Source organism: Humulus lupulus, chromosome 8, assembly GCF_963169125.1.
Source record: "Humulus lupulus chromosome 8, drHumLupu1.1, whole genome shotgun sequence".
Classification (NCBI taxonomy): domain Eukaryota; kingdom Viridiplantae; phylum Streptophyta; class Magnoliopsida; order Rosales; family Cannabaceae; genus Humulus; species Humulus lupulus.
Window position 1 is genome coordinate 52,903,091 of NC_084800.1, and position 71,695 is coordinate 52,974,785.

General features: G+C 39.0%; 5 protein-coding genes across 6 annotated transcripts; 2 read left to right on the forward strand and 3 right to left on the reverse strand.

The window, feature by feature from the left end:
- The first annotated feature begins 15,260 nt into the window (after positions 1-15,260).
- On the forward strand, positions 15,261-15,853 carry LOC133797237 (uncharacterized). The gene has a single exon (XM_062235077.1). It carries the CDS (start codon positions 15,275-15,277, stop codon positions 15,851-15,853), a length of 579 nt encoding a protein of 192 aa, XP_062091061.1. The 5' UTR covers positions 15,261-15,274.
- A 1,490-nt stretch (positions 15,854-17,343) lies between these two features.
- On the forward strand, positions 17,344-21,905 carry LOC133797240 (casein kinase 1-like protein 1). The gene is made up of 15 exons (XM_062235080.1): positions 17,344-17,497; positions 17,777-17,895; positions 18,000-18,040; positions 18,578-18,647; positions 18,976-19,124; positions 19,227-19,322; positions 19,441-19,511; positions 19,599-19,660; positions 19,768-19,831; positions 19,914-19,998; positions 20,082-20,208; positions 20,301-20,383; positions 20,457-20,520; positions 20,801-20,943; positions 21,141-21,905. Exons 2-15 carry the CDS (start codon positions 17,820-17,822, stop codon positions 21,441-21,443), a joined length of 1,434 nt encoding a protein of 477 aa, XP_062091064.1. The 5' UTR covers positions 17,344-17,497; positions 17,777-17,819; the 3' UTR covers positions 21,444-21,905.
- A 2,844-nt stretch (positions 21,906-24,749) lies between these two features.
- Positions 24,750-26,064, reverse strand: LOC133797241 (uncharacterized). The gene is made up of 2 exons (XM_062235082.1): positions 25,349-26,064; positions 24,750-25,036 (listed from the first exon to the last, which is right to left on the reverse strand). The coding sequence occupies exon 1, from the start codon at positions 25,759-25,761 to the stop codon at positions 25,378-25,380; it is 384 nt and encodes a 127-aa protein (XP_062091066.1). The 5' UTR covers positions 25,762-26,064; the 3' UTR covers positions 24,750-25,036; positions 25,349-25,377.
- A 578-nt stretch (positions 26,065-26,642) lies between these two features.
- On the reverse strand, positions 26,643-32,703 carry LOC133797239 (diacylglycerol O-acyltransferase 1B). 2 transcript variants are annotated; one of them, XM_062235078.1, is made up of 16 exons: positions 32,003-32,699; positions 31,440-31,520; positions 31,169-31,242; positions 30,962-31,037; positions 30,683-30,750; positions 30,331-30,454; positions 30,138-30,236; positions 29,837-29,938; positions 29,609-29,745; positions 29,327-29,408; positions 29,184-29,204; positions 28,838-28,900; positions 28,505-28,552; positions 27,854-27,916; positions 27,636-27,689; positions 26,643-27,286 (listed from the first exon to the last, which is right to left on the reverse strand). In XM_062235078.1, the coding sequence occupies exons 1-16, from the start codon at positions 32,456-32,458 to the stop codon at positions 27,182-27,184; spliced, it is 1,653 nt and encodes a 550-aa protein (XP_062091062.1). In that variant the 5' UTR covers positions 32,459-32,699; the 3' UTR covers positions 26,643-27,181. The 2 variants fall into 2 exon arrangements, with proteins under 2 accessions (XP_062091062.1, XP_062091063.1); XM_062235079.1 differs by lacking the exon at positions 28,505-28,552 and having other exon boundaries at positions 32,003-32,703.
- A 6,322-nt stretch (positions 32,704-39,025) lies between these two features.
- Positions 39,026-42,019, reverse strand: LOC133797242 (eukaryotic initiation factor 4A-10-like). The gene is made up of 5 exons (XM_062235083.1): positions 41,852-42,019; positions 41,033-41,102; positions 40,809-40,912; positions 40,143-40,573; positions 39,026-39,807 (listed from the first exon to the last, which is right to left on the reverse strand). The coding sequence occupies exons 2-5, from the start codon at positions 41,098-41,100 to the stop codon at positions 39,172-39,174; spliced, it is 1,239 nt and encodes a 412-aa protein (XP_062091067.1). The 5' UTR covers positions 41,101-41,102; positions 41,852-42,019; the 3' UTR covers positions 39,026-39,171.
- Positions 42,020-71,695: the final 29,676 nt, after the last annotated feature.

The following is a 71,695-nucleotide window of genomic DNA, read 5'->3' on the forward strand; positions in this document are numbered from 1 at the left end:
TCGAGAATTGCAATAATGGTCTTGTCAACTTTTTGCTGCTGTTTTGTTGTAACGACTCAAATTTCCTAATAAGGTTTAGGACCTTGATTAGGAGGCCGGGAGGGCCATAATTGATTTACTGTACCATTATGTGATTATATGCATGATTGTGCGGGTCATATTATTATATGATGATAAAGGCATGCATGGGACTATATACTCTGGTGTGAGGGTATTTTGGTAATTTGGCTCATTGAGAGCGTAATTGCATACTTGTGTATATTTTGGTAAGCTAATGTTGAGACCACATTATTATGTGGATATATTTGTGATCTGTGACTCGAGACGATCCTAGTGAGCAAAGTGGCGAAAAGTCATGGCAGGGATTTATACCTGGCTCGGGGTGAGCTTAGGGGTATAAATGGGAATTTAGCGAATATAATGGAGTCTATTGTGACATTGAGAAATAATATTGATAACTAACTAGGTATCGGGAATTAAGCGGGAAATATTAGAGACACTCGAGGAATTAGCGGGAATTGGGTAAGATGACTAAAATGCCCTTAAGTGGATTAAAGGGTTTAGACTTAATGGGGAGGGCATACTAGTCATTTAGTTTACATAAGTTAAATAATATCAGGGCTTTATGTTAGTGGGATTTGTAGAATATTAGAGAAGTCTGAAAAAAGAGAGAAAAGGAAGGGAAAAGAAAGAAGGGAAAACAGAGAGGGTTCTCTAAGTCGGTTTATGTTTTCTTCATCAATTTCTTGAGGAGTTCTGGAGAAAAACTCAGAGGGAAGTTAGTTCAATTAAGCCACAAGGTTACTGAGCAAAGGTTGAGGATTTGGCAAGGGTTTAGCAGGATTAGGCCATCACTTGAGGTAAGGTTCTATAATCTCTTCAGTTGTTGGGTTGGTTTTCATTTCTGGTTTTTGAGCTATGGTGCTAAGTTGAATTGGATGGAACTTTAGGGAATTCAGGCTTAAGACTGAGGAGAAGCAAGCCAAGAAGGTTTAGAGACAGCTTGTGTTCGAAATTCTATCAAAGGTATAAAGCCTAAACTCTAACTTTGTTGTTCAGCTGGTTTTGATTGAGTTTTGGAGCTTAGGAGTGGCTATGGTGAATTCTGAGTTTGTGGATGCATGTGCTTGAGTTCTAGATGTTTGGGGTGCTTGGGATGAGTGGAATATGGTCATGAGGTTGTTGTTGAGATTGGGAAAGAGTTGGAAGAGTTTTGGTTCGAGTTGGTTCGAGAAAATCGCAGAGGAGGAAAATTGGTGTAAATCTGTCTGTGACTAGCGCTAGCCTTTGGGCGCTGTAGCGCTAGGCCAAGTTTGCTGAGGGATTTTGGCTTCTGTTTGTAGCGCTGTAGCGCCCTCCCATGAGCGCTGTAGCGCTACCTTGCTTCCTGAAGTGGATTTTAGGGTTGTTTGCAAGGGTTTTTGACCTAAGGTTTGGGGTTTGGTTCCACCACCTTGTTTGGTGGAACTAGGACTTCCCGGGGGCTCGGGATTGGCCCCGGGGCTAGGTTTTGAACTTGGGGACTTATAATGACTTTGGCCATGATTGTGATTAGGTAAGTGCTAGGGCTCGAGGGGGATCGTGCTCAAGGAGTCAAGTGATCAAAGCTAGTGAATTGAAAGGTAAGAAAGCTGCACCTGATTATGTGGTTAGGTTGGGACTAAGTGTTCCCTATGTTTGTATGCATTGTTATGTGAATGTGATTAACCATGTGGACACGATGGGACTAAGAGCTCCTTACATTTGTATATCATGTCGTGAGATGGTGTTATTATGCCATGGGACATGCGATTACCGGCCTAAGGGTGTCGGAATCAATATTTGCGCACTGGGGTGCGGCTCGGCCACTGGTAGCTGAGGCAGTTTATTTATCACTGAGCTCGGTTAAGCTGGCCGGAGTCAGTGTGTATTACACTGGGGGCGGCCCTAATGAGCCGAAGACAGTGTGTTAAATAGAGGGTGCGACTAAGGGCGCCAACCCTGAATGTTATTTGATGGATTTGACAATCTATTGATTATGAATGTGAATATTGTGTTATGAATGTAGTTGGTTGATTGTTTGGATGACAAACTGTTATTACTGATTGGATAAATGTTATGAAATATCGAATTCTTAGTTGGGCATTGTGAAATATTAGATAAGTGTTGCTGATCTTGCTATGTTATTATGCTTTCTTGCTGGGCCTTAGCTCACGGGTGCTACGTGGTGCAGGTAAAGGCAAGGGTAGGCTGAATCAACCATGAGTTGGAGAGCTCTGGGGGCAAGGTGTACATCGTCAGCTGCTCGGCCACCACAGTCGAGAAATTGTACAGGAACGGAAACCTAAAATGTATATTTTGCCATTAGAGTGGCTTGAACTATTTATAACTACTAGAATTTGTTGTAACTAAGACACCTAAACCTTGTTTTGAGTCTCCGTGTATTAAACCGTCATTTTTAATGAAAATAGCTTGTTTGTGACCAAAATCTTTCTTTTCCTACTCTGATAGTGGTATAAAGTTTACACTTTGTCTGAATGACTTGGTTAGCAAGTCTTGCACTATTTTAAACACACAGTGTAACGGTCTTGGTTATCCAGGGCGTTACATTTGTCCTTTGAAACACAGCCCTTGGATCTTGTACCGACCCAATCAGACGGCTCACACTGATTTATGTCATTTACGTATAAATAGGATATATAATTATCAGAGTTCATCACCTTTTGTTCGAAAACTTTCTTTATCTTCTCTCTTCTTTGTCTTTCAAATCTTATTCCTTCTCCGAGAAAAGATATCCCAAAAAATCCTTGTTGCAAGATCTCTCCGACATTCGGCTGTTCAATTAGTCAGGGGTGAGTCTCCCAGGCCTTGCGGAACATACTTCTTCATCCGACGAACAAACTTAAGTATTGTCGTTTCAAATAAACCCTTTCTTTACTGATTTCTGCCATTTATTTACCATGTTCATCCATGCTTTGCCGTAATATATATTAGGGTGTTTTCTCGATGTTTTTGGCACATAGGTTTTAATTTTTAGGCTTATTGAGAAGGTTTAGAATATCCTTTACAACGGTGACATTCACGAAACTAGGTATTTTCTGGGTGAATATTTGGAAATACCCATTAGGGGAATAGAAGATGAAAGGTTAGAGTTTAAAAACCAGATTGCTTAGGGAACACACTTCTTAGGTGGTTTTTCTCTAAATCGCCCCCCAAGGACAGTAGTAGCCGGATTTTCTGACACACGTATCCCTAAACACTAGGGGTTTGTTGGGAAAACCGAGGCGCGTTGCATAGGGTAGTGCGTGGTATCATGCAACGGGTTGAGACTAACTCAGCTCATATATCAAAAGACCATTTTTCGTCGTGCTTCAATGCCTTTACCTTACAAAATCTTAGGTCACCTATTAAGTGACTCGTCATTCTTGTTCGTTAGGCGATCTAATGGCACCCAAGAAGAGTGTATCCAAGAAGAGCGTACCCAAGAAAAATGCAGCTGGCTCCTCGTCTCAACAAACCAACAAGGGGAAAGAGATCGCCCCCGACTCTCCTCTTCCTCATTTCGGCCCTGTGGTAGAGAAGGAGATCGTGATTGACCCTAACACGTTCTTCGAGGTAGAGAAAATTGTCTCAAAGATCACAACCCAAGGAGGGTCAATAAAATAATGTTGAGCCACAACATAGAGGTCAGGTCTGGCATTCTCATTGCCCGTCCTCCGTTCGAATGGGAACGGAGCTGCGCGCCCCTCCAGGACGACTTTGCGACCTGGAGTGACGAGCACTTAAAGGCAGGAGTCTTTCTTCCCCTTGACCAATATTTTGCTGACTTCCTCAACTACGTGATGTTGGCGCCGTTTCAGCTCCCCCCCAACTCATATCGGCTTCTGGCGGGGTTGAAATACCTCTTTTTAAAACACCAGTGGGAGGTTCCTAGTCCGGAAGACATCCTCTACTTCTTCTGTCTTAAGGCCAACCTGGAGCAAAGAGGGCAAGGTGATGGGTTTTACTACCTCACCAGATTCCTGAACTTAGCCTCCGTTATCGAGCTCCCCAGCCACCTCAACGACTATAAGGATCAATTCTTTATGTCGAATGGGTTCCGAAACTGCGAGCATCGATACTTCAACCGTCCTCGTAAAGTCTCCTTTTTTCAGCTCGCGAAATCATTCTCTTTTTTTTTAATAGGCATACCCCTTGTATTTATACAAATTGAATATACCATTTTTTGTGCAGCCATATTCGCGAGGACGGAGAAGTCTGCGACCCTCGAGGGTCAGTATGACACCTTATGTAGGCTTCCAGCCCATGATAAGGATTACCACCAGCTCGTGACTGACGTCACGATGTTGGCATGCAAATTGATCAGTGAAGGCCAGACCTTGGCCTTAAGAAGGACACGGGCTACCTTTCTGGCAGTCCTCGTGCTCCCGCCTCCCCAAGAAGGAAACCCTGAGGCCGTTGAGGGGGAGAAACAAGAAGAAGACGAGGTCCCTCTTGTGAGGAAGAGGTGGGCTCCTAAGGCTCCTCGGGGTCCTGACCTAGAACGAGCTGCATCGGGGGCAGCAGCCAGCCCCTCCGGCCAAGGTAACCCATATCCTTATAGGGAATTAGATAGGGCTGTCGCCGATTTTAGGCTAGTTTGATTTAACCAAAACCAACTCGTCCACCGCAATCCTAGTTGTAATGCCCTACTACCTTAGAGCCGTTACTGAGTGAGTTTAAAAGTGCATTCAACTTGCTAACCAAGCATTAAGCTCAGAAGTGTAACTAAACTGTATTTAAATCACATAATTTGAAAATGTAATCAATCACTAAAAACTATGAGTGTTTTACATTAGGGATCCCAAAAGAAAATATTGTTTATAAATATTTACAACTCAAAATGTGCTTAAAGTCGACTAAACGACAAAATAGAATCCAATACAAAACAACTCCCAAAAATACCCCTGGTCGTGGCGGCTAGGCAGACCAGACATGTACGCATCGCCTCACGCCCTCTGTGCTCAAGGTTGGCCAATCTTCCCCTTGCTCTTACTTGCACCACAGAGCACCCGTGAGCCGAAGCCCAGCAAGAAAACCCCACACAAATAGACAACATATGCATATAAATCACCCAACATATAAACATGCCATCAATAGGCTAAACACATACGGCAATTCCGTCCCAGGCGCTTTACCAGGCCCTGGGTTCGCGGTCCACACCGTAAGGATATCCCAGGCACCCTTTAGGGTCTCGCCCTGGCAACTCGCACTCCGCGTGCTAAACGCTGCTCCCGACCCCTTGCCGCACTCGGCCTTTGTTGTTCTCGGTCCTTGCCGTTCTCGGCCTTTACCGTTCCCAGATCTTGCCAATCATTCACATATTTACATACATAGCATAATTAATCAAACACTTAAACACGCATTAACATAATCAATGGGCTATGCCCTGCACATAATCATATAGGGCCATGCCCTGCAACACAACTATGGGGCCTCGCCCTGCTCTTTGGGTATAGCGGTTTTCTTACATGTGTCTCGAGCTTCTTGAGCATCGAAATCACGAGCACGGTCCTCTAACCCGAGCCTCGCTGAAAACCTAGTCACAACACATACATAACACTATCATTAATAACCGATTATAATCATCTCCCGGAACCAATCCCGTGCTCTCGGGACCTCTCGGTTCCCCACACAAGGTAGCGGAAGCGTCCCCTGAGTCCCTTGGGCAAAAGCCTAAAAACTGAAAATTTCCCCTGCTCAGAAATGGCCTAGCGCCGCGGCACTAACCCATAAGGGCTGCGGCGCCCAGAAAGGTGCCCTTCCCCTGATGCATCCTAGCGCCGCGACACGGAAGAACAGGGTCGCGACGCCCATACGCGAACCCAGAAATCTGGGTTTTCCCCCAACATTTTCCCGAGCCAAAACACTTCCAAATCACTACCAAGACATACCTAAGTCCCAAATTCAATCCAAAACCCCAAATAGACCATATGGCAACCAGAAAACATCAATAACAAACCCAAACACACATTTAAACCCACGATCCACAAATTGGTTAAAAACTTCACAAAACTTAAACCAGAACTTACAAAACTTAAACCATCCTTCAGAAATCTTAAACCACAACAGCAATCAACCTCAAAGGTGCACAAAATTCTTACCTCAAACTGGAATTCGACTCTGAGCTTCCTCCAATTCCAACTCCAAGCTAAACCCCCTTGATTCCCAAGATGAATTCCCACAGTTATTAAACCAAAACCCAACTTTCAGTATTCAACCCAAACTCTAAAAGAACTTGCAAGAACACCAAAATTCAGAGTTGAATCTTACCTCTAGATTAACCTTGGCCTATGCTTGATTTTAGTTGCCTCAATTCAGCCTTGAATCCCCTCCTTAGCCTCAAAGATATTCAGCTCTCTCTTCCACCTTTCTCTCTAGCTTCTTGGTTCCTCTAGTCTCCCCAACACAAACATTCAGATTATGCCTAAATAAAATAACGTGAATGACTTTTCCTCAGCCAAAGCTATCTTCTCCCAAGGCCAAATGACCCACTTGCCCTCCCTTCTAACCTATATTCTAACTAATCCTTAAGGGCAACCTAGACTTTTCCCTATCCTCTTACAAGAATACCACTTCCACACCTAAAGTAACTATCCTCAAGGGTTACCTATAGTTACCCAAGTTACCAAAGTGCCATCAACCATTTCTCAATAATTCTCATATTCAAGTTATAATGTTCCCAAAATACCCCTAGGTTCCTCTCGAGCTGGGTATTTGACCCCGTTGTGACTTTCCTAGCTAAACAACTCCCTAGGACCGTATCGGAACGTGCATCACAAATATATCACCATTATATCACATGTATCTCATTTATGCCCTCAATGGGCTAAAATTACAAATATGCCCCTAACAACCAAACGAGGCCCACATGCATATTTAATCGCCTAAACATGCACTCTAATCACATATTCATTAAATTCACATATATTAATATAATATAACAGTTATTGCCCTCCAGGCACGCTAATCAAGGCCCCAAGCCTTATTAGCAAATTTGGGTCCCTACACTAGCAATCCAGACCGTAACATAACCTTGCTCTAGTGCGTGGAACATCTAGTGTTGCGTTATGATATGGGTTATAACTATTTGTCTAACTTATAATCTATTTGTCTTTTCCTTGGTTGTCTCTCATGTTTTTGCTTTCTTAGACTTGCACATTTGAGATTTTAGGAATCGATTTTTAGATCGGGATAGATATTTTGAGTTTGGTTATATCCAAAATTAATGTGTTGATTTATATCATACCTGTTAAGTATCAGGCCTTGGATCCGGTTACATCCAGGATTTGAAATATTTTAAACTTAGTTCTTGTTAGGTTTGATGTCATCTCGAGCTTCTAAAGAAGCCATCGAATATTCAATTATGCTAACTTCTAAGTTTTGGACCTGGTTATATCCAGGGTTTTACGTGATTTGAACTTAGTTCGTGCTAGGTTTATTGACACCTCGAGCTCTTAAAAAGCCGTCGGATAATCAATTTTCCAAGCGTCTAAGTTTCTGACCTGGTTGTATCCAGGATAGTTTTATACCTGGTTGTATCCGGGATTATAAGTAGTTTAAAAATTTAAACTCAATCAGCAACCTTGTTCTGATCCACCTCGGGTTATATGCCCCCAAGTAACCAGAATGTAAGGACTTTCTTGGTTGCTTTTACAAACATCAATACACTAGCTAATTTATAAATTACCTTGGTGCCCGTGTGTGCTTCAGGGAGGTGCTAGCCTCTGTTTCGAGGCTAACCGTGGCGCTTGTGGGTAGGGTCGCGGCTCTTAGTGCCAGATTGTGTTTTTAAGTGTGTTTAGGCTTGAGAACTCAAAGGTTAAGGCTCGAGATGGATTTTATCACCCGGATTGATAGAATTCAAGGTTCCGGAGATTAGAGTTATGGCTCAAAGTTATTTAATGGATTAGAACTTGATGGATGAATATTGTTAATGTGTTGTGACTAGGGTTTCGGCGAGGCTCAAGTTAGAGGACTGTGCTCGGGATATCGGTGCTCGGAGAGCTCGGGACGCAGGTAAGAAAACCCTTGCTCCCATAGAACTTGTATGTAGGGCTAAGCCCCAATATGTTTGAGTTGCAGGGCGTAGCCCATTGATTGAATTTGTTAGTGTTCAGTATATGTTTATTATGCTATGGATGCGATAATATGAATGTTCGGCAAGAGCCGGGAATGGCGCAGGCCGAGTGATAACTCTACAAAATAGAGTTATTTTACCACATTTTATAAGCCAATTGTTTCTCAGTTCTTGAGTTTTAAATTAATTTATCAATTTTTTTAGTAATTTTGAATTTATTAGTTTTATTTTGATTTTATGTATTTTTATTTATTTTTTGTATTTATTTTGTTTAATTATGTTGTTACTAATTTATGTGTGTTTAATTTCTTTATGTAGGTGTATTTGTTGGGGCAAATGAAATTTGATAAAATATTGGTATAAAGAAATGAAGAAATCAAGCCCAAAATGAAAGGCCCAATCCTATTCTTGACAATGCCATGTCATCAATCCATGTGCTTCTTTCTCCACCATTGGATTTGTAACTATAGGAAAAGATGACAATTTTGAGCATGAATCCATGTGCTTTTTTTTAGACCAATAGGAGTGTTATCCTTTACCAAAGAATTTATCTATAAATAGGAGTCTCATTTCACCATTTCAAGCACACCTTCTCTTACACCACTTCTTCCATCTCTCTATTCTCTCCATCTTTTTCTTTTCTTAGATTAAGTTTTTTATGTATTTTTAGAGGAATAATTTGGAGGCTCCTCCTCCAAATTTTCCTATTTATGTTGTAATTTTTTTTTTTTGATAGTTATGGGTTTCTAATCCACTTAAAATTATTAAGGTGGAGGATGAACCAAGATATAACTATATAGTGTTTATTTTATGTTGACCTCCCAAAATGAGCAATAAAGTTTATGATTTTTCTTCTTCTAAATATTTCTTTCATCTATAATATCATGTATTTTAGATTGTTAGAACTTATTTTACTTGGTTCTTAATTATGCAAAAATATAGTATTCTTTGATTAAGATGTGTCATTAAATTGTTCACATCCAATGCTTAGAACAAAAATACTATATTTTGCTTTAGAAATAACATTATTTGATTTTTTTTGTAGTTTCATTAAATTGATTCACGACTAATGCTTTGAAGTTATACTATTGAAGTGAAGGAAAATCTATATTTTTGAATTAAAGAGAGCTTAAAGGAAGTATAATGTTTTCGAAAAGGTAATTAGATTGATTTCAATTATCACTAAAAATTGGGAAGTCAACATATTAATAAATATTATTATTTATATTTTGTGGATTCTAAAATCTTAATAATTTTATAAATAACTATTAAAAACAAATCTTTTTAGTTTATTTATTTTAATTTTTTTTTAGTATTTTCTTTCTTTATTTTAAAACAAAACACATTAATCTTTGGAACTAGGTTAGAAATTTACTTCACTTTGGTAAAAATAGTTTTCTCTTTTGATTTAAGTCAACTCCTTTGGGTTCGACCTCGTGCTTACACGAAAACTATTCTATAAATACGATTCGTGCACTTGCGAGTATAAATATTTAAAACATACCCGTTTTGGGTCCATCACCGAGGTCGGCAAGGGCTGGGAATGACGTTGGGCACGTTGAGTGCAAGGCTGAGTGCGGCAAGGGGCCGGGAGCAGCGTCGAGCACGTGGAGTGTGAGTTGCTAGGGCGAGACCCTAAAGGATACCTGGGATATCCTCACGGTGTGGACTGCAAACCCAGGGCTTGGTAAAGCGCCTGGGACGGCTTGGGCGCATGTGTTTAGCCTATTGATGGCCTGTTATATATGATATGTGTTTGTTTTGCGTATGTTATCTGTTTATGGGTTTTCTTGCTGGGCTTCGGCTCACGGGTGCTCTGTGGTGCTGGTAAGGGCAAGGAGAAAGCCAACCAACCATGAGTATAGTAAGCATGAAGCGGCGTGTACATGTTTGGCCTGCTTGGCTACCACAGCCAGTGGATTTTGGGAGATGATTGTAATAAAACCTAGATTTTGTCGTTTAGTCGACTTGGTTGTACTTATATGTTGTAAATATTTCTAAACAATATTTTGGGATCCCAAGTGTTAAACTTTTATGATTTTCAATGAAATAGAGTTATTTCTAAAGTTTCTACTATGTGTTATGATTTAATTACACCTTTGCTTTATAAGCCTCGATTAGCGAGTGATTGCACGTTTTTAAACTCACTTAGTAACAGCTCTAAGGTAGTAGGGAGTTACAAGCGGGCTGACTGGGAGTTGTTCGACTCCGGGCGTACTGAGCCAAAGGTCCTGCCCTGATGAGAGTCTCAATCTCATCCTTCAGGTGTCTGCAGTCATCAGTATTATTACTGATATCATTATGGAATCGGCAGAATTTTGAAGGGTCTCTCTTCGCCCTTTGATTCTTTAATGGTTCTGACTTCTTCCAAGAAAATGCATTCTCTAGTATCCGTGAGGTCGGTATATGCTGTATAGACCAGTTTAAATTTCTCCACGGATTTGTTTTTCTTTGTTCCGTTTTGGTCATCCTCACCATTTCCCTTTCTCTTGTTATTCCCCCTTGGTTATTCTGAGCAATGGTTGGAGCGGTAGCCGCTACATCCGTTGCTGCTCCAACGGGTTGAACAGGGACTTGGTTGATTCCTGCGACAGAAGCCCGTGCCTCTTCTAGGTTAACCCACCTTTGAGCTCGGCTCAAGAACTCATCAACAATACTAACTCCTTTCCTCTGCAACTCTTGCCACATATCGCCTCCAACAAGGATTCCCGTCCTCATTGCCATAAGCTTAGAACTCTTGTCGGCATCTCTAGCTCGCACAGCAACATTGGCGAACCTACTTAGGTATGCTTATAACGATTCACCGGGTTATTGTTTTACATTTTCCAGAGAGTCAACTTTAACTCTAGCTGCTTGAGAAGCCCTAAATGCTCTTTTGAAATCAGCTGAGAAGCTTTTCCATGAGCTGATTGAATGCTTCTTGTACTGCTTGAACCACTGTCTAGGTGGCCCAATTAAAGTCGAGGGGAATATTAGGCATCTTAGCTTGGGTCCGATGTTGTGGGCCATCATCATGGTGTTGAACATTCCTAAGTGGTCAGACGGATCTCTGTCTCCGTCTTACTTCGATAGATGGGGCATCCTGAAACCGGTTAATATGCAGTCGCCACAATATTCGGGGCGAAAAGCTTGAGCTCATCCTTTGAATCACACTCATCTTACTCTTTTTCCAATAGGAGCCTTTTCATCAGCTCTTCCATTTGGGCTAACCTTTCGAGGGTTTGGTCCCTGGTTCCTAGGTTATTCTAGGGCTGTTCAACAGCTCCCGTCCCGTCGTACGCGTTCGGCGGGTTGTTGTCCCTCCAAGTTCGGGCTTGGTTTTGTGGGACATTCCCGTTATCACGTACTTTGGAAGGACCTCCCCCTTGACGAGTGTAACTAACTCCTTCATTTCGAGCTGAATTTCTTCTCAACGAGTTTAAACGATCTCGCAGGTCAGGTTGTGGGTCGAAACCGGGGACTTTGAGCCGAATTCAGGTGATTTCTCAGATCGCCTTCGGTTCTGGTACCTCGATGGCTCTCAGTCCAATAATTTCCATTAGCGAAGCTGATTTCCCGCGGTTGAGGCTGAGGATCCAGACTATTGACACGTGTCCGCAGGACATAAGTAGGGGCAGATGGAGGAGGATTTCTCCTGCTGTCCCCATAGGCAGGAATATCTCGAGCAGATGGAGGAAGGTTTCTCCTGTTGTTCCCATGAACTGGAATGTCTCGTGCAGAACGAGGTGATGTCGGATGTCTTATGGGGGATGCCTGACTGGCGAGGCAATTCTTGTTCCATCACGGTGAACAAAATTAGCTCGCGGTCGCTCTGCCCCACCATTTCTAGCTCTTTGTGCCTGGCAATCCGATTGTGGCGCAGGAGGATTGGTCGGAACATTTTATCTCTGTGAGCCTACTCGACTCCTCCTCGTGAGTTGCCATAGGTATTCCCATGAGCGCGTAACGGTGGTATCGAACTTGGGGTTGCGGTTCTAACCGATCAACTAATTTGTCGATGACCCCTAGGAGGGCCACTAGGTTGAGTAATCCGACGATCTTGCGTTGTGGGCACAGAGCTTGGGGTGGCAGTTCTGACTGACCAACTTGGCTTGGATCAGTTATTCCTGTGGGACTTATGAGACCCACTTTGCCTCTTTCTGACCTCAACGTTGGTTGCAAAAGGGGGTAACTTAGCCAAAACCTCCTCAATATGCCTATTTTCCCTAGCAAGATGGCTTCTTAACTGCATATTTTCCATTTCTACCGCAGTTAAGTAGCCTGGGATTGGGTTCGGTGGCAGTGATGCCGAACTCCCAATATCGTCGTGGCCCACCGATTGCTTTTCGGGTCGTTGCTGAACTTCAGGGCCATGCTCATTTGAAACAGCGGTATGATGGGCCCCCTACCCACCAAGTTGTTCCATCTCATTATCATGCATTGAGCGGGTGACCACCATGATGATATTTGATTTGAGTTTTTATGAAAGCACTAATCTCAACTCTCAATGAAAGCACTAAACTGTTGATGCGGTTTTTCACCAACAGTGAATCAAGAAAATACACAAGGATGAATTAGTTCTTAATGGTAAACCGAAATAAGAAAATTATTCTCAAAAACATTGGCATTTTTACGTGGTTCAGTGGTGAAAATCCACCTAGTCCATGAGTCTATATTATTACTGTTTTCTCTCTCTATTTTGACAGTGTCTCGGTATTACAGAATAGCCATCTCTCTTCCTGTCCAATATTCTCAACATTTATAGAGAAACTCCTTTGACAGATTTGGATAACCGCGTGAGTTAATCACATATTTGCATATATATATATATATATATTACATTTATTATAAGATATTCCCATTTATATTAGGATACGATTTGATCATGAAATAAATAGATTCATAATATCTAGGACATTAAATATCACAGGCTGGCCATAGACAATCGTATAAATCATCCGAGTCTTTGGGGATCCGCGGACACGTCATATCCTCAATCTACCATAAGCTGAATACACCATCGAGCTTGTATCATGGAGGTTATGTTTGATAAATATTACAAGATCGCGCTTTTCAACTTAGGTACCCTAGCTCGGACAATCAACACGAGAACTGCGCTGTTAACATAAAGAATACTTGGATTTATAAGCTATTCCTTCCCTGCAGTCATCTGCCAGCTATACACGATCTGAGTGAAAGACTCGTGCTGAAATTAGAATACATATTATCCATTGAAGAAATTAATTCTATTTACTATGTATCACACATATGATATATTAGTGACTATACATATTGTTGATTCCTGAATCGAGATACATATAAAGCTAGCAAAGAAAATCAAAGCAAAAACATGAAACCTCTAATTATTGTATTTAAATGAATATGTGTTTATATATATATATATAAATGTAAAACAATTTTTCTACAGGAGCTTCACTTTAAGCCCTACCAGTAAGGGTCTCAGTGTTTCTCGACCCGTGAACAGTTTTCGGCGCGACTTTTTTTATGATAATGTATATTGTAACTATTTAGAGCATCCTGCAAACTTTCAGAATATTCCAAATAGTTTATAGTACCGAAAACTAGGTTCAAACATGTTGTTTTCCACGCGCATAAAAAAAATTAGTCACACGTGCAACAATATGTTTGAACCTAGTTTTTAGTACTGTAAACTATTCGAAATTTTCTGAAAATTTGCAGGATGCTCTAAATAGCTACAATATACATGGTCATAAAAAAAATCGCGCCAAAAACTATTTACGGGTTGTAAACACTGAGAGCCCTACTGATAAAGCTTAAAGTGAAGCCCCTATAGAAGAATTCCCCTATAAATGTATTATATAATACATATAATCTTATCACTTCCACATCACCCTGTCAACTTTTGGTTTTTGGTAGGATTCAAAATTGAGTCACTTCATTTCAAGATATATAAATATTTTTCATTTCAAAATTGATACACAGTTTGCTGACAATATCAGTATTTAAAAAGAACATGTATACTTAGAGTTAATAACTTTGTTTTATATAGTTTTGCATCAATTATTAAAAGACCGTATAAATGAATTATAACTTTTATATTTATGTATTAATGGAAAAAAGTAATTTAAGAACATAATTAAAAAAATATTTTAGTAAATATGTATTAATGAATAAAATTTATTTTAGTAATTTTAAGTAACATATATTTTTCAATTAAAAAAAGTAATATATATTTTTCAATTCATTATTTAAATTAATTTAGATTTTTTATTGATTAAATACAATTTTATTTGACTTTACAATTTTTAAATTAATTAAAATAATTTTAAAAAATAATGATTGAGTCTTTAGATGAGACTTAACAAAAATAGGAAGGTGTGGAACAATATGTTAACGTAATGAGCTTTTACATTAATAAAATATTAGAAACTTAAATACTACTATATTAAAAGATAAGAGACTTTTCACGTAATATACTGATACAAGACCCATTACCCACACGCCACCTAGCACCTGCTTTGACCCATTACGTGAACCTTGGCTGCCTTGCAAAGATAATCCGTGTGTCTCTTCCTCTCATCCCGCTTTGGTTTCGGCCAAGGTGTCCTCTTTGCTACAAACTGACCATCTAGAGTGGGATTTGGATCTGGTGAGGGAGTTATTTAATGAAAGGGACGTGAAGTGCATCCTCAGCATTCCTCTTAGTGATTCTCATCCAGTCGACAATTGGTACTGGTCTCTTGAGAGTTCGGGTTTGTTCTCGGTGAAAAGCTGTTATAAACATATTCAGTTGCTTAAATTTGGGGAGGCTACAGATTTGGAAAGGGATTTTTGGAAGATCATTTGGAAAGTAAGGGTCCCTCCTAAGGTTAGGCATTTGGTTTGGAGAGCTGCCTCTGGATGTCTTCCCACCAAGGTTCAGCTCCGATTGAGACACGTGAACATCGATCTCCTTTGCCCCCTATGCGAATCTGACAATGAATCTATTCTCCACTGCTTGGTTGGGTGTCGTAGTGTTCGGCCTTGCTGGGCTACTCTGGGTTTTGGCTCGTTGGGTCATGAGGCGGAAACGTTCACAACCTGGTTGAAGAATTGCATCAATGGGTTGGCAGGTGAGCAGATAGAGAAGGTGTTTATGCTGTGTTGGGCGGTCTGGAATCGCAGAAATGAATGGGTTTGGAGGCGGAAGAAAGTTCGGTGTACGGGGTGCTCCTCATGGCGGACGTTACACTTCGAAATTGGCTTAAAGCCCAGGAGAAATCTGATGTGCCAGCGCCATCTTTTTTAGATGCTGAGGATGGAATGGTGTCGTGGAGGAAACCAGCTGTGGGTCATTTGAAAATTAATGTTGATGCCTCCATATTTAGGGAGTCTTCTTCTTTTTGCTTTGCTGGGTTAGCCCGAGACCATGAGGGAGGTCTGATTGAAGCCTTTTTCAGGTGTCGCATGGGAGATGTTCTTCCAGAAGTAGCCGAGGCTATGGGCGTTCGTGAGGCGTTGAGCTGGCTAAAACAGAGAAGCTGGACTCACGTGATCATTGAGATAGATAGCTTGTTGGTTGTTCAAGCAATAAGGAGTTCTATCTCTATGGTTTCTTACTTTGGTAACATTGTTGATGAATGTAAATCTCTGCTGAAGGAGTGTCAAAATGTCTCTGTTTTGTTTATTAAGCGTTCTGCTAATAGGGCTGCCCATGCTCTTGCACGAGCATCGCCTATTGTTGCTGATTGTATGATGTTTAAAGAGGATATTGCCTCTAGTGTGATGGATGTACTGGTGCAGGATGTTTGTTAATAAAATCCATCTTTTTCAAAAAAAAAAAGATAAGAGACTTTTGTCTTAAAAAAAGACTACAGAGATAAATAGGGTAGTTTGTTCATTCTAGTTGTCCAAAAATAATATATTTATAAATCTACTAGATACAAGCAACGTGCAATATGCATGTTTGCTTAGTTTTGTTTATAAAATTTATATTAATGTCATATAAATTTCAAATAAATATCCTATTTTAATTAAATAATTTATTTATTATTTTTTGTTTAAGTTTGTTCTAGTTTTTGAATTTGGGAGTGACAACGAGAGATTGTATATTACATGTTTAATGTAATATTAAATATTATATGTGGATTTTAAATTTAAGTTTCTTGCTAGTTTTTTTTTAAAAGTAATTTGTTGCTAATTCACATTAAATTATAGGGTTTATACATTTTCGGACCCTGTGTTTTGTTCCATTACCTGTTTGGACCCTGTATTTTGACAAATTACTTTTTAGCCCTTATGTTTTGTAAAATAGTTAAAATAACACCCTAAACTCAACTTTGACAAAGAAAAAATTGAATATAACAACACAATTTTTAAGCAGAATGAATTTATTTTTGTTCTGAATTGTTAGTTTGGTAAATTATTTATGATTTTAGTTGAGAAATCATTGACCAAAATCAGGTTTAAGGTTCTATTTTAACTATTTTACAAAACATATGGTCCAAAAAGTAATTTGTCAAAACACAGGGTCCAAACAGGTAATGGGACAAAACACATGGTCCAAAAAAGTATAAACCCTAAATTATATTATATGCTTAATATGATATTATTCTAATAAATGAGTTTAAGTTTAATTAAATTTTATTTAAGTTATAAAACGTATGATTTTATTGTTTTTAAATGATTATCATTGTAAAATATTAAAAAATATCATATTTTAATTTGTTTAATTATTTATTATTTTTAAATAATTATCATTATAAAATATCTTACTTTAATAAAAATTAATTATTTTATTTTATTTAAGTTTAAGTATTTACAAATTACTGTTAAATATAAAAATATTCTATTAAATATAACAATATTATGTTAAAATTAATATTAAAAAAAATAAAAAACTATTAAAATTAAGAATTTCTATTATATACACTTATTACAATGAAGAGATTTTATAAACATAAAGTTGTAATTTCCGTATGACAATGTGAGTAGGTCAACCATACCAAACTTATTTGGTATTAGATCGTTAGTGCTGCAACCTGGTACATATATTTATTTTATTTGATCAAATGTATTATACAATTATTTCACGTACCAAAAGTTGTTAGTCTGAGACGTCTCCCATTTTTGATTGATTCATAACAATGTAATCTTAATTGGCATTTTTGAGATGAATTAAAAAAAATATATACAATTGGCATTTTTACGCTAGACTGAAAGTATGGAAGAAAAGAAATTGGTTGGATAGAGTCACGTGAGTGCCCGTATGAGAAAGTAGAGCTTCTTCTTTTCTTATGCGCGTGGTTCACACGCTCACACGAGAGCATAGCACCCCCTTTTTCTCTTTTTAATTAAAAACAAATAATAGCGTTTAATTTTCGAAGCTTTTGCTGTGTGATTCAATCTAAACAACAAAACAAGCAAGTAACAACTATGAGAGAAAGTAAGAGAAACAAGGTATAGCTAATCACCATTTTTTTTTTAAATTTTTGGTTCAACAAGAAAATATCTTCAGTTTTGAGAGCCATAAATTAGGTTATAATATATATATTTTGTGTTTTTTTTCTTCTTTTCGCTGGGGGTGGTTTCGATTAGATGGGTATTTGATGCTGTGCGATTGTTTTGGCCAAAATTTTGTGCAATTTTTTTAATAGAAAGTATGGCGTTGAAATTTAGTTAGGTTGTTTACTTGGAATCATTAACTTTTTTTTCTTATTGTTTTTTTGAGTGCATTAGGGTTTGGTATTATAGATAGGGCTTCAATTTTGCGTTTTCGCCGATGGACACTCGTGTTGGGGGCAAGTTTCGGCTTGGTCGGAAGATCGGCAGCGGCTCTTTTGGAGAGATCTATCTAGGTTTGTGGCTTGTATTTATCTATTTTTTGCAATTATTGCTACTTTTTAATTATATGGCTGAATTTGAAAAATGGGTGTCATTTGTTGCTGATTTTGTCGTGCAGGGACCAATATACAGACTAATGAAGAGGTTGCGATTAAGCTTGTAAGTTGTTTGGAAGTTTACACATTTTCTTGAACTGTTTTTTTTTTTTTTTTGGTTGGGTCACTGGATGTATACTTTGTTTTTGTTTCTGTGTATGCACTTGTGCTTTATGCTTTGCTGGTCATTTGGGTGCCATCACTGGAAATAAGTGTGTAAGAGCAATAATGCTGAACCACAAATCTTATTAAATGTAGGGTTGGTTGGTTGATGGTTATTCCACTTTAGTTTATCTGGGTTTTATTAGATACAAAGAAAAGGAGATATGATCGAAGCTTTTGTAAGAATGTTTCCTAGAGGGATAGATTGAGTGGTCAGTCCATTATAGATTGCTCCATGAGGTTTGGTGTCTAAAAATTTGCCATAGAATCCAATCTCCCAAAGATTGTATAGTTGAGGGAGGACCAATATCAAAAACGAAAAGAGCTATCAGAATGTGTCATTGTGATACAGTCATATATTTGTCTATTAAGTTTGTGGCTTGGTGGTACTTTACTTCTAATAATTAATGATCATGTTTGTCTTGTTGATTATGTGTAGGAGAATGTTAAGACAAAGCATCCTCAATTGCTCTACGAATCAAAATTATACAGAATCCTGCAGGGAGGAAGTATTAAATTTTCCTTTGACTGTATTTTTATTATTGTAAATGTCATTTTTATTTGTATCATTTTAAAGCCTCATTTAATTTTATTTTGGTGTGTGTGTGTGTGTGTGAGGGAGGGACGGAGACACTTTTTTTTTTTGGTAAACCTCTTGTTTTTGTGTGTGTGGTAGGGAGGGAGGGAGAGAAGCACCTTATTATTATTTAAATCTCTGGTTTGTGTCTGTGTGAGAGAGATAGTGAATAATGTTTTTTAGGCTACACAGATAGTTCTTCATTGTTAATGTTTGACTGAAGTTCTCTCATACTGACTACTCGTAATTTGGTGTGGCAGCGGGAATTCCAAATGTCAGATGGTTTGGAGTTGAAGGAGAGTATAATGTTTTGGTGATGGATTTGCTTGGTCCTAGTCTTGAGGATCTCTTTAATTTCTGTAGCAGGAAACTTTCTTTAAAGTCAGTTCTAATGCTTGCTGATCAAATGGTTGGTCTTTCTTGTTGAGATTTTAGTATATGTTTCTTTTTTATTTGATCTTATTCTTTCCATGGTTTATTCACAATCACCTGTTTTGCACTTCTATTTCAGATCAATCGCGTTGAATTTGTTCATTCAAAATCATTTTTACATCGCGATATCAAGCCTGACAATTTTCTAATGGGCCTTGGGAGGCGTGCAAATCAGGTTTTGCTAAATTTTATATACGGAGAGACATATTTGGATTTATTGGTACTGTACGTATGTAACATTTTTTGTCAGTGAGTGTATATCAATATGGTATTTGCTTTTCTCTCGCATGTAGGTCTACATAATTGACTTTGGTCTAGCTAAGAAATATAGAGACAGTACCACTCATCAACATATTCCTTACAGGTAAAGTCTTAAACTTGAACTTTTATACTTTGTTTTAATATTAAAAGTTAAGCGTAATTTCATACATCCATGGTCATAACCTTGCAGAGAAAATAAGAATTTGACTGGAACTGCAAGATATGCAAGCATGAACACACACCTTGGCATTGGTATGTGATCTAATGACTTTTTTCTTTTTTCCGTTGGTGTTTCACAGTAAAGTTTCCTCGAGTGATTAGTATCATCTTTTGGATATATGACATCCTGACTTTTACAGAGCAAAGTCGCAGGGATGATTTAGAATCTCTTGGATATGTTCTTATGTACTTTCTTAGAGGAAGGTAATTGCTGTTTCCTATTCCACTTTTGTATTCTTGCAGCACTATAAAATTAACAATGGTTTACTAATAAATTACAATACAGTCTTCCTTGGCAAGGACTGAAAGCTGGAACTAAGAAACAAAAGTATGAGAAAATTAGTGAAAAGAAAGTTTCTACTTCTATTGAGGTATGGTATAACATGCATAATTATGTATTTTTTCTGTCATTCTGTCTAGTCCATTATAACTGAATATTCAATTGTTTTTACAGGCATTATGTCGTGGGTATCCATCTGAATTTGCATCGTATTTTCATTACTGTCGATCACTACGGTTTGATGATAAGCCGGACTATGCTTATCTGAAAAGAATATTTCGTGACCTCTTTATTCGTGAAGGTTTTATTTTTAAATAGTTTGTGTTTTAGGCTTAGCATTTCTTATAGAATGTATTGGTTAGAGATAATTCTGACTATTGGTATTGGCTTTAGGTTTCCAGTTTGATTATGTATTTGACTGGACAATATTGAAGTATCAGCAATCACAGCTTGCAACTCCTCCAACCCGTGCCGTTGTGAGCATTTTAATTCTGTATTACATTGTCTCTCATCATTGTTCATGATTTTATGTAACACTCTCTTCTTTAGGGTCCTGGTGCAGGAACTAGTTCTGCAATGCCCCTTGCCGTCGCCAATGCTGATAGGCAGATAGGTATTTGTTAGACAGTATTCCCTGAGCTTGATATAAATGTGTTTTTTGTTGTTTTTCTAATATATTGTCTTTATTTACACGTTTGAAGACTGTGTAAGCGCCTCTTATTTTTTTCATGCAATTTTGTTAGACCCGAGTAGTTTTTGATCATTTCTGAGCTTTTTCATGAGGCAGCATTGTTATCTTTTTATGCTGATTTTTAAATTTGCTATTATTATTTTTAAGTTGTAAAAATTTAGTGTTTTTATTGATGTGGATTCTTTCTCTGACATCCTCACAGGTGAGGAAGAAGGGCGACCAGCTGGTTTGTCTTCTGTGGATTCTTCCAGACGGAGAATATCAGGACCAATCTTGAATTCTGGACCCTTCTCAAAGCAGAAAAGTCCAGTTGCTCAAGAATCGACATTTAGTAAAGAAGCTTTGGTGTGTATCTTAGTACATAATATTCCTAGTAAAAATTAAGATCTCTGTTGGTTCTTGTCTGACTCCCAAGTTTTTTTTGGTTTCGTTATTTGCACCCATTTTCTTTCAAGAATCATGTTTGTCAATCTTTTTCTTGGAGGAACTTCTGCTGTGCAATTATTTAATCACGCCAATTTCATGATGCTTGGACATTGCAGCTATCAAACTCCAACATATTGGCTCGCTCAAGTGGATCATCTAGGCGAGCTGCTGTTTCTAGCAGCCGAGATGCATTTGCTGGAAGTGAGTCTGATCCACATCGCTCCCGTACAACTGAAGCAAGCCCTGGTGCAGCATACAGAATTTCAAGTGGGCAAAGAAGTGCACCTTCACCTATGGTTGGTCCTTCTGAAACCAAGCGTACATCATCTGGGAGACATACTTCTCACACAAGGAACTTTGACGGAGCTCTCAAAGGCATCGAAAGTCTACAATTAGACGAGGAGAAGGTCCATTATTAGAGATTCACATCTATTGTACTTCATTTTCAATTGGTGTGCTGCTATATTTTTGCAGTAGAATGGCTTATTTTTCTAGGAGTTTCTGAAGGTTAGGACTTTATGACTTGACTGCTGGAATTCTGGGTTATGTGCAGTTATAGCCAAATTAATCTCGACCCAATTCTTAAAAGCTACTGACTATACCAAGGGAAGACAGTCTACAAAAGTTGGTTGGCAGCCAGAAGAGAAAGGGGTGATTAAATTGTGTTCTGGCTTCAACTCCGCTTTTCGTATGTCCTCTTGCTGCATGTTACGTTCTTGATTTTTAAGATGTGCTTTATGGTGTTGTTTTGCACTAACAGGGTTAAACTTGCTGGCTCCATAAATAGGCCATTGTATTCATCTCTTTTCATTATCATTTTTCGTATTATTGTGAGCACAAATGCTGGTATGATATGTTTGCACTAAAAGTGTACCGCTCAATATCTTCCTCCTGCTTAATTGTTTTGCTGCGTTTAACTAGTATGCTGATCATTCATTTTTTTAAAAAATAAAATGATTAGTTTAATCTCGGTACTTTCCCAGTCATCTTGCCGTGGTTGAAATTTGAATAATTTCTCGAGTTAGTTGTAGTAGGTTAAGAATAAGACTCCAGTCTTCTAGTAGCTGCTTGGCGTTTCTTCTCTGTTGTTTTTGGCAATGTATGTTTCGTGGCCAAACATGGCTGATGTACAAGTCGTTATTCGTCTTAAACGCTGTGGCTTTGTCAGAATGCGTTCTGAAAGTAATCTGTTTGTTTATTGCTTGCTGATGCATTCTGGGGAGGCTATTTCCCATTTGTTTAAACAAAATTTTCTCATGTAATTATGATTCCTAATTGAACATATTTCTAATGCGGACGATGAAATCGCATCATTTGACTGCAGCCTGTAAATCTTCAAGATATTGATTTTCACTTAGGAAGCCACTTAAAAAAAAAATTGGTAAGAGATCTCCATGGAGTGCTAAAAAAAACCACTGACGTGTGTTAAAGGATATTTCAAATTTGGCATAAAATTAGCTAAATTTAGCAAATTGATAAATTTTATCTTTTTCATTCATCATGATTTATTAACTAAAACTAACTTTTGAGCATATGTAACGAAAATAGAAATCTCATGTCTCCAAGTTATACTTCTCTATGGCCCACTTCTTAAAATTTAACAAATCATGTATGATAATGTATATTTTAGTAATATGTAAGTATGAAAGTAAATAGGGAGTTCATAAATGGACAGAACAAATATTAGATGATCATTAATTATTATTATTATTTTTTCCTTAAATAAAATTTACACAATCGAAGATGGGAAACTAATGTTTACCTTACCTAAATTAGAAAAGAAGAGCATCAATGAGAAAGGGACAAACAAAATGTTACCTTACCTAAATTAGAAGAGAAGAGAACAGCATCTCTGAAAAAAGAGCCTAATTAACGGTGTTGGTAAAAAGAGTAAAAAGCATGTAGATGTTTGTGCTGCCAATAAAGTTAACATGATCCGGCAAGTATATTTAAAAGTGATTTGCAAACAGAGTATGCAATTATAGATTGTGAAATGTACAACTGGGTTCGCTTTATATCTTTTCACATAATGAATGTGGTGACTAAGCAACTTGGAAAGCTACCAGTCAGAATTCATCCAATTTAATATTACTTGGAAAAGCATAGAAGATAGAAACGATGAGAATACATATACGACGATTTTATATTAATAAAAGAAACAAATATAGAATTTTAAGAGCGCTGTAGTGGCTAATATGTGTAATTTTTTATAATATAAAAAAAAAATAGTTAAATAGTCATTGTTTAACGGCTCATAGAAACTTATATTTTTTTTACCTAAATAAATAATATTTTTTTATATATAGTGAAACGATATTTATCAAATTATAAAAATTTTATTATTTTTTTTATAAATTTTTGTATATATATATATGTATATATATATATATGAGTGTGACACTTAGAAAAATTGGTATATGGTAATGTAAAAGTTTAAGATAAATTATAAAAAAATATGTTTTGGTGATGTATTTTATAATACACTTTTTCTATATAATTTAAACTAAAACTCACAAAAACATCTTTCATCAACTCTTTTATACATATATTTATAATAGCTATGCACAAACTCTAATTAATCTATATCTACATTTACATATATTTATATAATATTTTAATATTATTATTTTTCTTTATAAACTTTCTCTTTCTCATTTAGAATATATTTATTATTATTTTTTTTTAATTATTTTAATTAATAAAATATGTTTAAGGATATAATATTTAAATGATGTAGAAAAATAAATAAAGAAGTTGATGTATGAGATAATATAAAACTTAGAAATAAAATAAAAAAAAATGTGTGATTTAAAAATGTATTTAAAAAAAATGAGGTAGAGGATCTATTGAGAGCCATCTAAGTATTAGTAAGAGTGCGCATGAATTACTTGATTGAAACTCTAGATAGAATCTTTAATTACCCACTATTCGGTGTTCTGAAAATTCAATAACTCCACTGATATTTGATAAAAAACAGTGTTATTTGATAAAAAAATTCGTCAGTGTAATCCATGACTTTAAATTTAGATGGTTTCTTATTCTGAAAAATATTAATATTACCAATTTAACCATTCAACTCTTATCCAAAAACTCTGGTGGTAGAATACATGAGAGATTAATGAGCATCGGAATATGAGTCAGCAAATACTGATAGGAACATTAACCATTTAAGAATTGAAATGGAAAATCTCTTGAGAAACCCTCCATAAAAAATATATATTTGTTCTCGAATCAAGATAATTAATGCCACCTTTTTTATGTTTGCACATCACTTTTTGGACCACCCTACACCTTAAATGAGGAATAGATAGGCTGAAGTTTTGTCTTGTACACCCCAACTGCAGCTTTTTCTATAATTTTTTAATCTATTAATTATCCAAAATCAATTCTTGAGGTGTAAACTTCTCCAAAAATTTCCAGTATGACACCCTTATTGCTCAGTTCACAAGTGATCAAAGAAAAAAGAAAACCTACTTCAATGGAGGAAGCCACTTTCTTAATGTTCATCATTCCCAGTCATCAAGGACGCAAAACACTTATATAATCTAAGCTTTCTTCTGAGAAATGCAAAAGATGTATATTCTTTTTAATTATTTATCAGTGGAGGGAACAAAATACAAGAAACGCTAAGTCTTGAACCAAATCACACACTCAAGCATCCAACAACTTACCTCAGGCTCACAACACTAACAAGTGAACTTGAATTTGAGAAGGTTGCATAAATAATCAAAACCAATTAGCCTCAATAGCTAGTGATGGAAAAGGACTGTTCAGAGTCTAATTGGGTTACGATTAATACTAGAAAGTATATTGGAGGGGAGGCAATGTGACCTAGGCTTTTGCTTTTGTTAAAGATGTTACAAAACAATATCTTGAAACATATAACAATGAAGTAATTAACTTGAGATTCTGATACCAAATTATCCACAACCACAATAATTGAATCAATGGGAGTTCTTTGTTTTATTTCAAAACATGCTGTGCCCAAACACTCTAAAGAAGAGGAAAGCTTCTGCATTGTAAGAAAATAAGATAATCAAATATTATTTCCACCCTCGATTTCTCTCGAATGTAAAGCTTATATTCCTAAGCAAATCAGCTTAGGGGGAAAAGCAATAGCAATTACAACCCGATGAAAAGAGTTGCCATACAATTTGACATAACAGAGTGCCAGAATATACACAATTATTCAATAGACATATATATCACCATCAAGAAATCATATGAACTTTTCTTAGTTTCTAAAACAACACCGAATTCAACACTATGAGAGACGTTAAGCAAATCAAACAACCAAAAATAAAAAAGAGGAGTTATAAAGTACCACCGATTTTTGGTTTTCCCGGAGAATCGCTACCACCCATAAACCACTCTGCTACACCTTTCCTTGAGCCACCTGAAGCTCTTCCTCAAAGACCCTTTGACCTTCCCTTCCACCGTGTAGACTTTATAGCTAGCGACCCTCTTCTTCCTCTGCAACTCTGGATCATTGAAGCTCCAACTTTTGGAGACAGACCCATTTGTGGACTTGCCCTTCTTCAACTTTCCCTCGTTCCCAACTTGGGATTGGGACTGAGCTTGGGTTGGGTGGACTGAGGCTGCGTAAGAAGCACTGTAACACCTGAGATCTTGCATACCGCTGACCCCAGATGAGGTGGGTCCCCCGGCCCCGGTCCCGTAGTAGCTCTCCATCTGCATTTTTCCATGCCCCAATGATTTGGATCTGAAATCTTCCATTGCTTAGTCCCCGAGCTCAGGGATGAGATTTCGAGCTCTCTTTCTCTCTTTCCTCTTCTCTCTCTAGAAAGGTCTACCTCCTCTCTCTTTCTGTATTTGGATTAGTTTAATCAATAAACCGTTGTGGAGGTTTGACATTTTCTCAGGAGATTTATTTATGTAATCTGATTGATTTCGTACTATTTTACATTTTGGGAATTAATCTGATTTAAATTTTATTGATTAGAGTAGAGACTTAGGGACTGATTATTATGATGACGTCTGCGTCGGTGGTTCCGTTCTATTCACGAAGAAGCTTCTTCAAAATTAACAAACGAACAAGCAAAAAACAGTAAAAGCTATTTATTATTGTCCAATCTCATCATTATGCATTCAGATGTTACTTGACTTCACTCTTTGTGGAATAGAATACTTGTTAATAATAATAATAATAATTTACCGTGACATTTAAGAAAAGAGACAATTTAACTATTTAAGATAAGAGAACATGGGGGACAAGCTTGTAGATATGTTTATAAAGTAAAAGTTGATATGGACTATATATGAAGAGTGAGTAGTTTGAGCTCTCAATCCTTTTTTCTTTCTCTTTCAAAGATCAAGATATTGCACAAAAAATTCACACCACCGTCTGATTAATGTGGGGATTAATAAACAAGAGCGGTAAAGTTGACTATGGACCTACTTGACATGGTAGTCAAAAAAGTTAGTATTAGACTATTAGGCTCTCTTTTTCAGCCTTTGATTGCGGAGGAGTGGGAGTGCATCAACTCTGGTTTGGAGTATTATCTAAATACGCCATGTTCAAACGTGCTAAATTGAGTTGACAAAACCATCTCTGATTAGATTGCAAGATGAGTGAAAACAGAAAGGCATTGCCGAAATGGGTTCAAAAAGAAAAAGCTCTTAAAAGCTACGCCAGTAATAATGAATAAAAAAAATTGTGATGTATTTTTGCCGTGAATTTGTATCACCCAAAGAATAATAAACGATTGATCATCGGGGTCTCTTGGTCTTGGAGTAACTGAGTAACCATGGATTCTATTGACCAAGTATTGATGATCCTGAAACGTTTACAAATTACAAGCTTTCTCCACAATAGTCAATTTTTTTTTTAGATCTCCACAATAGTCAATTAGACCCATCAAGTATTAAACTGAGCTCTACAAATTGTGGTGCTTTTCACTCTCAATGCGTTGTATGTGTAGTTATATGGATCAAGTAGGAATCCACTCTAGGGGGGGCATGATGAGGAAGACTCTGCGGAAGCTGCTTCATAAGTGGTCATGTAATTCAATTAGAAGACTCTGCCACATGAGTTGAATTGCCCTGAAGAATCATGGAGTTTTAGGCAAGTCAATGACAACTTTCGGTTTTGAGTGCGATCTAAACTACAGTCAGATATGGAGAAGAGTTTCATGGTTTATTCATTTTTCCCTTTTCGGTTCATGACATCGTGGTAATATAGGAGCACGCACATCGGTTGCCCAAGAATGCAGAAAATGAACCAGAATATCATATTTCCCACCTGAAAATAAAGTTAAAACAAACTTGTCAAGACCAAGGGTTGGAAACTTGGAATTTAAGTAGTAAATCAATAAAGAACTACACTATTCAGTGGTAGACAGATAGACTAGAGTAATGGTTACTGTCAACGTGGTTTTTCTTGGAACAAATATATGCAACAGTTGTGCAATGGGCAGTTATGTTTATGTATCAAGGACTGCACAGATATTGCTTGGAAATAATTTCAAGCAGTGATTGCTTATAAATTGCCATAACTGTATCCAAGATAAATTATCGCAGAGTGGCTCTAAAATCAGTTTAAATTGTAAATAGGAATACACTTAAATGCATCCTCGGATAAATAAACTTACCATTGAGTTTCTGAACTTATTTTGCAGGTAATTTGTAATCAATACCAAGGGAACCTGGGTAAAAAGTAACATCATTAGATCTTACATTTACACCTCTTATTTGCAACACAAGGGGCAGAACTTGAAGACTAAAATAGAATGAATATTTGATAGCGGCTAAAGTGTGGAAGAATTTTATAGGAAAAAAAATGCCTGCAAAATGGAAGTACTTTTTTTACCTGAAACATAATTCCAATGAACGCCCATAACTTGAAAATGTGACAAGGAACTGCAATACATAACTGAGGACAGATAAAACAATAATCACATGCCACCATCAGTAAATTAATGAAGTTGAAGGACTAGGGATGTGACTTATGAGGAATAAAAGAAATGAAAAAAATAAAATAATTTGCAGAAGTTCAAATTTTACAGCTCTTAGGCATATTTTCAGTCTCTCCATTACATAACTCCCTTTCCCAAAAGGGTGAAAAAAAAGGCAAAAAAACTAAAGCATCCTTTTACTGCTAGAAGATCATTTATAAGAACAAAATCAGAGTATGATGCAAAACAAATTACACCAAAATATTACACTTATGCGGCAAAAAAAATTCAACCAATCATATTTATTTAAGAAGGGTTCCACCAGGTAAAAGTAAATTGCTACATAAATGTGTGTAATGTTTGAGTGTAATTTGTGTATCTATATATCATTACTCTATGTGGAATCCAGGCATGACTCACTGAGCAAACAAAATACGTCTGAATAAAAGTAAATAAACAATAACCATCTTGTACAATAACTAGACAAATCAAAACAAGAGATCATAATGAGTGAAAGAAAGATTATTATTTAGTGATAAAGAAATTGCAGAAAGAAAGTTTTATACCTCGTGAAAAACAGCAGAAACTAGGAAAGCAATCAAAATGGCAACTCCCTGAATTCAAAATAAGGGAAAATTAAATTCAGTAAGCATAGCAACCACCACTGGAAATCTCAATAAAAAGTTCAACTGGTAAACATATATGGCAACTGAGGAGGCACTCAATACTAGATGGAAAGTTACTAATTTGCACAGGAAGCAATCACATATGATGCATATTACTTGAATTTCAACTATCAAGTACTCTTTGCAAGACCAGAAAAAACAATTAAACATGTTTGTCAATGCCAAGTTAGATTTTCAAGCACTTAAATTTGAGACAGGAGAAATATAAATTACCTTTGGTATTCCTTTGTTCAAGCATGGTAAATAGATATGGCGAACCATCCATTTATGAACAGGCTGAAACAAAGATTCCCAGTAAGAAATGCAAACCAAGGCATAATCAATAGATAGTCAGATTTCACCCAAAAAAAAAAAAAAACTTCAACAATATAGACTATTTCACCATTTTCATATCAACCACAATGCTAGAACAATGGAATCAATTAGGCAAATGATCTATCACAGTGGCAATATTTAAAATAAAAAAGAAAAAATAAATAAAGCAATAAAAACAGAACTTGAATATGATAAATTTTAATACAATGTGAATATAAATACTTAATTTGAATAAGACACGTACCATATTCCACATTCTCCAATACTGGTAATAGTCATAGTACCAAGGGAGACATGCAAAAAATACAAACAGTTAAAGCTTATCTGCAGCATGGGCTGCTAGAATAAAACATAACAAAAAGCATTAGTCATAGTCATAGAAGCTACCTCCTCCACTGTTTTTGCATTCCACCAATCCTTGTAGAATTCTCTATCACCAAAGCGAAGAAGTTCAGCTAGTATGTTTAACCTACATTTGCACTCTGTAGGTAAGTGAAAGTGCTTCTAAAGACGGATTTTCTTTGAAAAAATATTAGCTTATTGCACTATCAATAAGTTTGTCTGAGTTCCAAAATAAGCCACAACCCAACACACATAAACACATACAAGTATAAAAGAGGGCAAGAAATAGAATAAAAGGGTCTGCTAAAGCAAAAAGTGTGAACATACCAGAGGTGAAAAAAACAATAGAACATGCAGAGCCACACATATAAATTTGGAACTGAAAGCTTTAAAATCCTTTCAATGGCATACAACAGGTCCCCCTTCAGTGGATGCTGGGAGTTCTTCACAATAGGATTAATGTACTGGAGAAACAACAGTTAGTATATCTATACATATAACAACGGTTTTTTAAAAAAATAAGAGAGAGAAGAAAAATAAAAAACCCTCAGTTACCTGTTCAATGATAAATCCCATAACTCCTGTAAAAATGATCAATTTGACAAGTTGACGAAAGACCCAACCCTTTCGAATGTATGCTGTACGAGGATAGCTTGGCTGTAAAGAAAATGCATCATATAAAACCAATTCAATTAGAAACAAAAATTATTAACAAGTATTACAAAATACTAATACAGAAAAACTCGTCAAATAATTCAATCTTCACATATCTATTTTAGAAACTAATATGTAAATAATAATAAAAAATCATCAAGATGGAAGACCCCCCTCTAATAATGAGATTAAATTCCAATACCTGGTAACATAATGTTGGAGCAACCATGAAATATGCCAAGCTTTTGAGGCTAACATTGTAATTGTAATCTACATTCAAAGAACTTAGTAGAACTTCTCCCTGTATAAACAAAATTATTCTTTTCTTCAGCCTTTTGTTTTCAGTAATATACAAGTAGGAAAATTTCTTTTAGCTCAAATTATGGATTGAATACCTTTTCAATTAATCTGGAAAGTGCTCTCATATCATAATTTGAATGCGCATAAGAGACCAGCTTTAACCACACAATACAGGCCAACATTATCAGCGCATAACCAGAAAGTACAGCTGAATCACACCTGCATTTCATTGATTCAATAAAGTATTTTCACTATCGTCCCTGTCTTGTAAAATCTCTATGTAAAACATGTAATTAATTAAATGTACTGACTTATTCTTTCCAGTAATCCACTACAGATAATCTCCGGAAGGGGTACATAATACATGGACAAACTCTAACAGAAGGTTTAAATACTAGAGAATGAAAGGTGTAATCACATTCAACATACAAGCAAGAATTAACTGACCTGAGAATAACAAAAACTGGACACAGAATTGCTGTGGTGCTAATAATCACATGAAGAAAAACAACAACCTGTAATATTAAAATACACAATCAAATTTAAACATATCTTGGAAACTAAAAAAGTAGTGCGTAGAAACGATAGATATGGCACTAACATTGAATATCTAGTCCTTTCCTTTTCTGTTTCTTTCAAAGCAAAATTCTATTATTAAAGTCCAATTGACAAGATAAAGAATTGTGTGCAGAAATTTTATCAAAGTAGTTAGAACTGATCACTCACAGGCTCATTTATGTACTTTTTCTGAACGAGCTTCTCAACTGTATAAGCGGCAAGCGGGAACAGTGGAAGAGTAAGACTGCATATAACAGAAATGCAGAAAAACATCGGGTCAAATGATACTAAACTAAACTAAAAGCCCTGAGTCATTAACATTAATTATATAATTCTCGACCCAAAAGCCAAAGGCAAATGTCATGAAATTAGTACCAACACATAAAAAGGGGCCAATCGCGCCACGATGTTGAACTAAACCAAAAGCCAGATTTGATTAACCAACCATACTGCAACAACAATTAGAAGACGTGCACATAAATGTAGTTAGGCCTAAGTTCACATGTTTTAGCAAAGAAATCACAGTCCAAAATCAATAAAGTTATTCCAACGAGAAATAAGCCTGCATAGACCTTTACAATTAGGAAAGTCACGTTGACATATTTTAGTCGTCATATAACTGTACAAGTGAAATATGGAGACAAACCTTCATCAAATTCTCAATAATGAGTCTACTGTTCACAGCAACAAGTACTACTATACAAAGGTTGAAAAGACCAGCATGGCTCTGCCAAAAAATTAACATAATAAGTCAGCAATCCCTCCATCCAAATTCAACAGAATGCAAACTAGTAATGCTTAAGAAACTCATTTTCCATAGCAGCATCGCTGAACTCGTTGAACTTAACGCTTCTTAACTCATTTTTTAACATTAAAAAAAACTCATTATTTAATAAAAACACCATGCAACTACTAATTTGTATTTACAAAACCCAACACACAGAAGTTTATATAGAACATGCATTCGTAACATTTTGGCGAAATCATTCATTCATTCATGCATTTATTTGTACCACCATCAAAATATAAACGTGAAATAAAATTAAAACAACTATACTCGAATGGTAGTAAGTCTTCCCCCTAAACCCCAAGAATTCAAATTCTCCCCCATTCAATCTAACTTCTATGAATTTTTAGAATTCAAGTTTGACGAAACTTCTTCTCTAATGACAGTCTTTTATTCGGGGGGGAAAAATAACAAAGTGAAACCTGTCTGAAGATGGCATCGGAGCTCAAAGGGCTCTCCTTAACTCTACGATGAGCCGGAGCCGACGGCCGGTAAGCGAATTTCATAGCCGAGAAGTCAAGTCCTTGATCCTCACCATTGCGAACCTTTTCCGGGCTCTCCTTCGTATCAGTGGCGTCCTTGGCCAAGTCCACGGGGCCATCGACGGCGGGAATCCGATCCCCGTCGTTGTCGCTGACGCGCCCGACGGAAGAGACATCACTAGCCGAGTCAGCAACCAAGTCCTTAAGCGAATTATCGGTGTCGAGAGGAAGAGGAGAGCTGGTACCGGAACTAGAATTGGATGGAGCTCCTGTAACGCCGGCGTTAGGCCTCCTCCGAATCGAGGAGACGTTGAGATCTGAAACGGTGTTGTGATTAGTGGCCATGGAGGTGGTAACCGTGGTACCTACGCTTTCAGGCGAATCTGAAATCGCCATTAAAAGCAGAGCACCAAAAGCTTAAAAGATAAGATACAGAGAGTTTTGATTGGAAAGTGCAGAGCGAAAATAATCATCAAAAGAAATCCTCCATTGACAACCAAAACAGTTTAATTCGTTTAAAGGAAACCCAGAGAAATATCTTGCGAGTGGCGGTGAATCTATATAAAAATATATTGTGTATATTGTATAACCTCTTTATATATATATAGAGAGAGAGAGAGAGAGAGAGAGAGAGAGAGAGAGTATGTTAAGAACGGGAGAGACAGAATGTGGAGGTGAGGTGGGCCTTGGCTCATTGGCTGGAGACAGAAACCGTGTGTGACCGTTAGGCTATTGGCTATAGCCTCTAACTCAGACTATTATATTTGTATGTAAGGTAAATAATTTTGTATTAATTGATAAATAACATATAAAACGTTGTATATAGGTATAGTAAAGGGTAAGTAACAAAATCTGCCATTTTTTGTTTTGGTGTAGGTAAGGTATCTAACAAAATCTATTTACCATTTAACATATTATTTCTAAATCACAGTTTAAATGTTAAAATTATTTAATTAGAAAAGTGGCCGAATATTCTCACTTCATTAATTCTCTGAGAAGTTTAGACAAAGAAATTGATATATGTTAATCAAACATAAAAATTTTAGAACAACTGTAAAAATGTATTTAAACTGAAGGCAACAAGAACTATCCGTGATAATACTAATACTTCAATTTGGAAAATCATTAAAGTACATGCATCACAAAAATAACCAAACCTAAGAATAGAACTATATAAAATTTTCTATGTAATTGAATTCTAAACTGTTTAGAGAAAATGCCTAATATTCTCCGTTTAAATTATATGGTTGGGTGTTTTTTTTTTTGAAAAAAATAGTTAATTAACCTTAGTACTAAAATATAAGATGGTCGACATTAAATTTAATGTTATTTTAGTTGATTAAATATGATGTTGACTTCATAACAAATATATAATTATTAAACTCAAAAGGGCCGCATACCCACGTAATAACAGCTTAAATACATGTTTATATATTTTTTTATTACGTGTTTTGTCTCATTACTTATTTGGATATTGTATTTTGATAAATTACTTTTTGGATCCTATGTTTTATAAAATGATTAAAATAGAACTCTAAACTTAATTTTGGTCAATGTTTTCTCAACTAAAATCACAAATAATTTACCAAACTAACAATTCAGAATAAAAATAAAAGCATTCTACTTAAAAAATTTGTTGTTATATTCAATTTTTTCTTCATCAAAATTGAGTTTAGAATTCTATTTTAATTATTTTATAAAACATAGAGTCCAAAAAATAATTTGTCAAAATACAAAATCCATATAGATAATTAGACAAAATACAAAAACCAAACAAATATAAACCCGTAAATATATTTAATAATTTTGATTGGTTGAGATTACATCATTGCCATGTATCGGACATATTGATACACCATGCTTCCACCGACCGACTTATCCCCACGCTTGCATCTTCTATTAGATTAGGATTCGGATTGGGATGAAATTTCTATTTTCTTGGTTTGGAATGGAAAACTAGTAAGATAAATTTATATCTCTTCTATATAAAATATGTGTGCATAAATTTTTGGTTTTAATAAATTTTTTTATTAATTTTAATAAAATATTCTAAATATCTAAAAAAATTATACTTTTTAAATTAATTAAAAATAAATATTTATTAATATAAATTCAAATATTATAAAATATTATTCGATAATTATTAATTGTATTAATATAAATTTAAATGTTATAAAATATTATTATAATAATATATTATAATATGTTATATATTATTATAATAATATTTAATACAAAATTAAATATTTAATAATTATATTAAGGGAATATACTTATTTGGTACCCTATGTTTTTGCAAAATATCATTTTGGTACCCTCTGTTTTCAATAATGCTCATATGGTACCCTGTATTTTAAAATCGTACATATTTGGTACCCTAAACTCATATTTGATGGATAAAATTTTGTCAATATGATCAAACATCATTAGTTATATGTAATTATGTAATTAAATTTAAATTTGTAACTTACATAATTGACAGCAATTTGATTAAATTGACAAAATTTTATGTATCAAATCTGAGTATAGGGTATCAAATATGTACGATTTTAAAATACAGGGTACCATATGAGCATTATTGAAAACAGAGGATACTAAAATGATACTTTGCAAAAACATAAAGTACCAAATGAGTATATTCCCTTATATTAATATAAATTCATATGTTATATAATATTATTATTACAATAATATATAATACATAATAAGTATATTATGTTACATCCAAATTTTGAGATTAAATAAATAGCCTCAAAATGTAGGTTCGCAAAGAATAAGCTCGGGATTGACAAGTATTAGCGTACAATTGTACAAATTGTCAAAAGGTTCAAGATCTGCTATTAGTGCTCGAGCATGAGTTGCAAGTGACAATTGGAATGATAAGTTCAAGGCTATGAGTGATCTCGAAAGCACGTTTAAGCAACGTTCAAGCTCGATGACGCGTTTACCACATGGAAAAGCTCTTAGGAAATCCCTATTCCTTTGGGATTAGTTAAGACCATGTGTCAAATCACTAATTTTATGGGATCTTTATTTTAATGCATTTATAGTTGTATTATTATGGTTGTTCAAATATTTATTTGAATTTAAATACTTGATTGTAACTTCCTTAAATTAGGGGAAGATATTATTGTAATCAGGTCTATAAATAGCTTAGATCTGATCATTTGTACTATGAAGACTACTAAATTGCTTTCACTTGAAGCTTTTGCACAAAGTTCATGATAACAGTAACTCGTGGACGTAGGCAGATGATAACTGCTGAACCACGTTAAAAATCTCTTGTTTCTTCGTTTATTCGTAGTTAATTGTTTATTGCTCTACATAATTAAGTTGACGAAAAACAGCGTCAACACATTATATATAAGTGTCGTATGTGTATAAATAGTATGACTGTGTAACTAAATAATAAATTAGAATAACATTTGATCTTCAATCAAGAATAAAGAAGTTTCTTCTCCAATCATTAAGTGTTTGATTTCAATAATATCATGAATGTTTTGTACCTTAAATAAGGTAGTTCTAAAATGTTATCATATTATTTAAAAAAAAAAACATAAACAGTGTTTAAGTTAAATTTTTCTTTTAATATATTTATATCATTCTTTTATATATAATATTATTTATTTATTTAAAATTTGTATGATAATCATAAAAAATTAATAATTTTTTTAAATAAAATTAAGCAAACATGCATATTGCACGTTTGCTTAGTTTTATTTATAGAATTTATTAATTATTTTTATTAAATTTATGTTAATGTCATATAAATTTCAAATAAATATCCTATTTTAATTAAATAATTTATTTCTAGTTTTTGAATTTGGGAGTGATAACAAGAGATTATATATTATATGTTTGATGTAATACTAAATATTATACGTGAATTTTAAATTTAAGTTTCTTGCTAGTTTTTTTTAAAAAGTAATTTATTGCTAATTGACAGATTATATTATATATTTAATATGATATTATTATAATAAGTAAGTTTAAGTTTAATGAAATTTGATTTTAAGTTATAAAATTTATGATTTTATTATTTTTAAATAATTATTATGGTAAAATATCTAAAAAATATTATATTTTAATTTGTTTAATTATTTATTATTTTTAAATTATTATTATTATTATAAAATATCTCAAAAATATCTTATTTTAATTATTTATTTTATTTATGTTTAAATGTTTACAAACTGCCGTTAAGTATATGAATATTTTGTTAAATATAAAAATATTCCGTTAAAATTAACATTAAAAGAATAAAAAATCGTTAAAACCAAGAATTTCCGTTATATACACACTTATTATATAGAAGAGATATATATATATATATATATTGATTAATCAATAAAAACTTATAATTGTTTTAGCATTACTTTGGGATTATAAAGCATAAGGTTGTGTTTGAATGAGATTGGAGTGGATAATTTTTATCATGTACTTTTGTTATGAAATTAGAGAGGATATTGTAAAAATTAATCAAACATTCAAAACAATCCCCTTTATTTGGGATAATTTAATCACATTGAAAAAATTGAGATTATTTTATCTTATCCAAACTCTATCTCCATAAAAAAATCATCATTTAGTATTCAACTTGTTTTCTTCTAATTTGTTGTTGACAAATACGCAACCCATTTATTCTTTTGTATTTTTTCTTGAAATATTTGTAATCATATCCATTCATATTATTAAAAAAATATAAACTATTGCGTTATAATATAGTATATTGTGACAAAATTTCAAACTTTTAGATTATATAAAGTAGAAGTAAAGTTGTATATAAAATTGTACTAAAATAATAAATAAAAATTTGACACTACTAAAATAATAGTGTAGTGATTAGGACGTTTGTCAATAGTTTTTTCTACCTATTAATAATTCAATTTAACATTATTAATCAATTGGACTAATTCACATATGCTTTTTTGTTTTTTTAGAAAAATCTTTATTTATGATGGAGAAACTACGAATTTAAAAGATATTTTATTTATTTTTAATAATATTGGTATTATTGCGAATGAAAGATATATATGAGATTTGTAAAATAAATAATAATATGTGTACCAAAAATTTGCATCTAAACATTACATACAATGACGTGGCAGTGCTTTTTAAAAAAGTAGGTTCCAGTTTTAATAAATGTAATTAGCTAAGCTGATCTTCTACATCACTGTGTGTAAAATTTATGTGTATATTTTGTATGCACGTATCATTACTATTATAAAATAAACCACAACTTTTAATATCCTAAATATGGCTCAAATAGGCAAAGATAGATTTTGTCAGAGTTGTACAAAATGTATTTGAAAAATTGAGACATAGAAAATATCATGTGATGGGTTGTTTCCAAAAAATAAAAGAAGAATTAATTTTAGAACTGCAAAAACATATTTCCTTAATTATGAATTAAGAATGTAATGTGACATTAATAGAAACATTGGGGTGCAAATGAAATGGTTAATAATTCAAATGCGTCACTTTTTTATGGAGTTTTAGTTTTTTCACCTTGTTTGAGTATGGGTTTCTTTCAGCTTGTGTTGACTATGCTTTTTTATCTTGATTTAATATATTACACACGAAAAATAAATTAAAGACGGCTACATTTTGTAGAGAAATACTTGTAGTGGTTTATTCAAAAAATGACAAAAACAAGTCATAGAAAAGTAACTATAATAGTGACTTATTTAATTTTATTGTAAAAATCTTTTTTTTCCTCAAACTAACACTATTTGTGAGTGCGTATTTTGTGCATTCACTCATGACTCTTTTATTGTAGATCTCTTTCTTAGTTTTTTATATCGAAAAAAAAAATTCCAAGCAACATGTTTCCTCATAAGTTGCAACATGTCGCACAATACCCACAAAACTCAGGAGTTGATCAGTTTTCATGCGTTTTTCACACCAATTCAAAGGAGGATCAATAAGGAAATTTTTGTTGATTAGGGCACAACCAAAAGACAAAAAGAAAAAGAGACACAATTTGAACAGTGAGAAATACAATTGAGATAATTAAATAACAAATTTCAAGAGTTTTCAATGTTCTTCTACATCTTTGTTCTTCTACATGTATTTCTTTTAGATTATTTGATATTATTAAGTTTATGAACCACATCATAATTAATTAATTATTAATTACAAGAGTTTAAATGGAACTCTTATTATAAATTTTTTTATTATACGACTTAGTAAGAAGTTAATATGAGAATTATTACTTAATAGAAGAACATTTAAATAATTCGACCGCACATAAAAGAATAACAAGCATTTATCTAATTAACGAATGGGGAAATATCATGCCACATCATCTAAAAATAATGAATTTAAAAAATAATATAAATGAAATTGAAACATTCCCGAAATCACCAATTATCCATTTTTTTGAGTTTTGAAAAGTAACATTTTAATTACTTATAATAGTAATAAATTAACAATTTGTTACTTTTTCACAAAAAATAAATAAATTCTTAGAACATATTATTTCATATACATTTAAATAATAAGTATTTTTTTAGGTTATTTTACATATTTTTATCTTTATCTTCAAACTTATTTTAAAAACTAATAAATTACACTAAAATATAACAAATTATTATATATCTTATCATCAAAAATTATTTTTAATTTACTACATAGTAACTTTTTTATTAAAAAGTTTTTAATTCACTTTTTATTACTAATGTAATTTACATATAAATAATACTATTTTTTTTAAACAAAAAATAAACTTACAAATTAATTTCGCATTATTATAAAAATACACATTTTGCTTTTTCTTATGAAATTTGTTTAGCCAAATAGTTATTTTTTAAAAGCAAAGTAGAAAAGAAACATTTTAGGTAACAAAATATAAAAGAAACTAAATTATTACTCTTAATTTCGGTCATCTACTCTTGAGCCCTTGAGCCCAAAACGACCATCGATGTTGCCAAAATTTTGTTTTAAGTTTTGAAGAAGAAGACGGAGAGAAATAGATAGATTTGAAGAAAGAAAAATAAAAACTTTGTTTTACATAATGGTTAGGAAAATAAAATAGGTGAAAAAACGTTCAATTAAAGTTTCAAGACTTGCCTAAACAAATTCCAAATTTCTCTACTAAAAATAACTCATTACAGGAGATCAGCAACATTTGAAGGCAGCTCCTCGATCAAAACATTATAGAACTTCTGGATGTCAGAGACCATCCTGTCATCGTCGGTTGTTATGAAGTTGATTGCCACACCTTTCCTTCCGAACCTTCCACTACGTCCAATACGATGGAGATAGTTCTCGGGCTGAGTTGGGAGATCATAGTTTATGACAAGTGAGACTTGTTGCACATCAATACCGCGAGCCAAGAGATCCGTAGTGATCAAAACACGGGAAGACCCAGATCGGAATTCACGCATAATAATGTCTCTGGTATTCTGGTCCATGTCTCCGTGGGTGGCAGACACTGTGTGGTCTCGGCTCCTCATCTTGTCAGTCAGCCAGTCTACCTTGCGTCGGGTGTTGACGAAAATGACACTCTGAGTAATGGCCAAGGTCTCGTAAAGATCACACAGGGTTTCAAATTTCCAATCCTCCTTGTCGACATTGACATAGAATTGCTTAATACCCTCAAGGGTAAGCTCATCACGCTTAACAAGAATCCTCACTGGATTGTTCATGAACTTCCTGGTGATCTCCAGAGCTTCAGGGGGCATCGTAGCAGAAAATACCCCAACCTGGATCTTGCTTGGGAGAAGCTGGAAAATGTCATAGATCTGAAAACAACAGAATAAAGAATGAACAACCGTACTCACATCATAAAAAGTATATTTTAGTAAAGGAACTAATACGGCTATGGTGTTTTTCTAATGAAAAGAGAAGTCACTAAGACATTGAAATAAACTGGCAGCCTACATAAGCTATCAATCCAAACAAACATCAAGAGTTGCAAAAAATTACTTGGCATGCACAAAACTATGCATATTTTCATTAATCTCATAATCTATTTTCAACCTCATTCAGAAGCCTTGAAAGAATTCACAGTAAGAAAATTACTTGTTAACCTAGATAAAATAAAGACATAAAAATAAATTATGGGTTGAAAGTTAACCTGATCTTTGAACCCTCTTGAAAGCATTTCATCAGCCTCATCCAAAACAAACATTTTTATGTAATCAGGACGAAGAGACTGTCTCCTCAGCATGTCAAAAACACGACCTGGAGTGCCAACGACAACATGAACCCCACTTGACAATATGCGCTGGTCTTCCCGAACACTTGTGCCACCAACACAGGCATGCACCTTCACACCAAGATAGTCTCCAAGAGCACGCATGACCTTCTCAATCTGTTGAGCAAGTTCACGAGTTGGTGCAAGCACCAAACCCTGGCATTCGGTCAAGTCATAGTCAAGCTGTTGCAAGACACCAGAGCAGAAAGTTGCTGTCTTTCCAGTTCCAGATTGAGCTTGTTGTATGACATCAAGACCCTTGCAGAAGGGAACAATTCCCCTTTGTTGAATAGCTGAGGGTTTTTCAAAACCTACAGTTATCATTCACAAGGTCAGAAACACAATGGCTATAATATGCGCTCAAAATTATTAATTTCATGTCATATAATAATGAAATATCAATCATGATACATAATTCCTGAAATAGAGCAGTTAGAAGTCAATCCAATCAGAAGGCAATTGAATCCCACTGTAATGTTCATCAACATATCATCAAGAAGATATTTAATTGAGCAAGAAAAAAAAAAAACAAAAAGCTATACAGACCATAAGCATAAATGCCCCTAAGAAGGTTCTCTTTCAAACCCATAGCATCAAAGCTATCGCAAACTTCGTCATATGATTTAAAGAAATCATCCTGTCCATCAAGTCTATAAAATAGATCCATACAACAAGAGAAACCAAATTAGAAAATCATTTCAACCACTTATAAAAGCAACCTTGTAACGCAAAATCAATAAAGTACAGTATTAAAGAGATGCAATTCTTACAACTCAGTCATCTTGGCATCATACTGACGTGCATCAAACTGTGATCCTTCTGGTGCTAATCCCGCCATGACTGATAAATGAGCAAGAATAATGAGTAGATGGTAAATCACTATCAAATATTTTGTATATGATAATAAATTCGCATAACTGAACCACAAAAAATAAAAATAAAAAGAGCATACAGAGAAAGGTGACAAAATGTAACAAAAAGAAAAGGTGAAATTTATAATCTGTTCCAAGAGTTTAGAAAACTAAGAAGCCTAATGATGCCACTCAGTAACTTAATTAATGGCAACCCGACCTGAAATCACAAACCTAAAAGAGTATTCATACACTAACTAATCAGAGTCTGATTAAGACTACTGCTTCAAATAAAATATATACATATATATATATATATATAAATTAAGAGTCTTACACTAGTAAAACTCCTGCAATCCCAATAACTATAACCCCGCATAGCGAAATTTTATCCTCAATAATTTAATTAAAAAAACACACAATTTAACTCCCAAATATCAATACATTAAAAACTAAATAGACCCTTAAAGCGAAAAATCAAATTTGTAAGCTAAAGGAGACACTGAAGCTGAAAGGCTAAAACTGAAACCCCCAAACCCTAAAGAGCGTAATTACAACATAATACAGGGGGTAGGAATACTGAACGAATGAGCTTTTAAACCTCCAATAACCTATCTACATATTTCAAGAGAATATGTGAGAAGATAGAATAAATCATGAAACAAAAAACATTACAAACTACAGATCGATTGAAAATAAAGAAAGAAAGAAAAAAAAAAGACGAAAGCTACTACGGACCTGAAGATAACGATGAAGAACTTGAACTAGTAAAAGTTGAACAAGCTAAGAGATAGAGAAGAGAGATCGAAAATAGCGGTTTAGGGTTTTTTTTCCCAAACTCCTCGGATCGACCTCGGAGTTGAGAAAAAAAAAAAGAGGTGGAGGAAGTGAGTGACTTGAGGGTTTTGAGAAGAGAAAGAAGAGGGTTATTAAATTGAATCTTTTCAAGTTTCCGAAACTACCCCTGGGTTGTAGAAACCGACTCGGCTCGAATTAGCACTTATCGAAATAGACCCGGAGGAGCCACGTGTTAGAATTTGTTTGGTGGAGCAATTCAATAAATAATTTTTGGGATAATTACATACGGTAATATAAAAAAAAATTTGTTTTATTTCTTCACCAATAAATTACAAAAATATGGTTTTCTTCACCAATAAATTACAAAAATACGGCTCTTCCCACCCACTTGTATATATATATATATTTACCTTTGTTTTATTTTTTTGTCTTAATTTTTAATAAGAATTTAAGCATATCAATTAATATAATAATAAAAGTAATAATAATTATAGTTACTACCTTCAATAAAATAAAGTAGATTAATTTATTTTTATTTAAAATAAATATATTTATTAATATTAAAGTTAATATTTATACAATTACTCAAAAAATAAATAAATATTTATACAAATTACAATATGCTGTTAATTAAAATTAATATTAATAACTATATGTTATAATATATGGTTAAAGATAATCACAATATTATTATTCTTTATAAAAATATTATATATATTTTTTAAATCATAGCTAGTCAAGTCTCAACACTCAATATTAAACCAAAATCATAATCTAATCTAAGTTTCAAGTTTTGTTACAAAAATATATTTAAAGTTAAAAAATTAGTTTTGTAAATCTTTGTAATAATCATGTTAAATAAATTTATAAATATTTATGTAAATGTGAGTTACAAAAATAAATTTTTTAGTTGTGAAATTAGTTTTGTAAATTGTTGTTACAAAAATGTAAAACTTGTTTTTAAAAAAATATTGTATTTCACCACTATATTCAATAAAGTGTTTTATAAATAATGAATATCTTAAATTTATATTTTTAAGTTGTATAGCATAAATATGATGGTTCATGTAATTTTTTGGTACAATATTGTAACAATATGAAAAAGTATAATAATTTTATGTATATTTTGTTTATGATTTCTTAACTATAAAATATTTTCGTAAATATTAGTTACAAAAATATCTTTCTTAGTTGTAAAACTAGACTTGTAAACTATTGTTACAAAAATAAAAAATTTAGTTACGAATTTGTTTGTAAGTTTTATCTACAAAAAAAAAAAAATCTACAATTCTATAACTGATTTTGTAAATATTATTTACAAACACGTAACAGATATTTACAAGTTCGTAACATATATTTACTAGTTTGTAAACGTTGATCACAAGAAATTGTATTTTACAGCTTTTATTTATGATTTTGCCACTCCGTATTTACAATTTTGTCATTCCGTGTTTTTATCAAAAAATTCCGTATTTTTGTAATGTACCGTATTTTTCAGATTTTTTTAAACTTTTAGTGCATTTTTGTAGATTTCCCATAATTTTTTTTAACAAATGAGCGTACAGCGGAGAGAGAATGTAGATGGACCCTTCAGGCGGTCCAACCACAAATAAGCCAATTGGACCGGATCACTGGTCCACTCTTCTCCGAGAAAAAAATATACGGGCTGGGCTGTCTTTAGATATTCCCTCAAAAGATTAAAGGGATATTTTCATAAATATGGCTTTTTAGCCATTAATATGCAAAAATATGTTAATTAAACTTTTCTTAGTTTGTATGGACAAATTTAATTAAAAAAAATTAGATTATGAGAAAAAAATATGGCATAATAATGATTTTTTACAAAAATATGGGGAAAAAATCCCATAAAAGAGAATATAAGTTTTAAAAAGCCATAAAATAATACTTGTAAAAAAAAAGCCATATTTTTTAAAAGTTTATTAAAAAACCCATATAAAATGTAATTTTCACAAGATTAAAGCACACTAAAATTAAAATAGAAACAATAAATATTTTAAATTCATTTTTTTTCATAAATATGACTTTTTAACTATTATTGTGCAAAAATATAAGAATTAAACTTTTCCTAATTTGTATGGAAAAATTTAACCAACAAAATCTTAGTTTATGAGAAAACTAATTACATAGGACAATTAAAATTTAAACAAAGACACATCAGCACAAACATGGGTAGAATCGTAATTAACAACACAACACTCCTCAAAATTGATCAAACTCATATGTTGTGACTCTCTGCAATTATGACGTGACTCTGTGCAATCTCTTCTTCCATCTCCGGTAATACCTTTCTTCTCTGGCGACAACCTCATCTCATAATCAACAACTAGATTTCGACCTCATCTCAGGCAAAAACACTTAAAGAAAATCTGATCACTTTTGCAAGAAAATTAGTGATCATCTTCTCCAAAAATCAACTCAAATTCCAGCAATCTTCCAATCAGTTCTGCTGCAATCTTTGGCATTTCCGGCAACTTGCATCTCTGGTATACAATCAAGAAACAAGGTCTGCAAAAAGCGTCTACTGTGTCAATTCTATTGTATTGTCATTTTCTTCTATTTCAAAATATTAATTCCCTAAATCTTCTTCATAAAACTATTTTGTTTGCATACAAATTCAAAATTATTTTTGAACTGCTATCTTGAATATAATGATAATAATGATGATCATGATGTGCTTTCTAAAAACAAAAACAATTTATAAACTAAAAAATTGAAAAAAATTATTTAAACCTACTGATATGTGTACATTGATTGACAAAATAGAAAAAAAACACAAGAACTCTGAAAATTTTAGATTCTAATTTGTCTTTTCAATAAAATATCATTTGATATTGGTGTGAATTTTAACTACCAAAACAATCAGTACCAACAAGGTAACCAATTACCTTGAAAATCAATCAATATGTTCAATTAAGTGTTGCAGTAGGGTATGTGATTACAGATTAGGGTAACCAGCTACCTTAATATATTCAATTTTATTCTATTGTCATCTTCTTCTATTTCAAAACTATTAATTTCCTAAATCTTCTACATAAATTTATTTTGTTTGCATACAAATTGGAAATTATTTTTGAACTATTATCTTGAATATAATGATAATTGTCGACGCGGTTTTTCACCAACAGATAATTATACGAATAAGTATGATGGATTAGTACTGATTGATAAACCATAATATGAAAATGATAGTAATCTAGGATGTGGAAATTAATTGCAAGGAACTAATAGTCACTCATTTTTTAGGTGGTTCGGAGGTTAAATCCTCCTAGTCCACCAGTCAATATTATTGATATCTCCTTACTATTTCTTACAAAGTGTTTTGTTTTACCAGAAGAAGCCAATCCCTTGCATTATTCAAGGTTTCAGTATTTATAGGAGATTGATCTCTAAGTAGGTATTGGGGTCATCCCGTGACCTTTTCATCCATCATGTCATTTATGTGACATCGATGATTAATTCTTAAACCATACAATGAAGTGTGGTCTAATCAATGGGTAAAGATGGGTAATGGGCCTCATGGCCCAAATTAGGCGTGGGATGCCTGAACACACACGTTTATACTGCGTATCTGAGAATTCAGGAATAGAACAGACACGTGATGTCTGATATACGCACGTTTATATTGCGTGGTTGACTTTACAAGGGTTCGGGGGTGTCAGTCCTCTGAAGCACTACGAGCTTAATGTGGCGCTAGCTCGTGGCTCTTATCATGCCGACACAATGACTCCAAGGAGCAACTAAATGAATAACCAGCTCGGGCTGGTTACTTAGGGGACGGTGACAAACAGCTCCGGATGGACGGTTGACACGTGGCAGATCGAGTTAGGCCCTTCTCTAGCTCGCCAAAGTGTGTGCGGATATTTAGGGCGTACATGTGCCCCTCAAGCCCCTGCTCGTGATCTATGATGTCATATGTGATCCTCACAGCGGGGGCTTTTAAACTTCCCTTTCGAATTTTCATGTCCTGCCCACTACACGGGTACCGAACATGTGGAGCGCCGTGGTTGGCGACTGTTCAGATTCCGAGAATTGCATTAAATGGCCTAGCCACCTTTATGCCGTCGTTTCGCCTCTCGAGTTATGACTCTCGTATTTCGCAATAATTTGATCGGACGGTCCTCGTTTCCTTATGTCTTTTACGTATATATAAGGTGGGCAATCTTCAGTATTAGTCACTCTTCATTTGATTTTTTTTTTTTTTCATCTTCTCTCTTTTGAGTTTCAGAAGTTCTTCTTCTTCCGGTCATAATCCCAGAAATCCCCACGTTCTCGCCACAAGAGTCTCTCAGAAGTCCAGCTTTAAGGATTCCACCAGGACTCCTACTCCTACGCTCTCTGCAACTTTCACTCGGAAAATACACTGTAAGTTCCCTGTTCGTTTGTATGTTTCGGTTTTCCTGTTTCTTTGATAGGCAAATTTATTTCTCAGTCGTAAACAATAGGTTTTTTTTGGCTGGGCTTTGGCAAATAGGTTCCAATTCTAGGCATATTGATCATACTTAGAAACATGCCTAGGAATATGATGTTCATAACTAGGTAACTTCTGGGTAAATTTCTGGGTAAATTTAGGAAATGCCTATTTGGAATATAGAAGGTGAGAGGTTTTTAGGGTGCAAAACCGGGTAGCTTAGGGGTCACGCTTCCTAGGTGGTTTTGCTCCCAAAACTTCCCTTCCAAGGCAAGCAATAATCAGCCCCTCCTGACACAAAGATCCCTGGAGATCAGGGATTCGTTGGAAACATGGGCGCGTGAATATGGCAACGTGTGGCTTCACACACCGCGGGCTGAGATTACTTTAGCCCGTGTATGAAAATCACTTATTCTCGCGCTGTTTTTTCTTTCTTACTTTTGAGGTCGCCTATTAAGCTTTTCCTCATTCTTATTCGCTAGGCGATCAGATGGGACCCAGAAAGAACGTGTCCAAGAAAAGCATGGCGGCTCGTCATCCCAGCAGTCCAACAAAGGGAAGGAGATCGAGGTGGAGTCTCTTATCCCCAAATTTGGTCCCACGGTGGAGAAGGAGGTCGAGGTGGGACCTGACGCTTTCTTTGAGGCAGAGAGGATAGCCTCGAAGATCACGACCTAAGGGAGGGTCAATAAGATTATGCTGTCCCATAACATCGAGATTGGGACAGACGCTCTTATTGCCCGACCTCCCTATGAGGGGGAGAGGAGTTGCACGCCACTTGAGGAGGAATTCGCGGCCTGGAGCGACGAGCACCTGAGGGCCAGGGCCTTCCACCCCCTCGATCAATACTTTACGACTTCCTCAACTATGTGAAGCTGGCGCCATTTCAACTCCCCCCGAACTCGTACCGTCTGCTGGCCAGGCTGAGGTATCTTTTCCTGCAACAGATGTGGGAGGTCCCCATCCCGACGGACATCCTTTATTTCTTCTGGCTCAAGGCTAGCCTAGATCAACAGGGACGAGGCGACAGGTTCTACTACCTGACCCGCTTCCCGAATTCTTCTCCAGTCATCGAACTTCCCAGCCATCCCAACGACTTCAAAGACCAGTTCTTTATGTCGAACAGGTTTCGCAACTGCGAACATCATTATTTCAACCATCCTCGTAAGTTCTCTCTATTCTCAGCTCATGAAATCACCATATTACTTTATTCCTTTTCGCGTGTACTGACTTGAGCATCATCGTGTAGCCATTTTTGCGAGGACGGCCAAATCAGTGACTCTTGGGGGTCAATATGATAGTTTGGCGGGGCTTCCGCCTAATGAGAAAGACTACTGCCAGCTCATGTCTGATGAGACGATGCTGGCGTGTAAGTTAATCTCTGCGGGCCAGACTCTGGCCTTGAGGAGGACGCGGGCTAACCACCCAGTAGCTCGTGAGCTGGTGCCTATCCCTGAGGGGGATGCTGCAGACGGTGACAGCGATGAGCAGGTTGAAGAAGATGAGGTGTCACTCGTGCGACGAAGGTGAGCTCTCGAGGCTACTCGGGGCCTCGGCGTGGATCGGGCTTAGTCGGGGGCAGCAGCCGGCCCCTCCGGCCAAGGTAACCCATACCCGTTTAGGGACTTAGATAGGGCTGCCGTAGACCTTAAGCTTGTCAGGTTTAACCCACACCAGCTCGTACATCGTCATCGAGATGACCCGGAACTTAACATAACCCTACTCCCGTATGTGGACCAATTAGTGTTATGCCATGATATGGGCCGTCCTAGGGGCACCGTAGTAGTAGACAACATATTGTCCTTTAGGTCGACCTTCTTTGAGGAGTATGGGACCAACCTTAGGTCGTGGCCCTCCCTTCTGGAGGGTGTAGTCGCTCCAGGGCTTAGACAATACGTAGAGGAGTCCAATCCTGAGGCAGATCCGGACCCAGAGCCCTCTCTGATCTGTGAAGTAATAAACTTAGACTCCCCTATAGAAGTTCTGAGGTCGGAGGTCGTGGCAATAGATTCCTCCTCTAGCTCGGAGGGTAGGACCTTTTCAATACACCTTTATATTTCTCTTGTACTAAAACAACTTTACATGTATACTAAATTTCCTTTATTTTTGTTTCAGGCGAGGGGATGGCACAACCCGGAGACAGCGCCCTGCGATCCATCTTACAGGGGGGGAACCCTCCCTCTAGACCGTCCGAGCTGTTGGTCAAGAGACCTCGGCTGGCCAAGAAGACTCATGCTTCCGGGACAACCTCCAAGTCCCCTGCCAAGGGGAGGAGTCAGATCCCCGCAGCCACAGAGAATATGCCTCCACCTCCCCCGCGACCTCCAGTCCCCGCTCCCATCGTGCGCATCCTGGTTAATGCCCAAGACCTGGAGAAAATCCCAGAGACCTTCTGAGGGATGGTCTATGAGACTGCAAGCTATACGGTGGAGCATTATTACAAGGCCAACCCGAGGGACTTGAGGGAGATCGAGGCGAGGAGCCCCGAGAACATCATAGAGTCTGCACTGGGGATGAACCTCACGGTAAGTTTACTTAGTTAAATTTCTTTGCTTTCTTCCCAGCACGTGTCTTACACTTTGTCTTTGCAGGCGGCTTTGGCTCTACACCGCAACATAGCTCGGACCAGGGCCAGGACTGACGAGCTCAGGGGCGAGCTCCAAACTACTCAGGCTGCTCTAACATCTGCCCAACAGCAAGAGCAAAGTGCCAAGGTTGCCTTGACGGCTGCCAAAGAAAATGAGAAGGTTGCATAGGCCACCTTGGCCGCTGCTCAGGTCGAGCTCGAGGAGGCCAAGGCTAAGCAGTTGGAGGCCAAGGCCGCCACCATGGCAGAGAGGGCGTCCTCTAGCTCCTCCATGGAGGCCATGCTCTACCATTGCTGGGCCTTCAACCAAGATGGCGACTTCTCTTTTCTGGCGCCCGAGGTGTGGGAGCCATTCCTTGAGAAGTTCAAGGCCCGTCTTCAACAGGAGCCACCTTTTGAGACTGGGGAGACTTTCGCTGCCGACGAGCAAGAAACCGAGGGGGTGACCTCATCGGAGCGACCTGGGGGGGCCTAGAATTTTTGGATTTTTCGTTTTTATTTACTTGTAATTATCTACCACGAGGTTTTTCCTCCTCAAGACAATTAATTTCAGTTACCCTGAATTTTATTTCAAACTACTTTATTTATTATTATTGTTATATATTTTTTTATGCGTTTGGGAAAAACTTAGTTCGTGTTAATTTAAAAACTTAGTTCGTGTTAGTTTTATCGACACCTCGTGATTTTTAAGAAAAACACTAGTTAATCAATTTAACTAACTTATAAGTTTTAGGACCTGGTTGTGTCCAGGATATCAATTTAAAAACTTAGTTCGCGTTAGTTTTATCGACACCTCGTGCTTTTTAGGAAGAACACTGGTTAATCAATTTGACTAACTTCTAAGTTTTAGGACCTGGTTGTGTCCAGGATATCAATTTAAAAACATAGTTCGTGTTAGTTTTATCGACACCTCGTGCTTTTTAGGAAAAACACTGGTTAATCAATTTAACTAACTTCTAAGTTTTAGGACCTGGTTGTGTCCAGGATATCAATTTAAAAACTTAGTTCGCATTAGTTTTATCGACACCTCGTGCTTTTTAGGAAAAACACTGGTTAATCAATTTAACTAACTTCTAAGTTTTAGGACCTGGTTGTGTCCAGGATATCAATTTAAAAACTTAGTTCGCGTTAGTTTTATCGACACCTCGTGCTTTTTAAGAAAAACATTGGTTAATCAATTTAACTAACTTCTAAGTTTTAGGACCTGGTTGTGTCCAGGATATATGCCCCCCAAGTAAGCAGAAATAGATCTTTCTCGGTTACTTTGAACACGCTCTTTTAAGCCTACATGTACACTGTTATCCAGATTTCCGGATAGCGTTTAGATTGATGACCTCGGGGAAGCAGAATTATCGATGTCTTTCACGGAGGGTGACCAGAGCTCGCGGATGGACAGAAAGGCTTCGCCTCTCCTGTTTAGTATCCGGATTACTCTTCCAAGCAAGCACAACACGGAAACTCGTCGACTCTCCCGGACTCCCGAAGGATACCCCTCGGGGAGGCCCCTTCCAGGAGAGGCTCTTCGAGTGGTCTCCGCGGAAACAGTTCCGTGCCTCGCACAGAACAAAACCGAACGGTCGAGTCCGGGAGAAGGCATATTTGGAATGATATCCGTTTGACACAGGATCCCGCCTGACACGCCCGTCAGGTCAAAGCCGCACACATCCCAGCACGCCTAAGGGTACCTTTTCGCCTACTGTTCCGCTGACAACTTGGAGAAGACGGCTGACTTTGTGTGTTCCCCATACTTTCACGTAAATATACCCACATAGAGTCTGGTAGCCATGCTACTACAGTAATTGTATCCCCTATTTATGGCTGGTGTAATTAAGACTCATGTACGTAGAGAAAAACCCTAATCCGAAACCCTAGCTATAAAGACCCTTTCATTTTACAAGAAGAGGGAGGACCAAGAAATCACATAGCAAAAACTCTACCAAAATCTCTCTAGCTTCATCTTCTTCAAGAGAACCCGAGAGAAAGACGGTGAGTGTGTGAAGTTCTTGTGCACCAGCCATCTTACTGTAACCTTTTCCAAGTATAATAACATCGACTCGTGGACTAGGGCTTGTTAACGCCTGAACCACGTAAAAACACTGTTTGTTTAGTTACATTTCAGCATTTCTACAGTTCTTATCTTTTTATTATTCTGTTAGTTATTCGTTTCCGAAAAACTCGGTAAACATTTTGGTGCTTTCATTGAGAGCTGTAGGAAGTTGTTAGTCAGCTCTTTTTCTGTGTACGTTTTTTGTATTCACTTCGTACTAAAGAGATGGTGACTACGATAAAATCCGCTGTTGACAAAAATGCTACGGTCAACCCCGATACCGTGATGGAAGATGTGGTGCAAAGCGAACCCTTAGACTACCAAGGTGAAGACCCGACATCCCGCCAGGATCAGGTCAGTACCGAAGATACAACATACTTAGAAGACGAAGAAGAGTATGTCCAAGACGGTTATTACAAGGACGGCTGCTACTATGAGAAGGACCCAGAATTGGTCCAAGTAGCCGAAGAACTGGTGGCCACTAAGGCCAAGCTTGTTGAGCAGGAGCGCGTCTCCGAAAGAATGCAACGCATGATGGAACGCCTCCAAAGTAAGTTCGGAGATCTAGGCGACTCGGACGAGGATGCCTCTGTTCGAGGTGGGGCTGATGCCCCCATGCCGGATCCACCCGCTGCTGGACCATCCAAAGCCGCCCCTAACAAGGGCAAAGAAAAAGTTGGAGAGCCTGTGCGCGCTGACGCCCCTGCACCTCCTAAAGGCGTGAATCACCAGGCCGACTGCCCCCCCCGCGCGCAGAAGGTCTCTGGCGCTCCTAAGCCCAGACGTCCTTCAGCCCCAAGGGGGCACTCTGTGCCTAAAGGGCCCAGTGCTAAGGCACCCAGGCCTCAGGGAAGGAACAACCGCCCCAGTGATTCCGTCAATCAGGACGGTCGAGCTGCGAACTCGCACTCCGAAGATAGCTGGTCCACGGTGGACTTGAGAAGAAGGTTGGAGGCCAAGTATGAAAAGGCCAAAGGGGAAAAGGCCCGGCCTCGCGGAGATGACCTCCGAAATCATATTAATGACAAGCTCCGGGGACGTGACCTCCCGGAAAGTGATACGAAGAGGCTCGAGGAACAGATTGCTGCCTTGACCAAGCTGGTCCGGAAGCAAAGTGGGGCCCTGTCAGATTCTGAGGAGGAAGACCCGGAACCATGTATTAGGAGGATCGCGGAAACGTCCCTCCCGGATAACTTCAAAATGCCTCACATAGAATTATATGATGGGAGGACAGACCCGCGTACCCACCTAGCTAAATACAATAAAATGATGCAAGTGGCGCGTGTCAGTGAGGACGCCAAATGCATGTGCTTCTCACTCACCCTTACCAAGTCCGCGGAGGACTGGTGGAAAAGATTAGCTCCCGGATCAATCCACAGTTGGAAGGAGCTACAGTCCGCGTTTAGGAGGCAGTTTATTGCTGCCCGCGACCACGACATGGAGGTTGGTTCCTTAACCAACATCAAGCAGCAACCCACTGAGAACCTCAAAGCTTTCATTCAGAGAATGATGGAAGCTACTGCAAAAACCAAGGTCAGCGATGACATGAAACTGATCGCCCTTCAATCGGGCCTTACTGTCGGCTCCCTGCTATGGGGGGAAATGCAAAGGAGACGGGCAGAAACACTGTCCGAATTTATGTCAAAAGCTCAGGGAATCATCAACCTTGAGGATGCCTACCAGCAGGCCTTTGGAGTTCCCCTGGCTCCAACCCCTTCCGTGACTGCGCCGAGCTTTGCTTCGCAAGCTCCCGCACCAGCCCTCACGCTTCCAGGAGCCCGATTCACTCCAAGTGTATATGGGCCTTCCGCGTCTGCTCAGACGCCGAGTCAAACCCATTTCTCTGGGTACGGAGCAGTACAAACCGGATGTAGTATCGCTCCTGGCATGCCGCAGCCGCAAGCGGAAGCCCCAGAACGAAATTTGAGCCAATCGCGGAGCAAACGAAGCGGAAGAAACTCCAACCGGGGAGACCATTCAAAGAAACCCCGAAAGGACTATGAGCCCAAGTTCACGGAATATACCAGTTTGATAGACTCGCGAGAGAATGTCTATCGGGCGACCTGTAATATGGTCAACTACAGGAAGCCCCCGAGAGTGTCTCACGGAGGAAGGCGTCCGCGAGACTCCAATAAGAGGTGTGAGTTTCACGGAGACGTGGGGCACACCACGAATGAGTGCCTTCAGCTGAAGGATGAGATCGAGTCCCTGGCAAGAGCGGGACACCTCGGTCAGTGGGTGAGGATACCCATTATCTATCCCGGACAGGGGGTAGTTCACGGAGCTGCATATTCCCCGGGACAGAGGGGGGCCGCTAGCGCTCCTGGAGCCGGTCACCCCCAAGCTCCCGGGTCTCAGTTCCCAGCACTTCCTGCTCCACCTGCTCCGGCGCCCATTGCCTTGTTGGCTCCAGGACCAGGCAACCCATATCCGCCCGGCCTTGCTCCGCCACCCGTTGACGGACACGTCGCCACCATTTCCGGAGGACCACACCTTGCCGGAAGTACCCGCAACTCCCAGAAGAGGTACTTGAAGGAGTTAGAGCACGCCGAGGAGATGTGCGCTTTGGTCCAATCACCTGCTCAACGTCCCCGAATGATGGATCTTCCCATCACCTTCACGGAGGACGATGCTCGACATGTGCACTTCCCCCACAACGATCCCCTCGTAGTGGAAGCCCAGATTGCCAATAAGAAGGTCTCACAGATCTTGATCGATAACGGAAGCTCCGTGAACATCCTCTTCAAAGCGGCCTTCCACGCGATCGGATTGACCGAGACGGACCTGGCCTCATGCCCCATCCAGCTTCAAGGGTTCAATGGGGACGCACTCATGCCATTAGGCAAAATTCAACTGCCAGTCACCCTCAGAGGAGAAAGCGACGCTTGTGCCTTCAAGCATAGCACATTCGTGGTGGTTGACTGCCCCACGGCGTATAATGCCATCTTAGGCCGACCGGTCCTGATCGATTGTGGGGCCATAACCTCGATACGCCACTTATGCTTGAAGTTTCCATGCGACGATGGGCGTATTGGCACCCTCCGAGGAGACCAAAGAAGTGCACGGAGCTGTTATAATGTCTCCGTCCGAGCCGTCTGCACGGTCCGAGAGACGTTTGCTGCCATTCCTTTGGCGGAAGTATCGCCAGAAACTGGGGGTGCTCAGGAGGCATACTTTGACGAACTCGACCCAAGAGTGGGAATCGAGAAAGCGATAGAGCCGATGGAGGAAGTCGAAGAGGTGATCCTCAACCCGGGAGAACCCACCAAGGTCATTCAGGTGGGGAAAAACCTGCCGTCGACCGTTCGAGATAAGATCGTGACCACTGTGAAGGATAATCAGGATATCCTGGCATGGTGCCACGCTGATATGACGGGGATTAATCCCAATGTTGCGTGCCACGCACTCAACATAGACCCATCTGCAACTCCAATTCGCCAAAAGAGGAGGCCGCTGGACCCAGTGAGAGCCGAAGCCGTCAAAGCTGAGGTGGAAAAATTGATGTCCATAGGCTTTCTCCAGGAGTCGCACTATCCCGTGTGGTTGGCCAACCCAGTTCTGGTCCCGAAACCCGATGGGTCCTGGAGAATGTGCATTGACTTCACGGACCTAAACAAGGCCTGCCCGAAAGATTGTTTCCCTCTCCCGCGAATCGATCAGATGGTAGACGCTACTTCCGGGTACGAACTCTTATCCTTCATGGATGCATACTCCGGATACAACTAGATCAAGATGCATGTCGCGGACCAGGAACACACCAGCTTCCTCACGGATAAGGGTGTCTACTGTTACGTGGTCATGCCTTTCGGTTTGAAGAATGCTGGGGCGACATACCAGCGTCTGGTAAACAGAATGTTCAAGGACCAACTGGGGAGGAACATGGAGGTGTACGTGGACGACATGTTGGTAAAGTCCAAGACCTCCGGGGACCACAGTAACGACCTTGAGGAAGCTTTCACCGTGATCCGAAAGTACGGGATGAAACTAAATCCAAAGAAATGTACTTTCGGGGTCTCGTCTGGGAAGTTCCTCGGTTTTATTGTCAGCTCCCGCGGAGTGGAAGCCAACCCTGAGAAAATAAAGGCGTTCATAGATATGCCTTCCCCCCGGAAGCATAAGGATGTCCAGAGCGTTACCGGAAGGATAGCTGCTCTCAGCCGCTTCGTATCCAAGGCCACTGACAAGTGTATCCCCTTCTTCAATGTTCTGCGAGGGAACAAGAAGTTCGAGTGGACCCCCGAATGCGAAGCAGCCTTCCAACACCTCAAAGAACATTTAACCCGAGCTCCCATTCTGTCCAAGCCTGTCGAAGGAGAGGCGTTGTTCTTATACTTAGCTGTGACTGAGCACGCAGTAAGTGCCGCTCTCGTCCGGGAAGATGGCCGTATCCAGCTCCCTGTGTATTACGTAAGCAAGAGGTTATTGGACGCCGAGTCCAGATATTCGATGATCGAGAAACTCTCCCTCTGCTTGCTGATCGCTTCACGGAAGCTGAGGCCATATTTCCAGGCGCACACCATCAAAGTACTCACCAACCACCCTCTCCGACAAGTCCTGCAGAAGCCCGAGTCTTCTGGCAGATTGCTTAAGTGGGCCATGGAACTGAGCTAGTTCGACGTCCACTACCAACCGCGTGTTTCCATAAAAGGTCAAGCTCTCGCGGACTTTATTGTGGAATGCTCGGGAATGAATGACCTCCCAGAAGATCCTGTCCCGGAACTTCCCACCTGGAAGGTCTATGTAGACGGAGCCTCAAATGAAAAAGGAGCTGGAGCGGGGGTCATCCTAATATCTCCCCAAGGGCATCAGCTCTAGAGCGCCATCCGTTTCGCGTTCCCAGCATCCAACAACGAGGCAGAACACGAAGCCATGTTAGCTGGGTTACGACTGGCCAGAGAAGTCGGAGCCCAAAAAATCGAAGTATACAGCGACTCCCTACTTGTGGTAAACCAAATATCCGGGGAATACCAGACGAAAGGCGAAAGGATGGCTGCCTACGTGTCTCTCTCCCGCGACCTACTACAGCATTTCAAAGGCTACCAAATCCGCCAGGTCCCCCGGGACCAGAACTCACTCGCGGACACCCTGGCCAAGCTTGCAACGGACCCGGAGATTGAACAGTATGGCTTAGTCCCCATCGGGCACTTAGAAGCCCCCAGTACTGAGACGCGAAGGATAAACGCCATCATCGACCATTCCCACTCCTGGATAGGACCCATCCTCAGATTTCTCACCACCGGAGAACTCCCCACTGATAAAGCTGACGCAAGGAAGCTCCAGTATCAAGCTCCCCGATACGTGGTTATGGATGGAAAGCTTTACCGCAGAGGGTTGTCCATACCCTTCCTTAGGTGTGTTGCCGGAACCGAAGTCAGCACCATCATCCATGAGATTCACGGAGGCTTCTGTGGCGATCATACCTCCGGGCTGAGCCTCTCCAAAAAGATCCTTCGACAAGGATACTTCTGGCCCACCATGAAGAAGGATTGTGTGGATTATGTCAGGAAGTGTGAGCAGTGCCAGAGGTACGCCAAGGTTCCGCGAGCGCCGCCTACGGAAATTACCCTAATGACCAGCCCCTGGCCGTTCGCCGTTTGGGGCATTGACCTAGTAGGTTCCCTCCCCACTGGAAAGGGTGGAGTGAAGTACGCCATAGTCGCGGTAGACTACTTCACCAAATGGGCTGAAGCTGAACCTATGAACACGGTCACATCTAAAAAAGCACTGGATTTTGTCATCAGGAATATAGTGTGTCGTTTTGGGCTTCCACGGAAAATTGTGTCCGACAACGGAAAGCAGTTTGACAGTGAACACTTCACGAACTTCTGTGCTTCGCATGGAATTATCAAAAGCTTTTCCGCAGTCGCCAGACCCCAGGCTAATGGACAAGTGGAAGCTGTAAACAAAATATTAAAGACCACGTTGAAGAAAAAACTCCAAGACTGCAAGGCTCACTGGCCGGAAGAACTTCCGCGAGTACTTTGGGCCTATCGCACAACAGAGAGAACTTCGACGGGGCACACGCCTTATTCCATGACCTTCGGTTGCGAGGCCGTCATCCCAGTAGAAGCTATGATCCCCTCTCACAGGCAAGACACCTACGATCCTACCCGGAACCATGCCCTCCTCCAGGAGTCCTTGGACATGATCGAAGAGCTCCGGGAGCAGTCGCAGGTCCAACTAAAAATGTACCAAGGCAAGATAGCCCGACACTTTAACATGAGAGTCCAGAGCCGTGCATTCGAAGTTGGGGACCTTGTCCTACGGAGAGTATTTCCTGCTACGCAGGATCCGGGAGTAGGAGTCCTCGGACCCAACTGGGAAGGCCCCTACGAAGTCCAAGAAAAAGTGGGCCATGGGACGTATCACTTAAAGAGACTCGACGGATCTAAAGTCCCGCGCGCCTGGAACGCGGAGCACCTCCGCCGTTACTACCAGTAGGCCCCGGACCATCCAGTCGGAAGTCCTTGGTGAAAATGGCAAAAGTAAAAAATGTGGAAATAATCCTCCCTGTTGTAAAACTAACGCCTAGCAGGCTAATTTAATGAAACACGGAGAGATTCACTCCGCTTTTACTGCACTTTTTATCCCTATGTTCAAAGCTGCGTTTTAACAAGTGACCACGCGGTCCGGAGACGTCCGGACCCCACGCTCACTTGGGGGGTATACATGGCTAAGGCATAGCCATACGCCCCTTGAACAAAACGTACACAGAACACCACTTATGTGCTAGCATTGTGTTTGAAATTTTTAATTTGTTTGAAATGTTTAAGTTGTTAAGCTTAGGTTTATTTTGTTGCCATGAACATGCTTGCATTACGTGTCATATGTGTATTATGTGCTTATGTGAAAATTGCCATGGAAATGCCTGCCATTATGAGAATTATCTCCTGTGTAGCCCAGCGATGGACGGGACTGGGGGTTGAGGCACGTTCTTAGAGCTACACCAAAACACCCCCAACTCCCTGACAAGTCCTTTGCAGAATTCTCCGCGATCGCTGTAGATCTTTGCTTCGCAAACTCCAGCTCCGGGTCTCGGAAGGCAAAAGATGGCTAGACCCGCGAGCGCTGTAGAGCTTAGCTTCGCAAGCTCCAGCCCCGGGTCCCGCAAGACGAAAGATGGCTAGACCCGTGATCGCTGTAAAGCTCTGCATCGCAAGCTCCAGCTCCGGGTCCAGCGAGGCAAAGGATGGCAAGATCCGCGACCGTTGTAAGCCTTGCTTCGCAGGCTCCAACTCCGGATCTCACAAAATAATGCACGGCAAGCTCCATTGCCATTGCAAGTTTCAGCTCCAGAAGCAAACATGCTCGATCCCCCCACTCACAGCCAGCTTTGCCTCGCAAAGCCCCTGCTCCAGGATCACACCTGGTGGGCGTGGCGATTTCCCCGACAACAATGAGCCTTGCCTCGCAGGGCTCCGTGCCAGGTCCCTGAAGTCAGCCACCATGAGGTTCGCAACGACAGTTAGTTTTGCTTCGCAAAAGATCTAACCTTAAGTCTAGCGATGCTCACCAAAAGAACTCCCGTTCCAAACAATGGAACGACTCACCTTAGCAATCCCAGCGAACAGTATAAATACAAGTCCCGGGATTGGCTATTCGCCTCAGGAAAGCTAAAGTACGGTGAAAGGAGCCTGGTCGTTGGAACCAGGAAACCTTCGTAACCTATAAACTATATGGGAAAAATACATCATCCATTAAAGCTTCAAGTGGGAAGTGCATAGGTTTTGGCCGTTGGAACCAAAACCCCATACGCCCCTACAACAGTTTCTACCGTATAAATGTCTACCCTAAGCGCAAAGATAAATAAAGAACTCGGCAGAAAAGAAAGGAGAATGCTATGATTATGGAAAAAATGTCCGCAATGAAAAACTCAAAATGAAAAACAATTAAAGATAAAACCCCTTCAAGCATTGGGGGTAACTACAGCGTCCACGACCGCAGCTTCGGGGGCATCGGTTTCAGCTGAGGCTGGCGGAGTCGGCTCATTGGAAGGAGGAATTTGATCATGAGAAGGTTCAGAAGTCCCCGACTCTCCGGGATCTCCCGCCTTAGGAGCTTCAGCACGTTCGTCAATGTTGTAAGTTTGGACGTACGCCTCTGGGCCCTGATCCCACACGAGTAGCTTCTCCCTCATGGCTTCGGCATCATCTCCCAGATAGCCTAGCACCTCCGGGTTCACTTTCCAGAGTTGATGCATGAGGACCACATGCGATATATTAATAGTCCTGTTCAGTATCACCTCAGCATCCTCGTTCTCCTTCAACCGCTCCGCCTCGGAGGTTGCCAGCTGTGCTTCCGTGACAGTTAGTTGGGCCCTCAATTTTTCCATTTCAGCCTTGGAGGCATCCCGCTCCCCCTTAAGAGAATCAATCGCCTTGCGCTGCTCCCTATTTTGGTTCAGCACGGATTGCTTCTCGGTCACATGCCCCCTGGCAGTGAATTGCAAAGCCCCGATCTCTTTATCCTTCTCGGCGAGCCCCAACTGAAGCATAGACACGAGATCCCTGCTCCTCTTATGGAGTTGCTCCTCCTTGTGCAGCTTACTCTGAAGAGTGGAATATTCCTCTTGCCGCTTAAGGAGGAGATCGTTCTTTGATTGCAAGCGGGCTTCCAGGGTATCTTTCTCCACCTTGGCTTGGGACAGCTCTTCCCGGAGCTTGGAGTTTTCGGTCTTAATCCCATCCGACCGCTGTCTAAACTCATTCTCTGCCTTGGCCCGGTACTCTTGATATTTGGCAAGATATTTCTTCTCCGCCTCTTCTTCAGCCGTGCGCCGGGCCTGATCAATCTTCTCCGAAGCCCCCAAAGCCTGTTGGGTCAGTTTCTGTTTCTCCGCCTCCAAGGCCTGGCGAGCCAGTTGGCTCTCCTCCAGCTGAACCAGAGCTGCACCAACCTCCCGGAACGAGCGTTCCGCGATCATAGAGGCCTGCAAGGAAAGACAACAGAATGAGCTAAAGCAGGACCAAAAGACAGGTGATCCCAAAAAATAACAACTGACGGCTTACCCCGGACAGTTGCTGCTTCACAGCGTGTGTCAGCAACAGCGGATCCTTGCTGCTGCTGATGGCCCATTTCTCAGAATTGAGCTCGCATAAGCTCAGGGCCATGTCCTCCATCATCTCAGCTCCGAACGGCGCCAATGCACGTCCGAGCCTAGGCACCAGCCTCTTCTCCAAGGCTGGACCATCCAGAACCGCTCCGGCCGGGTGAAGAGATCTCACCCCCTCGGCCAGCTCAGCTCTCTTCACGGCAGACAAGTTATCTACCCTTCCCTGAGTAACGGCCTTCTCCGCCTCTAACCGCCTCTTCAAAAAACTATCGGCCCGTCTTACACCCTCCAGGAGAGCAGCGGGAAAACTGGTTGGCTTCCGCGGAAAGTGGAACTTCAGGCCAGGCAGGGGAAGATTGGTTGTCTGAGAAGACGGAGACCCCGAAAGGGTGGACCCCCTTTGGGCTGGAGGAGGAGGCAGCCGGGGTATTAAGGCCCCGGTCTGTTTCTTTTGCTGCTGCGGCAGCAGAAGTAATTGCCCTTGTTGCTACTACTGGTTTGGATGTTGTTGTTGCTGCTGCGGCGTTGGTGATTGTCTCTCTTGTTCCTATTGCTGCTGTTGTTGTAGTTGTGATTGCTGTCGTTGCTGTTGTTGTTGCCTTCGACCGGGAGAAGAGTGTCTAAGGCGTTTGTTCTTAGCGCCCTCAGCATCTTCTTCGGGACGCTTGCTCACCCCAGTTGTCCTCACGGGGAACACAAGCCCTTCCCCGTCGCTACTGCTACTCGAGACCATCATAGTCTCGGAAGGCCCGTCAGCAGGGGACTTCTCTACCCTCGGAGACGCTTGCGCCTCGCCACTTGTCTTCTTGGGGGAGGCAGCCTTACCTCCCCTACCAGCCTTGGTCTTCCGTCCTTTCCCCGTGGACGGGTCTTGGCTGGTGGCAGCCTTCTTAATAAGCAAAGTAACCCTCCCCAACATCTTGGCTTCAGGATACTCTGCAAGAAACGTACAAAGCAAGGTTAACGGACCAACAAGCAATGAGAAAGAAGATAAGCGGAAGACAAGACAATCAACAACATAAAAGCACAAGCAAGCCCGCCAGCAGGAAACAAGAAACAAGAAAAAGAAAAGTTTGAAAGGGACGACCATGCACGAGAAACGTGGATGGCCTTCCCCGAGCAAAACAAAACATCGCTTCCTGCTCCAGGAAGCTCCCGTACTCCTTGAAGTCCGGGAATGACATGCTGAGAGAAGAAGGGTCAACCATGATGACACCTTCTGGCAGACTACCATCACTCAGACACCAGAGGAGCTCATCTACCCTATCGCAGTACCTGTCGAAAGGTATCCTACGCGGATCTAGCCTAAGGAAACAGGGATCAAACCCCATCTGAGAGGTCCGAGAAACCTCAGACAGGCTGGGGGTGTGGATCAATCGAAAACTAGTCTTACCTCTCCCGGAGGTACTAGCCCCCCGAGCCCCTTCGTTAGGGTAAGCCGCGGTGTGGCGAGCCTCGATCTCCTCTTCCTCCGGCTGGGGGTCGGGGAACCTCTCCGCCCAACTAGGAGATAGAGTATTTTCGTCTCGAGCTGCTTGGGTGATCACCTTAGACAGCTCCAGGGCAATCTGCTCCCGGATGTCAGCCGACACCTGAGTCTGCCCCCTACCACTTACTGGCTCGATATTTTGGAAGGAGGCGAGTAACCCATACTCCCTCAACGATTCGGAGGTCACAAGTCCCTCCACTTTCAACTCTTCCTCAGAAAGCCCTTCGTAGAACTTGGACCTCCTTATCATCTCCGCGCAGCGAGGTGTCCGCGGAACGACTTCTGCAAAAATCAAATATAAGCGTTAGAGATCCTCCCAAAAAGCAAATCAAGTGCAAAGAAAAAAAGTAGAAAAAGAGAGGAAGGAGCGCTTACCAGGGATTTTGAAGTCCAAAGATAGGGCAGGCACCCTCTTCAGCGGGAAGCCAGTCGTCAGGAACCAGTATTCCCGGAGGTCCGGGACTCTCGCGGTATGACAAGTGGGACACATCACGTCCGGGTGCCTTTCTAGCCTGTAAAACCTCACCTTGTCTGAATGACCCCTCATAGGCTGAGACTTCAACCCGTAAAAGTACAGCACCTCCTCCGGGGTAGGAGCTTCCAGTCTCCGGGACTTGCAAAAGATGAACCACCCTGCTAAGAGCTTGTAGCTGGGAGGAATTAACTGGAAGGGGGCAATCCCCGCCTTCACACAGAAATTGGCGAAGTAACTCCTTAGGGGCAAGTGCGCCCCACACACTATGTGTGCCCAACTCCAGGCACCAAAGCCCTCGTGACTCTGGCTAGCTGACTCGCCCAGCACCGACAGACGGTGCCACATCAGGCCTGGGATGTTCTTCAGGCCTGCCTCAGAGGAATACAGCTCCAGCATGCCATAATTCCTGAAAAGGTTCGGCTTTTGGTCCATCTCCCAGATGGAGCTATTGGAGATTGGTGGGCTAGCCGCGACCACTTTCGCCTTTCCTTTCCCCTTTCCACCAGCAACAGGAGAGCCCTTCTCTTGGGCAGAATCAGCCTCCCCCGCAGCAAGAAGTTGTTCCTTCGAGATGTTCGTCACTGGACAAAAGAAAAGAAAGAAGAAAACACTCTAAGCAGTCAGCACCCTTGTCATACCCTAGTGGTATCAAAGGCGTCGGGGAGACCCTCCCCGAAAACTGCTTGGAGAGGCTCCCACCGAGCTTACCGAGGGATTGGCACCATGCCACCCGAAGGACAGCAAGGAACCAGACTCAGACCCCGAGCCTAAGCCCACCAAAAGAAGTGTTTTTCCAGAGAAAGACACCCTCAAGATGTTCATGCTTATGCCCTAAAACAGCAAAACAAGGGACGACTTTCCAAACGCAAATCACCGAAGCATGCAGAAAAGGCTACTTATCGACTCACAATCGATCACATGCCTACCAAAGCCCTATTCACGCATGCACATAAGCAATAATGGCAGAAACCTCTACTCTAACAACTACCAACAACCTAAGGTCTGAAAGGAAAGAGCAAAGTAGAAATACTTACTGATATTCGGGTAGTTGGAGGTTGAAGAAATAACTGGATCAATGCACAGCACGATCGCGAGAAGTAAAAGTTGCAAAGACGAACGACGATTCAAACCAGGAACTTCGGGGAATAAACCCACTGCCAAATCGAAAAGAAAAGTTTCCAGATACTTACCAAAAGAAATGGCAAGTTCAGGGGAACGTAAGCTGGGAAGCCTGAGAGTTCAAGGTTTGGAAATCTGAAAATCCTAAAGATGGAGAATCTGAAAGCGTAAAGAGGAAGAAAGGACCTTTCCCTCGTTTTTATAGCAGGGAAGAAGCCGTTTCGAATTCCTCAAGTGGACGGTCCCGATCTTCCCATTCCGTGTGCGTCAGATCCAACTGCTGGAGAGGAAGCGACGATCCTATTTATGACTCCTCGGATGGGAATAAAGTATTTATTTCCCATCATTACACCACCTCGGGCCCTGAGTACCATTAAAAACCGTCAAATCATTAGTCAGATGACTGACGCACGCATCCTCAACCAGTCGCCTCACGTACACGTCTTGGTCGCAGAACCATTCCCAGAATGACACGTGATCCTTGCCGCACTTGAGTACTTGATCTCAAACAGAAGAAATTCCTTTTCTCTTTCATACTAATACTCAGGCGGGAAAAAGGAACCCTTCCGGGAACACAGAAGGTGCCCCCTCGCCTAGTCTAAGAAACCGATTGTACAAGCTCCCGGATCTCTCAAAGCTCCGCGACCTTGGGGGATAAATGTTATCCAGATTTCCGGATAGCGTTTAGATTGATGACCTCGGGGAAGCAGAATTATCGATGTCTTTCACGGAGGGTGACCAGAGCTCGCGGATGGACAGAAAGGCTTCGCCTCTCCTGTTTAGTATCCGGATTACTCTTCCAAGCAAGCACAACACGGAAACTCGTCGACTCTCCCGGACTCCCGAAGGATACCCCTCGGGGAGGCCCCTTCCAGGAGAGGCTCTTCGAGTGGTCTCCGCGGAAACAGTTCCGTGCCTCGCACAGAACAAAACCGAACGGTCGAGTCCGGGAGAAGGCATATTTGGAATGATATCCGTCTGACACAGGATCCCGCCTGACACGCCCGTCAGGTCAAAGCCGCACACATCCCAGCACGCCTAAGGGTACCTTTTCGCCTACTGTTCCGCTGACAACTTGGAGAAGACGGCTGACTTTGTGTGTTCCCCATACTTTCACGTAAATATACCCACATAGAGTCTGGTAGCCATGCTACTACAGTAATTGTATCCCCTATTTATGGCTGGTGTAATTAAGACTCATGTACGTAGAGAAAAACCCTAATCCGAAACCCTAGCTATAAAGACCCCTTCATTTTACAAGAAGAGGGAGGACCAAGAAATCACATAGCAAAAACTCTACCAAAATCTCTCTAGCTTCATCTTCTTCAAGAGAACCCGAGAGAAAGACGGTGAGTGTGTGAAGTTCTTGTGCACCAGCCATCTTACTGTAACCTTTTCCAAGTATAATAACATCGACTCGTGGACTAGGGCTTGTTAACGCCTGAACCACGTAAAAACACTGTTTGTTTAGTTACATTTCAGCATTTCTACAGTTCTTATCTTTTTATTATTCTGTTAGTTATTCGTTTCCGAAAAACTCGGTAAACATACACATAAACATACGATACAAGAAATATATTTCTCATTTTTTGATAAAATAGGGTGGCTTTTATAATTAAACCTTACAAAAGCACGACTATTGATAATATTTCTTTAGGTGCACAACGTTCCATGTCCGTGGGACTGTTTCTCCATTAAGCCGAGCTAGCTTAAAGGTCCCTTCCTTCACAACCTCTATTATTTGATAGGGTCCTTCCTAGTTTGGTCCCAAAAATCCGTCCTTGGGATCCTTACCGGCTGAAAAGAGCCTTCGGAGCACCAGGTCGCCTAAGTTAAAGACGCGTTTCTTGACCCTTGAGTTGAAATAACGAGTGATTTTTTGTTGATAATGCGCGAGCTGCAGTTGTGAATCTTCTCGTTTTTCGTCAATTAGGTCGAGGGACGCGCTAAGTAATTTATCGTTCTGGTCTTGGCTGAACGCTCGAACTCTGTGCAAGGCTATCTTTGTTTCGACAGGAAGGACAACTTCACTTCCAAAGGTCAGGGAGAAAGGAGTATGCCCTGTCGAAGTTTGATGTGAGGTCCAGTATGCCCACAGCACCTGTGGGAGCTGCTCAGGCCAAACTCCTTTAGCTTCATCCAGCCTCTTCTTAAGGCTCGATTTGAGCGTCTTGTTCACAGCCTCGACTTGCCCAGGCCCCACGGAGGAAAAGCTTTTAATTATGTTGTGTCTTTCACAAAATTTGGTGAAGAGGTCACTATCAAACTGGGTTCCGTTATCCGACACGATCTTCTTTGGCAGCCCGAATCGGCAGACAATATTCTTAACCACAAAGTCGAGGACCTTCTTTGATGTTATTGTCACCAGGGGTTTCGCTTCTGCCCATTTCGTGAAGTAGTCAATAGCTACCACCGCATAGCGAACTCCTCATTTTCTTGTGGGTAGGTTACCAACTAAGTCAATTCCCCAGACCGCAAACGACCACGGGGACGAGATCATCTTCAGCTCGACTGGCAGAGCTCAGGCGATCGTGGCGAACCACTGGCACTTGTCACACTTTTGGACGTAAGAAATCAAGTCCTTTGATAGAGTGGGCCAATAATATCCTTGCCTCAATATCTTCAAGGCCAGGCTTTGCCCCCCAGCGTGATCCCCACAAAAACCTTCATGTACCTCTTGCAGAATAGCCTTGGCCTCTTCTGGCATAACACATCGCAGAAGAGGCAAATAAAGGCCACGTCGGTACAACATCCCATCTACGATGGTATACCTCCGGGCCTGATAAAGTATTCTCCTTGTGCCGCTCGCTCTTCAGGAAATATTGCTGTTGTGAGGTATTCGATTATGGGAGTCATCCAGGTTGCCCTGGCGTCGATCATCTCGACCTCTCTCGCAGTTTCCTCTACGCTTGGCCTTTCCAAGAATTCCACCGGTATCAGGCCTAAGGCTTCAGCCTGTTAGGAAAATATTGTTTTGCCTCAATGGAAATGATTATAATATTGCAACTCTATGCAATAATATTACAAGTAAATATAGATTGATTAAATAAGGTTACAACTCTATAACTGAAAATACAAATAAACCAAAGAAAGGAAGAAGATGATGATGAAGAAGAGAATAGTGAGAATAAAACTCTAAGCAAAAGATTACAAGTAAAATAAAGTGTTTAGACCAAATGAAAAGATTACAACTCTTAAACAAAATATACAAGTAAATAGAACAAGAGAATAAGAAGAAAAGCAATAGAATGGAAAGAAGAACAGAAACACAATCAAACTCTCACTTACACAACCTAAGTGAAGAGGATTGTGGATCACCAACTTGAACAAGGTATAAAACCTTTGTCCAAAAGCTTATTTCCCCCTAACTCAAGCACTAAGGGATCTCTCTCAGATATTGGAAAAGCTTTATGGAATTATCAAGCCTCAAGGTGTTTCTAGCCAAGTGCTTTAGTGGATAGAAAATGGTGTGTCTTACAAGTGAGCATTAGGCTCCTATTTATAGAGTTTAGAGACACCCTTTGAATTTCAAATTCCACCAACCCCATGGCTGTTACCAATGATTAATTGGATGTTTTATGGAATTAAAATAGAGATTTGGGAGTTACTTGATTTTTGGAAACGTTCAAAATTGGATAAAAACCAAAGTTGGAAGAGGCTGTCAGGCTTGAAAAAAAAAAACCTTTCCCTTATTAGCCGGAGTACAAGTGTACTCCTTGATCTTTAGTAAACGTTCCAATTTATTCCCACTTGATTTTGTAACTTCCATACACAATATGGGAGTTAAAATCACATCTCTATCAGCCATTTCTCATATGGCTTTAAGAAATTCATCTCAATATTGTGTAACAACAAATCTACACAATAATGGGTGATATTTAGGAGTTACAAATTTGTGATGAATTTGTAACACCAAATATGTTACATGTTTGGATATTTCACATATATCCAAATAATGTAACTCTCTATTATATGTTACAATATGTGATACTCTATGTCACATTTATTTAATCTAAAACATTATATTATAAAATAATATAATATTACATTATATTATAAAATAATATAACATTCCCCCACTAGATTAAATAGTCATCTATTGTAACACTTTAATTAATCAATCATTATATTTAAAAATATAACATATCCCCCACTTGATTAAATAAGAACTCTCTCTTATAGGAGTCATTGCATTGATGCATAAAGTAAAGTGTTTTTCAACTTGAACTTTACTATAGTGTAATTATCACAAAATTTGTCGAAAATTTGGTTGCACTAGGCATTAAACCATCTTTTCATGATGGCAAATCGGTGATAATACACACACCTTTGCGATGTTCACTTGAGACCTCTATATCTCGCTTTGCACCGTTAATGGCCATGTGCACTTTCCATTCATGGACTTTCTTGAGAATACTCCCAATTCTCATGAGAGGCGGCACCACCCCTAGGTCCATATAGGTAGAATTCTTACAGTATTTTGTTACCAAAAATACTTGTCTTTACAAGATTGAATTCTATTAAAAAACCTTTCGGTTTTAACCCTCCTCTTGGTAACACACAAGTACTCAATATCTCAGATGAGACTTGTTTTGAGTACAACTAATATTCACTTGATTGACTTGTTATTACCTATTGAACCTAACACTAGTTGAATAACTAGTGTTAAGATAGGTTACCATCAATCGTGAATCTCTTTAGGGAGTTTAAGTCCCATCCCTCGAGATGATGCAGCCACTAAATCCCTCGTTAGTGGCTTAGTGAAAGGATCCGCCAGATTTTCACTTGTTCTCACATAGGATATTGAGATGACTCCTCTTTGAATCAATTCTCTTACATATCCATGTCTTAGACTAATATGTTTAGACTTCCCATTATACACTCCGCTGTATGCTCTAGCCAATGTTGCTTGGCTATCACAATGTATCGATATAGTAGATACATTATCTTTGATTAGGGGAATCTCTATCAACAGATCCCTTAACCATTCGGCCTCTTTGCCGGTAGCAGCTAGAGCTATGAACTCCGCTTCCATAGTGGAATGAGATATACAGGTTTGTTTCTTGGAACCCCAAGAGATTGCACCTCCACCAAGTGTAGATACCCAACCAATTATGGACAAGTTGTCCCCAAGATTGGATATCCAACTTGCATCTGTATATCCTTCTAATATCGAAGGAAATTTGGAGTAGTGAAGGCTTAGTCCTTTGGTTTTCTTGAGATAACCTAGGACTCTTCCAATTGCCTTCCAGTGATCCACACTTGGATTACTTGTAAACCTACTAAGTTTACTTACCGCAAATGCTATATCAGGTCTAGTGCACTGGGCAACGTACATTAGACTCCCTATAGCACTAGCGTACTCTAATTGAGCCACCGCTCTTCCTTCATTCTTCTCTAGTTTTACACTATGATCGAATGGAGTATTGGCATCTTTAACCTTGAGATGGTTAAATTTGTTCAATACTTTCTCAACGTAGTGGGCTTGCCCTAGCGCAAAACCCCCACTATGTTTCTTTACTTTGATATCGAGTATGGTATCAACTTCTCCAAGATCTTTCATCATGAAGGTTGATGATAGAAACCTCTTCGTTTCTTCTATCCCTTTCATGCTATTACTTAGAATAAGCATGTCATCCACATATAAGCAAACAATGATCACATATCCCTTACAAGTTTTGGAATACAAACACTTGTCTCCATTGTTATGTCTAAACCCATTAGACATGATGGCTTGATCAAATTTCTCATGCCATTGCTTAGGAGCTTGTTTTAATCCATATAAGGATTTTACAAGTCTACAAACTTTATGTTCATATTTTGGTAGGACAAACCCTTCGGGTTGTTCCATATAGACCTCCTCATTGAGGTCACCATTAAGGAATGCCGTTTTGACATCCATTTGATGAACATACAAGTTGTGTATAGAAGCTAAAGCGAACAAAATTCTTATAGAAGTTGTTCTTGCAACAGGCGCATAGGTATCGAAATAATCGATACCCTCTTTTTGCCTAAACCCTTTAGCTACTAATCTAGCTTTAAAGGTTTGGATAGTGCCGTCAGTGTAGTATTTTCTCCTAAATACCCACTTACACCCAATTGGCTTAGACCCTGGTGGGAGGTCTACCAATTCCCAAGTGTTATTGGAAAGAATGGAATCCATCTCATCATTGATGGCTTCTTTCCAAAATGCACTATCTCTCGATTGCATAGCTTCTCTATAAGTCTTAGGATCATCCTCAACGAGAAGTACAATAGGAATTTTCCTAATGACTTCCTCTTTATTTCCTTCTACCATGTAGAATGAAATTCGTTGAGAATCTATCTCATCCACTACTAGACTTTTATGATTTTTAAGCCTTTGACTTCTTCTAGGTTCAAAGGGTTGCTTTACATCCTTTTGAGAATTCTCCTCTTGAGAATCAACTTTGGATGTAGAAGCTTGAGAATTGTTCTCATATAACAAATTCTCCTTTAGAGATGTTGAAGCTTAAGAATTGTTGTCACATAACACATTCTCAAAGAATTCAACTTCTCTAGATTCAATCACAATATTAGACTCTAAGTCTAATAGCCTATAAGCTTTACTATTGTTGGCATAACCAACAAAAGCACACTTTATGGCTCTTGAACCTAACTTTGTTCTATTAGGTTCGATTTTCTTGCAATAAGCAAGACACCCCCACACTTTGAAGTACCCTATGTTGGGTTTTCTTCATTTCCATAACTCATATGGAGATATCTTATTTTTCTTCACCGGTATTCGATTAAGAATGTGACAAGCGGTTAAAAGCGCTTCACCCCATAAGTTGAAGTTCAACTTAGAAAACACCAACATAGAATTTATCATCTCTAGATAAGTCCTATTTTTCCTTTCGGCAACACCATTGTGTTGTGGTGTATAAGGTGCAGTGCACTCATGAATTATACCATTTTCTTCACAAAAAATGTATTGAATTCATTAGAGAAGTACTCTCCTCCTCTATCACTTCTTAGCACCTTAATCTTTTTATTTAGTTGATTTTCAACTTCTAATTTATACAATTTAAAAGCATCAAAAGTCTCATCTTTATGCTTTAAAAGAAACACATAGGTATATCTACTAAAATCATCTATAAAAGTAAGAAAATACATTTTACCACCTCTAGTTAAAACACCATTTAATTCACAAAGATCACTATGGATTAAATCTAGTAAATTAGATGATCTTTCTACACTAGGAAATGGTTTCTTAATCATTTTCGCCTTAACACATGTTTCACATTTACCATAGTTTTTAATATTGCATGCAATCATACCACATTTTACTACTCTTTTCATGGTTGAAAAACCTATATGCGATAGTCTAAGATGCCACAAAAATAAAGAATCATACTCAACAATATAGGCGGAATTAACATTTTTATTGATAACATTGAAAGCTACATCATTGGTGCACAATTTAACCATACCCTCACAAGAGTACCCCTTTTCCCAAAAATACATTTGATTTGGTAAGTATAAGTTTACCAGACTAAAAAACGGCTTTAATGCCGGGCTTGCCAAGCAAATCACCACTTACCAAGTTTATACTCATTTCGGGAACATAAAGTACATTCACTAATGTAACTTTCTTGCCGGAGGTGAAAAAGACTTCAATGGTACCTTTGCCAAGTACCTTGGATTTGTCCTCATTGCCCATTTGTATCTCATGGTTGCCCTTTGACTCTTCAAAGGTATTGAACAATGATTTGTCGTAGGTGACATGGACGGTGGCACATGTGTCATACCACCACCCTTTCACCTTGCCTTGGACCGCATTCACCTCACTAAGGGTAGCAACTATGTTTTCCTCTTGAGTTGCGTTCACCTTAGGTCCTTGTTGGTCTTCTCTATGTCTACACTCTCTAGCATAGCGACCCTTTTTCCCACACACAAAGCAAGGACATTTCTCGCCCTTAAACTTGTTTGGGTTGGTTTTTGGACCCAAAGGTTTCTCATTACCCTTTTTCCCTTTGTTTTTGGGATGTTTTGGTTGTGACACCGCATTTGCTTTGGAAGTCTCTCCATTAGACCCCTCCACAAGTTTATATCTACATATCGATTCCTCTTCGATTCGAATATGCTTTTGGATCTCCTCCAAAGAATAATCCTCATTTTTATGAAGGATTCTTTTCCTATAGCTCTTCCAAGTTGGTGGTAATTTAGCCACTATAGCACCAACTTGAAAGGCCTTGGGAAGCTCAATCTTTAACACTTTCAATTTATTAACAATAATTTGCAATTCATGAATTTGAGGAAGAATAGGTTTATCACAAAAAAATTTGAAATCGAAGTATTGAGATATCAAAAACTTTTTGGTACCTTCCTCTTCCGCCTTAAACTTTTTCTCAAGTGCATCCCATATCTCCTTGGCCGATTTGGTCTCGGTGTAGAGGTCATAGAGCCTATCGGATAGGGCGTTGAGGATATGACCCCTACAAAGAAGATTGTCCTCCTCCCTCTTCCTTCTCTTCTTCACCTCCTCGGGAGTGTCTTTGTCGGATGGCTTGGCTAGAGGTGCCAATGAAGACTCAAGGATGTAGGCGATTTTGAGAGTGGTTAAAA

Coding starts and splice junctions, on each gene's coding strand:
- LOC133797237 (XM_062235077.1), top strand. CDS start 15,275: ATGGCGGACGTTACACTTCGAAATTGGCTTAAAGCCCAGGAGAAATCT.
- LOC133797240 (XM_062235080.1), top strand. CDS start 17,820: ATGGACACTCGTGTTGGGGGCAAGTTTCGGCTTGGTCGGAAGATCGGC. Junction 20,521..20,800: donor CAATGCTGATAGGCAGATAG/GTATTTGTTAGA, acceptor ACATCCTCACAG/GTGAGGAAGAAGGGCGACCA. Junction 20,944..21,140: donor CATTTAGTAAAGAAGCTTTG/GTGTGTATCTTA, acceptor TGGACATTGCAG/CTATCAAACTCCAACATATT.
- LOC133797241 (XM_062235082.1), bottom strand. CDS start 25,761: ATGGAAGATTTCAGATCCAAATCATTGGGGCATGGAAAAATGCAGATG.
- LOC133797239 (XM_062235078.1), bottom strand. CDS start 32,458: ATGGCGATTTCAGATTCGCCTGAAAGCGTAGGTACCACGGTTACCACC. Junction 27,917..28,504: donor TTTCTGCTGTTTTTCACGAG/GTATAAAACTTT, acceptor ATCTGTCCTCAG/TTATGTATTGCAGTTCCTTG. Junction 27,690..27,853: donor TCATTGGAATTATGTTTCAG/GTAAAAAAAGTA, acceptor CTTTTTACCCAG/GTTCCCTTGGTATTGATTAC.
- LOC133797242 (XM_062235083.1), bottom strand. CDS start 41,100: ATGGCGGGATTAGCACCAGAAGGATCACAGTTTGATGCACGTCAGTAT. Junction 40,574..40,808: donor TAGGGGCATTTATGCTTATG/GTCTGTATAGCT, acceptor TGATAACTGTAG/GTTTTGAAAAACCCTCAGCT. Junction 39,808..40,142: donor CAAGAGGGTTCAAAGATCAG/GTTAACTTTCAA, acceptor TGTTGTTTTCAG/ATCTATGACATTTTCCAGCT.